The sequence below is a fragment of the Strongylocentrotus purpuratus genome, unplaced genomic scaffold, assembly GCF_000002235.5.
Source record: "Strongylocentrotus purpuratus isolate Spur 01 unplaced genomic scaffold, Spur_5.0 spur5_scaffold_11, whole genome shotgun sequence".
Taxonomy (NCBI): domain Eukaryota; kingdom Metazoa; phylum Echinodermata; class Echinoidea; order Camarodonta; family Strongylocentrotidae; genus Strongylocentrotus; species Strongylocentrotus purpuratus.
Window position 1 is genome coordinate 30,016,182 of NW_022145596.1, and position 60,948 is coordinate 30,077,129.

At 38.0% G+C, this 60,948-nt stretch overlaps 1 protein-coding gene across 1 annotated transcript; it reads left to right on the forward strand.

The window, feature by feature from the left end:
* The first annotated feature begins 25,847 nt into the window (after positions 1–25,847).
* LOC583250 (transient-receptor-potential-like protein) lies at positions 25,848–55,536 on the forward strand. Its single transcript, XM_030981144.1, has 12 exons — positions 25,848–26,081; positions 31,103–31,339; positions 36,007–36,463; positions 43,796–43,968; positions 45,320–45,650; positions 46,338–46,452; positions 46,729–46,885; positions 48,742–48,968; positions 50,361–50,568; positions 51,212–51,430; positions 53,005–53,171; positions 53,679–55,536. The coding sequence occupies exons 1-12, from the start codon at positions 25,902–25,904 to the stop codon at positions 54,313–54,315; spliced, it is 3,108 nt and encodes a 1,035-aa protein (XP_030837004.1). The 5' UTR covers positions 25,848–25,901; the 3' UTR covers positions 54,316–55,536.
* The last annotated feature ends 5,412 nt before the right edge of the window (positions 55,537–60,948 follow it).

Sequence of the window (60,948 nt, forward strand, 5' to 3'; positions counted from 1 at the left end):
AGCAGTCGATGTATCTTTTATATACCTAACTCATAAACAAGTCTACAAATAATTCTTACTTCATCCTTCTCTTGTGAAGATTACGATTGGTCCAAATCAATCATAAGTCCGCCAATCAATCGTAAGTTTTCATTCTCCTATTTCGTATATACATAGTTGCGATTGATATTAACTCTTTATAAGACGGGGCCCTGCTCTGTAAAGCAGGGATCCCACTTAGCCGAGTTGGAACCTCGAGTTGTGGCGAGCTGGCGCGATCTTATGGCAAGCCGTTTTATTATCAATTGATATCAATAAATCAATTCTTGTTATCAAGAAAGAATTTTATGTTGTTAAGCAATGGTAAATCTTGATATCAAGAATTCGATTTCGTGATATCAGGAATTCGATTTCGTGATATCAAGAATTGAATTCTTGATATCAAGAAACATGTTTTAATGATAAAACGGCTTGCCATACGATCGCGCCAGCTCGCCACAACTCGAGGCTCCAACTCGGCTAAGTGGGAGCCCTGCATTAAGGTGTTGTGGTCAATTTGACCACTCTCCGTACTATGAACCACAAAGTACAAGGTTCGAATCCTTGCCGCGCACAGCGCTCACGTGCGTTGGCAAGACCCAGGTGTAGTAACTGGGTACCTGGTAGGATTTATTCCTTGAATTCATTGAGTGGTACGTGATATGCGTTATACAACAATGGTATTACTATTATTACCATCATTGATTATTATTGCTCTTTACTCAGTCACATTACGGGCCACTTGCTACTCTCAACCCAGGATAAGTAAGTCGAACCCAATTATAGATGAATTGCCTTTAAAGCTTGATAGCCTCATCATCAAGAACGATATGATATATTGTATTCATACGTAGTATAGGCCCATTAAACCTAAAATATGCATATGATAGCAGGCTAGATAATAAGTTCATCTTCTATTATTATCGTCGTCATCATCATCATCATCATCATCATCATCATCAGTATAAAACTTAAACGTCCGAAATATACAATATTAAAGTGACTCGGTAACATTAACTCAGACTCTGGAAATGCTGCAATCAAAATTATAAACCTTAAAGCTTATCTGCCATAGTTTACAGGAGGGATTAGAGCGCTCTGCAAGGTCACTGGACAGGTGGTTATCTCATCAACTCAGCTCTCAGTTAACATAAGAAAAAGAGGATCATGGGGGACCAATGGTCACCGATTAGGCATTGGTTGTTATATAGAGGGCGCAAGTAGCTACAAGTAGTGCAGTGGGCCTTTAAGGTCAATCAGGAATTCCATGACTTTTACAAGCCGATCGCCTGTGTGATTATCAAGGTATTTATAATTGCAAATCGAAATGTCATTTTTCGTTTTCCTAACGGTTTTTATAACACTACAGTCTAATGGGGAATCGAGTATTAAAACCGGTCACTCAAAGATTTTTTACTTTTTAAGGCACGTTGAAGCGCAATTTTTGTACGGCTTCGATATTACAACATATCACAGACACGGATAACACATAGGGCCATGCAGCTCAGATTTAACATTGTTAACAATGCCTTTAAGCTTTTTAGCTATAAATGGCATTTCAAGTAGGCTGAATTATTTTGATGAGGCCTTATAATCATGATAATACCTTCCTCATTATAGAATATAGTTGCATGGAGAAATATAGGGTGGGAGGACATGTGGTTTAACTCTGGTAAAAAAATATTCTACGGATTAGTTCACCAGGTGTTTTTGAAGAAGAAAAAATCATTACTCCTTGCCCAAGCCAGCTGAAGTTAGCGTTTCATTGGCGGAAATAGGCGTTGAGAATCGCGCCATTACCTTGATTATGGTAGCCTCGAGGATGACAAATCATCAATCAAAGAGCAACACCTGAATCCGCAAAGAAAAGAAGGTTTCTTCAGTCTCCATGCGCAGATGAAAGCAAATTGGCCAAATTTCGTAATGTAATTCAAATGTAATGCACAAATCTTTGTTAAGTGCCTCGTTACTAGTTATATAATTCATCCGTTACAAATAATTGTATTTAAATAGCCATAATGCAAATTGCATATATATTACGTGTTGTCAGGTCGGACAAGCCATAATGTGTGTCCTACCCAGCAACAATTACTGTATGCAATTCGCATTCTGACTATGGAAATACAATCATTCGTAACAGTGAATGATATCATTTGTAACGAAACACTTAACAAAGATTTATGCAATTTATTTGATTAGGTTGCGAAAATGGTTCATTCCGAGGCCTGTAGATAATTATACTAAAATGATGAGTCATTAGATGTTTGTATTTTGGCATTAAACTAACCACCAAAATGCGAGAGGTATGCTAGCATTAATATTTATACACCCAAACACACAAACAAATACACCAGTAGACGATAATTGTATTTCTAGAAAGAGGTATATATTTCGATAAGATTATAATTATGGGTGGGCACAAACAGTAAATTTATGTAAAGGTACACTGTCCTACTTGCAGCTACTTGCTCCCTCTATACAGAAAACTTCCCCAATCGGTGCCTGTTGGTCCCCCATGATCCTCTTTTTCTTATGTTAAATGAGAGCTGAGTTAATGAGATAGCCACCTGTCACAGTGACCTCGATGGCTCGCTATGTGGTCTAATCCCTTCTGGCTGAAGTAGTAAAGCCTCCCTTTAAGAACGTTTAGGTTTTAATGGCAAGGATTGGATCAGAAATTCAAAAGGGATTTCCTACAGAAACGTTTTCCCATTCCATTATTACTTTTCTCTATCACTTTCTACACTGCCCTCTCAGTTCTCACTCTCTCTCTCTCTCTCTCTCTCTCTCTTTAATCTAATTTAACCCACCAACATTCTCTCTCCTTTATCCTCTCTTCAGCTCTAGCTCCCTCCCTTTCCCTTCTCTCTCTCTCTCTCTCTCTCTCTCTCTCTCTCTCTCCATTTCTCTCTCTCTTCCTCTCCTCCTGCTTTATTTTCACAAAATTACTAAACTGTATGTGGGACTAACATTTCCGATATTTTAATGCACTTTTATCCCTAAGTCTCACTTCTTCATCTTCCAATAATTATTACATGAATATTTTGCTGTCGACGCCTTAGGTGCACGTGCAACAAAGGAAAAATTAGCTAATTATCTTTGAAGCAGTATTCACGGGGTGTACTTACACGCAGACATCAGTGAGTTTAGGCGAAACCAGGACGATCGGCGACCCTGATATAGATGCATTCACAAATTACCGCTGTATATGGCGTACTGATTAGATTGATCTCCAGTGCGAGATGTCTGCCTAGTGTGAAAGTGGTCATGTGGGCACTCAATAATGAATACGAGTTATTCCATCGAACCTGATATACATGTAGATGCATTCACACTGTAATGATTTCCCTTCAATGCCCTGGCGATTGCAAGTGGACAGTGAACTTATGTAGACCAATTCTGCCTAGTGTGAAAGAGGTTTTCATGAATAACAAGAGTTATTATCTCCATCAATTAAAGGCGTTTCCTTTCTTTTGACCTATTATTTCACGTATGATTTACTCAGATGATTTTAGATATGAAAGTGGCAGTAGCCCTATATTTATGATATTTGTGCATATGATTTCAAGCACAAGGCCATCTGAATTCGAGCTTTGAGTTCGAATATGTGAGTGTGATTATTAATGGTAATACATGCACGTAGGCTTGCGAAACCAGACAACAAGGTATTAGTAATAGTGGGTGAAGTAAGAGGTGTGGTAGGATGGGCCATTTCTGACGCGATGATGATCATGATATCTGTGACAATATTCATCATTACCTGGATCTGAGTTATAAATTGCGATATCTATCTGTCTATCAATTTACCACTCTCTCATTTATATCTATCTATCTATCTATCTATCTAACTGTCTATCTATACATCACTCTCTTTGAAGGAGATACGATTTATTTGGGGGAGATATGATTTAATTTGTACTTTGTTATGTACAACACTAACAGGGCCCAGGTTTATAATTTTTTTAAAAATTATAATAGAGATGAGTTAAGATAAACTGAAATATTGATAATTTGATATGGCAGGATATTTCTTATAAACGTTAAGCATTTGTCGAACAGGATTTTATCACAAAAATGGCAATGCCAAAAGAAGACAAACGTCAACAAATTACATAATTGATTATGAGGTTAAACAACGAGTTCGTAAACATATTATGCAAGTAAGGCAGAACGTGAGAGAGAAGTTGGAAGAGATATATTGGTGGATATTTAGATAAAGTGAGAAAGAGAGAGAGGGAGACAGAAAAAGACAAACATACAGACAGATGGACAGACAAATAAAGAAAGAAAAAGAGAGGGGGACTGTATTGAGAGATTGTAAGAAATTTAGATAAAGAGATAGAGAGAGTGTGTGTGTGTGTGTGTTTTTTTTGTGTGTAAGGAATTTGAGAAATTGAGGAAAGGAAAGGAAAAAGGTAAAAGACGAGAGAGAGAGAGAGAGAGTGAGAGAGAGAGAAAGATAGAGAGACACACACAGATACACATAGACACAGAGACAGAAAGACAGACAGAAGGAGTGAAAAGTTCATCGCACTTTGTAATAGTCGATTATGCGTGTGCAATAAAGAATACTTAGTACCTGGTCAAATGGCCGCTCTTAAGCAATATTAGGATCTGCGTCATTATTTCATACACCTAATGATGATAGAGAGGACGATACTCTTCTCAAGGAAGAAAATTCGTTGATTTAGATAAGGGGAGGAATATATCATGCGTCATCTAATGAGATATAAACCATTCTCACACGGATATTAAAATACTAATTGTATCGATGAATACACCCGTAATATACCCACTCCTAATGTAATCCCCCTTGTCCGCCGGAGGGCCAGGAATGAATGTCCTCCTATTTTTGATTACGGTTGCCATGGTTCCTTGTTATTTCTTTTAATTATCGACTGCACGTATATCCAGCTTACTGAGCTTATTAGTTAGGGGCGGTGTATAGTATTATTGCACACATCATGAAAATAATTTTCGCCATTTATCCTGATTATACAGCGTTCACACATCCATGATATTTTTAAGCGCTTTACAGATTATAATCATCGGATTATGCACATAAAGTATGCACATTCTCGATTCCTTAGAGAATATTTTATTCATCAGGCGCCAATAATACAGACACGCACAATGTTACTCAAACCACAACAACCATCGCAACTTACTCGGTGCCCATTTCACACCTGTATTGAGAGAAGCAATGTAGATAGAATGCCTTTCTTAAGAACATTGGTTACGTGCCGGGAATCAAACCCATGTATTTCGCATCGCCGGTCAAGCGTTTAAGTCACTCGATTACGACACCTCTACACTAACTCTTTCTGAGCTGGCGACCAAGCGTTCGTTTATTTCATAGGCTATGCCATCATGAATTACATGTAAACATAATTGTTTTCTCATTCCATTTCCTGCGAATTTTCCCCCAGAGCATGATTATCCACTGATGGACAGTCGCATCCACTGCGAATCAAATTATTAGACTGTAATAGTAGTACGACCTAGTCCCATCCTGAACAGGTATTTAAAGATTTTTAGGATTTACAGTATAGGAAAGTCCCGATGAATCTTTTAAACCATAGCAGTTTAATGTCACCCGTTACTTGCTCCAGATTATCTTAATTCAGAGCGCTTTAATTACAATTTTTTCATGTGCAGAAAAAGTGCCAAATATTAATGGAAAAATTGAGTTCATCTATATTGCAGTACATTGTTCCGTTCATGAATAAGAGAGATTTAATCGAAAGTAATCATTGAAGTCTCTAAATTGGCAACGTAGAGTGAAATTTTGCAATCACTATTTTTCACACTGTTTAATTTGATATACATTATCAACAAAATATTAGGAATTGAAAATTTAAATAACTGTTGCCAATTGTACGACTGAAACCTGATTCACTTAAACCTTTGTGAGACTGTGAACTGTTAGGATTTATTTATGATATAATTTATGATTGCGTTGGCAGTGCACGCCAGATTTTTTTCTTCTATAATACCATTCCAAGAGCATGGCTGACCAAGTTCATTAAAATGAACATTAGTGTCGTATTTTTGGTTCTTCATGTGCGCGTGATCAATCTAAAGTATTATGAAGTATGGTGTTACAATAATATATGTATAAATTATTATAAAGTATTATAAAGTATGGTGCAATACTATACAATTACTATTCATGATACTTTAGATTGATCACTCGCACATGAAGTACATGAAGAAAATACGACAATAATGTTTTTGTTAATGAACTTGGTAATAATGATTATTATAATAATAATATTGGGTTATTGTATAGCGCTCATGTCTGTCATACTTGACACTCAAGGCGCTCCCGATTATTACCCTGGCTTTAGCTCGGCTGCCATTACGGCGCTCTAGCATTTCAAGGAATTAATTCTGTGTTCCTGGAATGGTATTGTAGAATGGTAATTATGAAGTATGGTGTAACCATGGTAAAAAACACGTTTTAAGTGATGTTTTTGAGAACTTCATGTTACCAGCCTTTTTGACCTCGCTTCCCATGAACCAAAATGGTTGATTGAGGAAAATTTCATGAAAAATGAAAGATTCTGACAATCTCATCAAGGTTGCAAACATGATGAAACTGTTCAATCAATATTGCCCGATTTCCTTTTAAAAGAAGGAACATAATTAAGGGAGAGAAGGATGATCAAAGTGAAGGAGAGAGAGAAAGAGGAATGGATGTAGAGAGTTAGAGAAGAGAGGATAAGGAGTGTGTGTGTGGGTGTGTGTGGGTGGTGTGTGTATGTGTGTGTGTGTGATAGAGAGGGAGAGAGAGAGAAAGAGTACAGGAGGGCGAAAAAGGGAGGGGTAATAGTGGCAGAAGGGAAAGAGAATAAAATATGAAGGCCTCATAATGATAGAGAGAGAGAGAGAGGCAAAGATAGATACAGAGACAGAAAGGTAGAGAAAGAGAGAGAGCGAGAGGTAGAAAGAAAGAGAGATTAAAAAGGGGAAAGAGAGTGAGGGGCAAAAAGTGGAAGTGGGGTGTGATTTTCTTCTTTGATACGAAAATGTGATTAAATACCTGAACACGAGTACGAGACGGCGCCAATGGATCTACCGTAGATATGAAAGTATCACCTCTAGATGAATTACCCTGGATAACGGATAACATGACAAAGTTTCCATGGTATACAGCATTCCCTAGGGATGTTGTTCGAAGAGTAATTTTCAGCATCTCTCCACTGACACCTTTCGAGAACTTCAACCGAGTTGAAAAATTATGTTGAATGGCGGATTCAGCGTTTTAGGTAATGGTGGGGGCGTGCGTCTTAATCTTATTGTCCCACCATAAGTCTACCACCGTATTTGAAAGGGATTGAGAGGGGGCCTTGTGAGAGATTTCTGACTAAGAAAAAATAGGTTGAAATCATATTAGTGATACCCCCCCCCCCCCCATACACACACACACACACGCACACACACTCATGTAACGCATATCATCCTCGAAACGTGAATTCCTTACTGACCGGATATGGATCACATGAGGCTAATATTTGTGCCCCTCCTGAGGCGAAGGCATGAATACGCCACTGATACGCTCTAAATGCATTATTACAAATTTGATCTCAACAATTTTTTGATTTCGGAGACATTTTGCTGTTCTTCTATTATAACAATTCTTATAACACAGTCTAATACATATAATAAAAACAGTCATTCAATTGATTCCATGCTTCTCTGTTCTATTTCTACTTCTACCTATATATTGAATTTGACTAATCGCGTTACTGTAAAGATGTGGAGGTCCAGTGGATAACACTCCGGATTGTGAACCACAAGGTACGGGGTTTGAAACCCTGTCGCAGCAGTATAATTGGCCGTTGGCAATGCATTACTTTACATTTGCCACACTTTATCCAGGTGAGGCATGGATTGAGGAATTAATTCCTGCCACGTATTGAGGGCCTTGCTAACGCCTGAGCAATGGGAGCGCCAGGAATCCAGGAATGGCAAAGTGCTATACAGGACTCCACTATTGTCGTTATTATTATTGTTACCATCTGCATCATCATCATTATAATTATCATCATTAATACTATTATTATTTCTATGAGTTCTACCAAACACTGTACCCCTTGAAGTGTTGTGGATTCTGATTTTTGTTTTTACCGTATATCACGATGTCATTTCACTTACAGCACAAACATATTCCCGAAAGCTCAGAAAAACAACAGCCAAGAAAATCTGATCTTGATCAAGTTTGTTATTAAAATTAATAGAAAATCCATCTCTTTGTGCCTACACAATTTTAATGATTTCTACCTATATCAATGCATCATTCATATGTTTTGTCAGGATTGGACCAAAAAGGTTTTTTTTTGTTGTTGTGGCTGATGCACTTATACCCACATCTCTCATAAATATGCCGCCTGTCGAGTCGTTAAAAAGGTAGAAGAGAATCTGCAGTTTCCATGGCAACACCACTACTTACGCAGACGTGTTGCTGTTATCAAGCTCCTGGATCCAGCCAATAAAACAGGACGAGTGTGCGTGTGTCTCGTGAGAGAAAGCAATAGGTTATTAGGGTGAAAGTGATATGCTTTCAGTATGAGGTATAATTCTGCAAATTATTCAGGAGGAGGGATAAAGAGAGAAAGTCAGAAGGAGTGAGAGGGAGAAAGAGAGAGAGAGAGGATGAGAGAGAGAGAGAGAGAGAGAGAGAGAGCGCGATTTTTTCCCACTGGGAACAGGCGTACTAAAGGATTAAAAGAAAGTGACTGATTGAGAAAGAGGGACAGATCGAAGAGATATATGGAAGGGAGGAAGGAATGGGATAAAGAAGAGGGGAGGATATAGATGGAGAATGTGAGAAAGAGGGAGAGAGAAAGAGAAAGAGAAAGCGAGACAGAGAGACAGAGAGACAGAGAGAAAATGAATGAAAGAGAGAGATAGAGCCCAGTGGGGAGGGGGGGGGGGGGGTAATCTGATTTGTTTTGGACGCGAGAGTGCCGCTTAAGCCTTGAAATCCCTATCCTTTTTAAGGGTCATATGGGGGAATTTTTCTCGAAATAATGGCCCATTTTCCACAATTTAAAAAAAGCCCCATGTTTAGAGATATTTTTGTTAAAAATGGGACCCATGTTTAGGGATTTTTGTGTGTGAAAAAGTGACCCATTAGAGCGGTACGCTCCCGTATTTCGTAATATGTTAGTGACCCCCTCCCCCCCCCCCGGAGATAGAGTTTGACAGAGAAAGAGAGAGGGAGAGAGTGTGTGTGTGTGTGAGAGAGAGAGAGAGAGAGAGAGAGATGCAGAGAGAGTGTGTGCATGATTGTATATGTTCATATTTACACTGGCGTGTAATGAGTAAGAACAACCATTATGTTTTAGACAAATGACAGAATAAGTTGTTTTTTATAAATAAAAGTCTAAACATATCAACACATTGCAATAACACTTGACAACAAAAATTTTCATGGATAATTATTATTTTCATGAAAGTATAATTGTTAATAACCGAAATGGCAAAAATAAGATTAAAGAGTGTTAGACCGGATGAGGAGCAAAACAGGTTACACAAAAGATCAATGGCGGATGACTGTGACTGATTTGAATATGACAAATGAATGCCAGCAAATTGAAAACAAATTTTATATAGATTGAAAGAAGATCTCACTATTGACTATCAAAAAGATAGAAATTAAATAAAACACTTACCGATGCAAGGGAAGGGCAAGACAAGCGAAATAAAATTGCTTATGTTGCGCAAAAAGAAATTTCACACTCTCATTACAATAGGACTACCCAGACACACAATAAAAGCATAAGAAAATCAGCTGAAAGAATTCGAATTCTTGAATTTTTAAATTCCTTTTTACAAATTCCGTATTTGTAACGAAAATAAATACAATTGGCAAATGGAAAGAAAAATGTAGTGATGTGAAAAAACACTTCCTTTGAGAATACAAGCAAACTTATCAAATTGAATTGAAATAATTATCCAGTGAACATGCTGAAATCAGTCGTGGTGTTTTTTAACCATGGCATTATGTCGTGAGAAGTAAAACAACAAAAAATGGGTTTGGTTTAGCAAAAATGCGGGGGCGTCCATCTAATATTTGTATGGGGGCGTCCGGAAAAGGATAATAAATCTCAACAAGTAAAAAATAAAAGTTGTCCTCAGTTTTGTCGTTTTTTTTCTTTAGGGTATTAGACGACAATTTCTACAAAAATCAAACAACTATAACAGCTTTAGCGGCAGAAGTTCTGAATAAGGTTGTCACAAGACCCCTACCCACTCCCCCTACCCACTTTAAGGACCCCAAGGAAGAACAGTAGTGTTCTATAAACACTGCTGAATTGGGCTATCCACCGATTTTTGTCTATGTACATGTATAAATATTTTACTTTGTATTTTTTATATGTATAATATTTTTATCTGATTTCGGAAATAAAAACAACAACAAAATCCCCCCTCCTTCTCCCTCACCACTCCACTTTTAAGAACCGTCTTTTTTGGAAATAGGTCAGGCGTGATAGTTAAAGGGAGTGGTTCGTCAGTTTCCATGTGCAGAAGGCCATAATTCGCTGACACCAGACTTGGTGGAAATACAATTAATGTGTTTACAAGTCTGCACCCAGCGAACCCATAGGTCCATCAAGAAATATACCCCTTCGTCTCTCGGAGAGTCTTCGGTGAAGGAATAGTTCTCTGTTACCCTCCCCCTCTCGCTCTCTCTTTTTCCTTCTCTCCACCCGTCGTGAGAATTTTTCACCGTCGACTGAAATCCTAATCATGCCAATCTAGCTATTCACTTCCTTTAAAAATGTGTTCCGACTACAGCGACAGCTTCCTGAAAGTGACGATCTCACTTTGTCATGAAAGCATGAAACCTTCCAATCTGTTTACCATGTCGATGTTCTTACTGATCACTGAACACATAGGGACATTGTACTTATAAAATGTGATAAATAACAACACTGTCGGCACCAATAAATAAAATAAGTTTTTACGGGTTAGATGACTATCTGTGATGTTTGTTTGGTTACAGCATTCAAAACGTAAATACTCGCCCAGGTTTTTGACACAGATAATTGTATTGGCTAAAGAATAAAATCTGTCACATACATCTATTTAGTAAAAACTTAATATTGAAAATAAAAGGGGAAATAGAAAGAAGATACATACAAAAACAAAACACATGAACGTCAACAAACCCAATGAATAATCGACTTGAATATCCATACATAAGAAAAAATGGTTTTAGATTTGTACCCGCTGAAACCGAGACAAATTGGCAAAGCCACCTGTATTAATGATAAATCAATACTCATGTCTGGCGTGTATACGAAATGATAAATAGACTAGAAAATCCTTGAGTGTGTGAAAAGCAAACTGTGTTGTATCAATAGGATAGCCTGTGAATAGATCTCGCCTGTTGCATAGTTTCAAACTTTGCTGAAATTTGTATTTAATTGATCAGTTTTTGGAGTAAAGGAAAGCCCGTTTTCACACTGAGCTAGGACAGGTTTCGAGGTTGTTGGAGGTGCTAGGGAAAAAATTAAACTGAGATGGACAGGGAAAATATTGAGATGTTGATGAAGTGTGGAAAGTGACAGATTTTCTTTTAAAGACTTAAAATGTCTAAAGAAAAAGAGAGAGGGAGACATAGGTAGAGAGGAGGAGAGCTAAAGGGAGAGTAAATCACGTTTTAAGGCAATTATTTCAATAGAACATGTCAAAAATGTCGCGATATATACACTGTCGCTCATATAGTTAGAATATTCTTTTTTACCCCAATTTATGGAATTATTTGACAATGATTTATTCCTAATAGATCTAGATAATAGTATACATTCTCAAACTGTATTGAATAATAATTTGCCAGTGTTTGTTTTGCGTGACTGCTAAATCATGTGTATGCTACTATTCTTATCAACTAGGGAGACCTACGCCCTTAAGTCATTAATGACAGTAATGAGGATGCCCCACAAAAGGGCACTGATATGACACATCGACACGGTTTTGATCCTGGGGCCTCACAGTTACGAGGCCATTGCTTTGCCACTGAACCATGACTGAAGGAGGCAGTTCCCACCAACAACAAAAACAAAACAAATGCAATAAATTATCAATAATTAATTGAATTTCCCCCCGGTCCCCAACATAAAAAAATCCTCTGTACGGCCATGCATTATGGCTCAAGGCATGGGCACACAGAAGACTATTATCTAGATCTATTAGGAATAAATCATTGTCAAAATAATTCCATAAATTGGGGTAAAAAAAAATGTTCCAACTATATGAGCGACAGTGTAGGAAGAGAGGGGAGAGAGAGGAACAAAGCGGTTTGAGGGGAACTTAAACACTATGTTTTCATATCATGAACATTATCGATGAATGCTACAACTCGGCCTTTATAAAAAAAAAAAAAAAAGAGAGAAACTGAAGAAATTATTCATGTGATTTAATAATTGTCTTTCTATCCTTCAAAAACTATGCAAATTCGCATTAATAGTTCATAGTTATGCGCTCGGAAACATTACTTTATTATCATTATCATTATCAAACGATACGAGAGAAAAATTTCATTTAGATATAGTGGAGTAAGGAAACATTTAGAGGAGAAGGTCTGGGAGGAAAAAAGGTGGAAAGGAAAAGTTAAAAAGGATTCGCAAGTTTATTATTTTTTATTCTGATGTGCCCAGAACAAAGAATGTTGAAAAAAACAATCATAAAACGAGAAGAGGATGAAATTAAAACAGATATACAATGAACGAAGTATATATTGAGAAAAAAATAGGAGAAAGATAGTGAGAGGGAGGAAATAGATGGAAGAGCGAGCGCTAATGAGGAAAGGAGGGGGAGTCATAGCTAGCAAGAAAGATAGAAAAACAGATAGAGAGAGAGAGAGAGGGAGAGAGAGAGAGAGAGAGAGAGAGAGAGAGAGAGAAAGCAAGGAGATATATTTTGTCACTTTTGACAGAAAGCGTGGGATTTTCACCATGATCGACACTACATGGCGGTTATTAACAAAAAGCTTTTAGTTGCTACGTGACAGATTGTAATCCATACTTTTATGGTAAAATACTGACAAGATAAAATCCAATTGGGTTTATTCTGTTGCATGCCTCACTTCAGAAGGAGTTACTGTTAACCATGAAAATATTCATACATCCATCTTTTCGAGATGGATGGAAAAGAACCCCTGAATATCTTGTGATTTTAAAATAAAATTAAGGTTGGATAACAATTCACAAGGACAGTAATTCGGTTCAAATTCAATCTGCGCAAGGAGAATTAAAGTATGACAATGTGACAGGGGGAAACAACTTGAGAGGATTGAGGATAGTTGCCATTGAATGTAGTTGTATAATAAAGTTATAGTGTGGTGTGAAGTACGATGCATACAAAGGATGACACAAAGTATATCTGTTTCTAGTTTTCGTCCCCCGGTATTATCCTAATTGGACTTCTTCAGAATTCATTTCATACTTATTTTGTTATTATTTTTCATATTCTTATTATTGTTATTGTTATAATCATTATCACTTTTAATATTAATATTACTACTACCACTACTTTTGTCATTTAATGTATTATATAATTTTCATTTTCAGTTTTAATATTATTTCTGAAGAAGACATCTTACTTTGTCGAGTTGAAAATAGATAATTTCTTAAACATGTACATGGATATAATAATCCTATATAAATATATATAAACCTATCCAAATATATATAGAACAAGTTGATAATTATTCCGTGAAGCAAGGTTTTTTTTTCAGTTATTAACATTCGCAGCAGTCGTATAAACTTGGAAACCCAAGCTGAATGTTGAAGGAAATACAGCACCTGCACTATTCAATCGTAAACCATTCACTCCATGTCAAGCGTTAAAGTGATGAATCTTACATGCCAGACCGGCGACATAGTTTACATAAAGCATTAGACAACGCCGTAGTACAATAGCATGCTCATCGCTTGTATAATGTTCATGAGTGGGGGCTATGCAACTGGTGACATCACCTGTTTAGTGAATGAGCCTAGCAGGTGATGCATGCAGGCTTAGTATGTTTTGATTCAAATTATTCATATGATTTTATTTCTCATGCAAAACATAATACAATGAATAAGTATATTACACAAAAAATATACAATGAAGCGACAAATATAATGGTAATAGCACGAGAAAAGAGGAACTAACTAGAAGGAGAGCTTGTTGAAGTGTTAGTTCTTCAGATGCTGTTTTACAAATATATCTTGAACAACGTATACTTAGAAAATCAATCAATAAACAAATATGTAGGAAAGAAATTATGGATTTGGGGGAGAGAACAAATAAAAGAGAGGAAAAATGGAGGGGAAATAGTAGACGGCAAAAAGCAAGAAAGATAAAAAGGAAAACGAATGATTGCAAAAGCTCTAGAAAAAGGAGGTTATATCAGTAAAATGAGGGAGAAAGGGATTGAGTCGAGAGTACAAACCGAGATTCATGTATAGCGACTTAATAGATTTCATAATTATTTTTAGTATATGTGTGTTTGTGTGTGTAGGGGTGTGCGTGTGTGTGGGTGCGCGCGGTTGTGTGTATTGCGTAATTGAGGGAAGGGTGGAAAATAATTCTAGAGCTATTTCATGCTTTTTATGTCAGTTTAGAAGAATATATTAAAATAAGTGTCCCCTAATTTGATTGCTCTTCAAATGGCGCCATATTATGACAGGAAAAAGCTAAATTGGATCAAACGTTTACTAGTATATGGCTCACGTGTGTGGTGTAGTCCTTTATTCTCGTTTTTTTCTTCTGTGGTCAGGTAGCTTCTTTCACAATGTAATTACATGTCAAGAACTCAACAATACTTTTAAAGGTATTCAAATACAACGGTAAACCAGGTCGAGGACTCCAGCTCCCACACGGGATTACGATCGTGATCATACACAACATGTTTAATTTATTTCATAGTATAAATGAAAGTGGGTGACTTATTTAACAGGGTAGAAAAAACGGTGAAAATATCTAGCTAAATTAAGAGATCATCATTTACTGCAATGCCTCTTTCGTTCGTATATTAAAAGTACATTTCGTGGGGGGGGGGGGGGGGGGGAGATCAGTATTTATGATTTCGGCAAGAATTTTTGAATTCTTGTTGCAAATATAATCACAGAAAACTCAGTCAGTCATCTTTCCAATAATACTCAACCTTTGAGCGTTTTCTGAACAATCTCTTTCAAAATTTGATTCCACCAACAGCATGACCAGTAATCAACATTTACTAACAACCATAATAGGAGTGAAGCGCGTCCTTCGAATGAAAAATGTGTGCAGTCTGAGAGAAATCTTTTTCTTGACCGGATCAAGCTAATATGCGTCCTTTTTTCAACAATAGGATCGTAACGTCAGAGAAGAAGATGCTGACGTCATCTTAATCCTGGGCGTTGGTCAAGGTCGTAGATTTGCATGAAAATATAATGTAGCTTCTACCTTGATTTCTTTTGATCAGTAGTTTCACTAGGAAACGCCAATCATATTTTGAATGAATTTTTTGTGTGTGGAGTGGACATGTACAAAAAACATTAAGGTAAACATACAAGTAACAAAACAGATATTAGAATGTGATTATTATAGAGGCGTCGTAGTCAAGTGGTTTAAAAAACGGACTAAAATGCGAAGGTTGTTGGTTCGAGCCCCAGCACGGCGCAAGTGTCATTTGGTAAGACATTTCTGTACACTTTCCTCTCTTTACCCGGGTGTTAAAATGGATTCCCGGTGGATGGAACGTTTATGTGGTTGGATTGGCATGTATGCCCGATGTGTGCGCTTGGCCGCAAAAAAAAACTCTTCAGGAAGCGGAGCGTGTGCACAATAAAGTGCGTATGAGGAATTGCATCCAATAACCGTTTTAATGGATAATACTAATAGATAACATAAAAGAGGCTGTTTAGGAAATTTAATGCAAGCAAACATCAGCAGCGCAAATTTAAACCTGTTACCGTTTTATACTTTTATTATCTCGGTGATGTAGAAAAAATGTTTAAGTAAGAAGAAGTATGCATGGTCATGGTTGAAACTCTCGCCACTTTATTGTATTCAAATTATAGTCTTCGCACATTGCAGTAACTTTCGCATATTTGCAAAAAAACATCGCTCCTCGTTCCTTGCATGTGCGATCACTTTTCCCCTTTCTTTGGTTCTGTAGAAAGCGTGTGAACTGCAACTTTTATGTCAATAATAAAGTCTTTTTAACCGTCCAGAAATCTCAAAGAGCTCGAGGGCACTCAGTGGTTGCCATGGATACGCATAGGCTTTACATCAATCGCTGACATAAATATTTAATGGCACTGCATAGAAGGCTTCTTTCTCTTAAAGGTTATCTTGAATTCTGTAAAAGAAACTGCAGTTTGAAAGAAATAGGCTTAAAGTAATTTGGATTGTTAATTCTGCAGTAAATTGGTCGTTTAGCCCTGCCAGCAGAAAATCAAGAAATGGCTTTAAGAAAAATACACTGATAAACACCAGCATGTACATGCATATATGGGACTGCATACTGTGTTTTTCGCGGAAGAAGCAAATTAGATACATTTTCCCATTTTATATTGCTTTTCTAAAATCCCTTCGAGAGCTATCATTTGTTTTTTCAATTTTGAACGAACATTGTACATTTTATTGCGTTCTGTTAGAATACTTTTTTTTAGCAATACAGTACTTAGGAAATATAGTTCTTTAAAATTGATTATTTTATGTCACAACGGTAGAAGTTTTGTGTATCATTTATGAGAATTAGCAATTTATATGCTAAGTGAATAACGCGTTACAACGTTGGCAAATGTCAGTGAATTCTGAAAATGGTAACGTATATCGAGCTGTGCAGTACGTACATAATGTCTAATAGCCATAAAACATATAAAACAATACTCTTTTTATGAAAAAACTCTGGGTTTACTTAATAGAACTCTTTATCAATTTATTTCTATGTTACAATATAATGATTTTAAGAAGCTGAGTATTTTGGTTTCACTTCTAAATGTTAATAGATCCAACTTAAGCCTGCATTTGCGGGAAGCCGTAGGCGTTTATGTAGAAAAATAATAATATATTTATATCTCCTCTCTTTATATCAACTCTTTCCTCTCTGTCGATGATTTTTTATCTTACCGCTAGCACGAGGCATTATAAAATTATTTAAAGACATATTTCCGTGTATTCTTACATTGTTGAATGTAAGAGCTAAAAAGATCACTGGAAGGCTTTTTTTTCTACCGAACGAAGAAACCATACAGAATTGAGTTAAATGAAAATAAATTCACAATATCACAACATTTTCCAGAATATAGCAGGATTTCAGATTCTTCCTGATTGCGTGTGTGTATTCATTTCCCTAGGCTGTAAACCATGCGGTTTATTGTGTGGTATACATTGCGCATTAAAACAAAGTATACCTATTTTTGGTAGATTACCATTTAAAGGTTATAACTTGTGTGCCCTTGAATTATATTTCACTTTAAAGAATAAATAATATCCTGTCTATATAATGATACCATATTCATAACTATGGCTGCCCCGAATAACATTTTTCTTTGATGTTCTTCCACATTTGCATAATAAAAATGAAGACGCTCACGTTTTTTCTTCTCCACCTCTCCCCAGAACTCAGATACGATGCGGTAAACAACAGCAAAACCGCCGCAGAAATAGCCGCCGCAGAAATAGCCGCCGCAGAAATAGCTGCCGCGGTTCTTTTGTTTATTTGGGTGTAAATGAATGACAACTGCGCGCAACGAAGATCCTGCGCGTATTCACTGTGCTCTGTTTTGTAATATACAGGAATTCGACACGTACTACATTGTACGTGATCAGAGAAAAACCATCGTTGTTTTTCCGCATCATGTCTGAACGTCTGTTTGATAAAAATCGGTTAACAGACGGCTGAAATATACATAAACACATCGATTTCTAAGATATAATTGATAATTTGAACCAGCCGTTAAAAAATGAGATAGCGTCTCATACGCTTTATTCCAGCCAATGCCGACGTTGGCTTTTTCTTGACTTTTTTTTTCGTGTTGGTTAGATTACGCACAACTAGCCAGCCCGTGTTTTGTTGTTATTAATTAATTAATTAATTAACAGTCACCGTATTTTTTTTTGAAAGCGAACCTGAATTGGTATGTTCGAATTGGCTAATTTCACACATTTCGGGGTCTAAAATTACCTTCATGGCAATTTTAGGTTAAAGAGCGCTAGAAATGTCATAAATGAGAATAAGAGCAATAACAATGCACTTTGAAGGCGTTTTGGTCTTAAACAAGAACTCAACTATCCATTTCAGTTTGATTATGTCATTGAGACTTGAGAGAACTGAAAGAAATAAAGTGACCATCGCATTTATTAAAACTTTCGCGATAATCATTTTAAATTTGTGGTTTAATCAGTTACTTAATTCAAAGCAATCAAAATATGCCAGATGCATGAGTAAGAAGGGCAAAAATCTCTGAATACACCGCATCCATTTTTTTTCATGAGCATTCGCGTTTTATGCCTGAAATTTTAAAAAGTAAATCTCTAAATTGGCAACACGTTGAGAGATTCAAAATCACTGTTTTTCGATCAAAATTGATCTCTGGTTTTCAACCTTCCGTTAACGTTTCGCCTGCGCACATGCATATTGATTTGAGAGACATCACATTTCATTTTAACGATGTAGCTATATAAGGGAAAGTGTCATGGTTGCTAATTTGGGGAACAATATGTGATGGAATTCAGCCCTAAATATAAATCATATCCTGAAAAGGTTACAGAGCAACAGATAGAATTAGGACATACTGTCACCTTATGACCTGTTCACCAGATCACCCATATCAACCTATACGTAAAGCATGGTCCTCGTGTTTCAAGGGGGCTCTGAAAATCAGATAATGCTATTACCGCTCCCCCTTCATGTAATTAATGTCAAGGCTACCGTGTACACAAATCTAAATTGTATAATCGAATTGAGGTAGGGCGGGAGAGATGCCGCGAACCCAGTGTTCGTATTAAACTTGAGCGCGTCCATCTCCTCCCGGAAATTAAAGAGTAAAACATTATGAGTAGTTCGTTTGAAGTATCAATATATACTGCTGTACCTCGATCCTACAGTTTGATAATATACAGACGGAGTACGTGACCAGAGAGGGGACAATGTTTGTACTATCTACCGATGTAAAACAAACCATTACATTATATTTTCAAAACTATTGTGAAATAATTGGGATTTCCGAACATGGTACCTACATCTTCTATTCCATGCAAGGCATGAATCTCTCTCTATTGACTTTGTCTCCATCCACATGTTTAGTTCTGCTGAACTTTGGAGCAATTAAACTACCTTTTATATATGTCAAAAAATGTCAGACTGTCAACCAATTCTAAACTTGTCATAAGACACATTTGTTCAAATTGCTTTTGATGATTAACTACTTTGTTCACATTAATATATATATATCATATGTATTGTTATTTGTAGGTGTATATTATGTAAATGTTTTGTTTTGTAATTGTTTACCATCGTGTTTTGTTTGTTATAGCGCCTTGAGACTTCGGTGGTGAGCGCTTTATAAGTATCGTTTTATTTTTCATATTTTTGTTATTGTAATGTAGGATCTAAATATAAAGATGATGGGTTCGGCAAGTTCTTCCAGGTGTAATACTCCCCAAGAGTTGGGAGTGTTCACTGTAAGCGCGGAACAGTAATTACATAAATCCAATGACGATATTAATATTGCAGGATACCTTTAAAGTAGATATTCATTGATTTTAAAAACTAACTTTATTTTCATTATTGCAAAGTTGAAACTTTGATTCGACAAGGTTATCAAAATTCAATGCTTGGAAACATTCGAAGTAATGATTATTATAAATTACAAAACGCTTAAATACAGTCCCGGCATAGCACCTGGAGAGCTCTCCGAACGCTGCTGAGATGTGTGAGATCACAGTATGGACATGACTTGCACAAGCAGACGATGTCCCATGACATCTCACACATTTTCAGTGCCTGTGTTTTCATCTTCTCTTGGGCTCTTTCTCATACTTCACTACCCTCAGGCTAAATGTATAATCTATTGCCTCACTCTAAACCCCGCGCATGGTTTTATTTTGATGACAAATGCAGCGATACAAAATTAATATAAAGGAATCTGTCGCTTGTAAACAAAATAAGACGCCATTGTATATTCAGCTGCACACACCGGGGTATGTTCGGCGTTTCAAGAGGGAACAAATGCCGTCCTAAATATCATTCCGGGGTTTTTTCAATTTGAAAGTCTGGTTTCTTTGATTGTTAATTAACCCCTATCCTGTGTATTTACAAGCAAAATATTGTAGTTATCAGAATCGGGTCATATCCCTTTTGAATGGTTTGACATGCCATTACATTTATATACACTAAACTCATTATAATTTGAGAAATAATAGCTTTGCAATTATGTTCATTCTCTATGGGATGTCGTCTGCTTGGGCAGTGTTGGTCCATATAGTGATGTCATTAAAACATCGTTATTTTTCTGGCGAATCTCTCGTATATCCCAGTTGCTATGAAGGTGGTTGTATTTGTATTTTTATAAATCACCCGATATGTAGTTGACCTAAAACTTGTCCGATGGCCATCTGTTATCTTACCAGTTTCTAGTGATACATTAGTTGACATATTTGTGATTTTCTTTGAATTTAACCTTTAAATACTTTTGGATGCAATACTTAATGTTCTTCAGAAAGAGGTTAGGTATAAGAATAGGCTTCAAGTAGTTCAAGATATAATATTCTGAAACTGGAGGTTTATGAAAACCATATTTAATTATTTGTTGATGGTCACCATTTTGTCAGACAGGAATAATTATTATCATTATGTTTTTTTTTGTCTGCTTGTCTAGTTGTTTGTCATATTTCATTGCATCTACAATTATTTGTTAATGATCTGTCCAATTCGTATATTAAAGAATGCCGTCCTCATTCTTCACTTTCTCTATAAGACACGCAAGCTAATACTCGTATTTGTAAAATGCCTTTCCTCTTAACTTTACCCTGTTTCATCATATATTCGTCTGCCTTTATCAGAGTCCACCTATTCAACAGTCGGAAAACCACCTTCAGAAAAAAAAAAGTCGTCTAGATGTGCATGTGCACAAAGGGACGTCGTTGTCTTTTGCCATCTGCACGTTGTTTTCTTGCAATAAAATCGGACGTCCCTATCCTTTCTCTTTTCCCCCTCTCTCTATCCCTCTCTCTTTCTCTCTGTCCTTTGCTCATGATTCTTTTCTCCCACCCCTCTCTCTCTCTCTCTCTCTCCCTCTCTCTCTCTTCTAAGATACGTTGTTCTGTTCACAGTTATTAGGAATAAAATCGGATGTCCCTATCCTCTCTCTCTCTCTCTCTCTCTTTTTTTTTGTTCCTCTCTCTCTCTATCCCTCTCTCTCTCTCTCTCTCTCTCTCTCTCTGTCCTTTGCTCTCTATTCTTGTCTTCCCACCCCCCTCTCTCTCTCTCTTCTAAAACATTTTTTGTTATGTTCATAGTTATTAGGTCAATGCGTGTTATGAAGCGTGAATGCTGAACGATCCGCATCCGACTGGCTATTTTCGTTGCGTCCATCTAATGATCCTTGATATTATTTGCACAATAGCGTGACAACGTCAGATTTCTATAGAGAGCATGACTTGACACTTTCTGATCGTTGCAACCCATGTTTTTAGATTTGTTGGAACAAGAGTCAAGATAGGCTTTTTATGGGATCAAATGTTTCATTTTTATTTACGGGAAGTGTACCTATGAAGGTATTACTGCGAAAACGTTGTCATATTCTTTTAAGGCGTGTAAGTGAATGGCAATTTAATGAATAACAAAGTCCTTTTTTACGCATATTCACTGAGCTCTTTGTTATGATTTTTTGTTTTAATGTGATGCGTATTACAACTACATTATGGTATTTATAAAAACCCGCCGTTTACCGCGCTGCATCTGACCAAGGATTAAAGGTAGTGTATCCCATGAGCTGTAAAGGGACCATGAGCATTTGTCCACATCAATAACCTACTTCTTGTAATGGCCGAAGTTAAGTTTGATTGAATCTTTGTTTAATTAAACGAGCGCGCTCGCTACATTCGATTCGACAACTAACAGTCGTTATTTTCCCACAAAATAACATTTTCAAGCCCCTCTGTTTTGTGGGAAGTACTAAATTAGTTTTATCTTTCAAATGCCTTTAAGAGGAATTGTTGTAAAATGAGACCAAAACCGTGGTAAATGGGCGTTTATTTGTGAATAACGATTATTTATGAATAATTAGACGCGAAATACTAGACGCTGCATATTGACTGTGCACGCTCGTCCATATTATAAAAGAAATTACAGAAGGTTGAGTATCGAGGGAGAACGTTTCAGCCAATAGGAATATAGGATGCCCTATTTTTATCATGTTTAATATAGGTTGCAGAACATTTTGTTGCCATGAAAGCTGATAAAAAGCGGCCCGTTAACAATACAGAATTTACATTTCATTTTAGTATGATTAACGATGAGAAACTGAATTGATTGTAAGAAATTAGGGAATTAAACGGTTACAATTTAGAAATTTAACGCTCGTTGACATCTTTCTTGAATCTGTCCATGTTTGAAGCAGTAGGGGGTGGGGGGGGGGGGGAAGCTGAGACAGAGTTCCGTAATGGGGATGCCCCTGGTATGTAAGCAGATTGATGAAGCTCCGTACGAGACGTGGAGACTGCTTCACAAAAAAGTTGCTGCATTCCTACTGCGCTCGAACGGTATATTTTATGTTATGTACATGTATCGTGTAAATCAATATGCTACAGACAGCTAGTCCATATTACAATAGCAGTTGACGAAGGGCTATCCATTAGCCAAAACCCTCATAAAATTCAACTGAAAGGTCTCTGCAATAAAATTATAATTAATTTAATGGTCCATCGGGCAGAAAGATATTCATTATCACTGACGAATAATGAAAATGAACCTCATTGGTAAACGTGTGGAAGCACAGTTAATATACATGTACACACAAGCTAACCTAAGTATGACTATGTTATACTCTGAATGTGCTTCTGCTGTATAAACCATCCAACGTCTTGTGACATCAAAATGTAAACAGAAAATAAACACTGACTTGAATGTTATTTTTTTTTGAGGAGTGGGAGGGAGGGGGAGGGGGCGAATTTGTACAAAACGGACAATCAAAGTAAACAAAGCTTACAAAATTCACTTGAATATTCAACTCCATCCCTTTCAATTTCACTCATGTTGAAAGGTAATCTACCCATAAATGATTTTCTTTCAAATTTTATTTTTAAAGAAAGGTCGACCGTAACAAGGGACTATAACTAAAGTTACCACTAATATGAATATTCTTTTATTTCATTTTCACAAGAAATGTTTTTTTCGTATTTGTTATGTAATGACTTATACTCGATATAGCGAAACAGGAGGAATATGGAATGGATTTTGAGTTTGAACAACTGGACCACTGATCCGGCTGAATTATAACGTGTTCGTGTCATATATTACCATGTATATTATCCTCTTAATATGCAATTACCGTTTTTATATCATAACCCGATTCCACTTTAGAAAGAAACGCCTACCCAGGCCGGAGGGGAGGGGGCGGGGGTATGATCGTATGATAATGAATCGTTCAAGCTACCATCACAAGACTAGTATAAAATATATTTTACAAAAGTAACAGAAATGGAATCTCATTTCAAAGCAGAGAAAAAATATCCATTCTATCTCTAATCATCTAGTTATTTATTCATTATTTGAACGACCCGTGTGAAGTTTACAAAAATTGATGACACGTTTTGCTCCATTTTGCTTTGATTTGCCCCGTCTTAATTTACGAACTGTCAAGCTCTCATTTGGGTAAAGAGCAACGTGACCTCTCTCGACATGTACAGAGAAAAGAAAGGAAAATATGCCCAGAGACCTTTTTAAAAAAGAGAAGGGCATGGACAAAGCTGCCTACTTTCTGTATTTTCAATTAAAACTGAAAACAACACATACGAGCAATGATGGATCTAATACGATTCGATGGACTGTTAATCCTTAATTTGTCCCTTTGATTCTCATTATCTTTCTCCTTTAATTTCAATTTATTCATGGCGGGTTAAACTTGTTTTCAGGATTACGCCCTAATATTCTTTTCATGGAATAAGAGCCCAGGAGAGGGATATAGAGCTCCATTATGTATCTATTGCTATCCATCAATACCGCTCCTTTTTCGTCATGTCATTTTGTAAGCAAGGTAAATAAAGATGAATGAATAAAGGATAGAACAATATCATGATATACCACACAAAAACATCATTTCGCAAAATTGTGGTATTTTATATATAAAATAAATAGTGTCAATTTTTTCCCCTCTAGATCTTTATTCACCATACCGTCGTGTACAGATGCATACATTTTAAATGTACACATTGCATACTTACACATACGTTGCGAGAATAGAACACTAAACCACGATTTATACCACAACAAACATCCTTCCGCAGAACTTAGATATTTCTATATATAGAATATTACCTCCCCCCCCCCCCCGCTTGTATTGCCCCTTGTTCTTTATTCGCCGTGCATTGCGGTTTTAATGAGTGTTTCCACATTGTATTATTGGAAGCTAATATAGTAATAGTATATCCCTTTTGCTACACACACACGCACACGCACACTCACGCACACGCACACTGTCGGGGAAGAAATGTAATCAATTAGGCTGTGTGTTAAGTACTTATGAACTGTGGGCAATACATAGCATTACGGAATGATCTTGCCAACGAATTTTCAATTTTGAAATGAAGAATATTATAGTCATTATAATAAAAATCCACAAATTAAAATCAAACATCGAGGTACCTTCACAACAGTTGAGTTTCCTATCAACCAAACAATGACCTCCAATGAAATTCGGTAATAAACCTATATTGATTCAATATTTCATAAATTTTATGAATGTTTAATAGGAAACACCAAAAGTGTGTAACTACAAAATATTAGTTAATGTGTAAATTATCATTAAAATGTCTATATATTCTGTTTTCAAAATAGAAAAAACATCCGGAAATGTCATTCCGTAACGCTTGAAATTGGCCATGTCTAATTTTATTGATATGTGAGGGTTTATCTCTGATGTATTAAAATTAAATTAATTTCGGAAGTAGCAAACCAACATCATTTGTGAGAACTATTCAATCCTATGAGCTGGCTTCTGAGATATATTTCTGAGTCCGAACCTCGGCTACAGGTGGAGAAAAGGGGTTAACGATTAAATGAAGAAAGCAAAGGCAGTGCAAGTAAGATTGAGGGCGAGGGTGAAGATGTGAAGTTGGCATAATGATGATAATGGCGAAAGTAATTCGTGGGATAATATTGGTTGTTTGGTTCATTAATTTGTTTTATCTGACGGCTAATAAGACTTGTGTATGCTTGTAAAAAGATAATTAGAGGACCAACGGCTTTAAGTCCTCTTCGAGTGCCTTGGTAATGAGGATCAATACCTTACCAAAGGTGCACCGACTTGGTTTCGAACCCGGGACCTCTCGGTTACGACACTACTGCTATACCACTGAGCCACCGCACCTCATAATATAAAACACAAAACAACGATTGTAGTAAGAACATAAGAACATTGTTAAAACCGAAGTCTTGATGATGAGATTCAGATTCAATGCAAGTGGGCTATTTTATTTATTAACTTATACTTTAGATAGTAAAATTCAAGCAAATCATTGCAAAATGTTATCTTAACGATTAAAATGGAATGAACAATTATGAGCAAATTTGACACAAGATTACAAACTTCATTATCTCTCTTTATTCTCGTTCAGGCCCAAAGAAAGCTCACATTTTATAGTGGGACCTGAAAGCGTCGCTCTCCTCATCCAACATGCATTCGGCGTCATCGACCACGGAGCTCAATCCGCATCGCCTGCCTACCCCTGCTCAAACACCATGTCGACATCACAACAGTCACCTGCCCGGGTACCTGTCCGTACCAGGGCTCACAGCCAATGGCATCGGCTCCGATCTCTCACTCATATCGGGAGTTAGTAACATTCCCTTACAGGTGAGTAAAACGGTTCAGGGTATAATGTTTGTGAAGATAAAGTAACTGTATCGGAGCCTTTCTTTCCAGGCTTTATAAGATGATGACGTGAATCCTAATCAAATGATTGGTTGAAAGCGTACACGTGACCAGGCATTTATTTTGACTAACGCGTAATCGCGCGTAATTTGGGTAATGACCGGTCATTATCCAATGGTAATGACCGGTCATTATCAAAATCATGTTGGAAAACATCATTTTATAAAAACAAATAATACACATCATTTTTTTCGAGCATTAGTAAAATTACCCACACTTGGTACCTTCAAAACAGTCCAAACGCCCTCGGCTATCACCTCGGGCGTGTTAGACTGTTCCAAAGGTACCTTGTGTGGGTAATTCTCACTAATGCCCTCACTGATGTGTATTATTTGTATACTATTGCATGTCTGGAATGGACAACATTAATGTAGTCCTCACATGAAGTCGATGTCATTCTTAAGTGATAGCGTATCATGCACGATTCGTCCCTTGGGTGTGCATTTATTGATTATTAACATTAACATTTCCAGCCTTTCATGAAAATATAATAACAGTGATGACGGTGATAATTGTGAGGATAACAATAATATTGAGATTCAGAAATCGCTCTTTTCTGAGTAAACATAAAACTATGACTGGATTTAAGAAAAACTGTATTGGGGTAGACTTTAATAGCTTTTCTGAAATCAAAATGCGATTCTTACTATACAGGGCGTATCATAATAAAGGATATTGAAGTTTAATGACGATTTATATGAAAACTACTGATTTCATAATCAAGCATTTTATGTCTGTTGTAAAGAACAGAATGTCCTCTTTTTAATGACACCCCGATCATACTACTACTGTCACAGTTAACTGAATAACAAAGCATTGCTGTCCACCATGTGAAAGGTGCACTGTGACAAGTTAGCATTCACAGATAAATTCTAAAGATTAGTGCTTGTGTCAGCCCAGACATATTGAAATGCTGAACAATGAGTGGATTATGTGTCTAAGAAGGAAATGTTATCAAACTTGGCACAGTGCACCTTTCACATGGTGGACAGCAATGCTTTGTTATTCAGTCAACTGTGACAGTAGTAGTATGATCGGGGTGTCATTAAAAAGAGGACATTCTGTCCTTTACAACAGACATAAAATGCTTGATTATGAATCAGTAGTTTTCAAGGCTAAGGGAGCAAACCCTAACAGAAAACCATGCCACCGTGACAGCATTGAGGGCGATTGACGATACGGAACTCCCGACATCCTTCGACCAGTCACTGCAGGGTCTAGTGGTTCACACCCGTCCTGGTTTGTCCTCGCCGGTGTGAAACTGCCACCAGTTCCCCGAGAGAGTGCCGGTAGTAACTTGCAAGAGCTACCGGTACTTATCCACCTTTGCAAGCAGCCTTCATTATGCGCAACAGTATGAAACTTCATACCGGTTCGGTCGTCTTCCGGGTTAACAAGGACCGCGCTGTTAGATCAGGACTTCCGTCGACAGTGCCAAGTATGCTAGGAAGCAAACAACAACAACAAAAAGATGACACCAGCGGAATTACTACAATGACGTTTGGACAGTGGAATGTCAGGACACTCCTCGATCGGGAAGGAACTGGCAGGCCAGAGAGAAGGACTGCCCTTGTAGCCATGGAGCTGGAGAAGTACAAAATTGACATTGCTGCTCTGAGTGAAACACGTTTCTCCGAGTCAGGTAGGCTCGATGACATGGGCTACACATTCTTCTGGAGCGGCAAGCCGGACGGGGTACGACGAGAGGCTGGAGTGGGATTCGCCATCAGAAAAGAGATCTTAGCGAAGCTCACAGAAATGCCTAAAGCGGTGAATGATAGAATTATGACAATGACAGTACCACTGATGAAGAAGGGAAATGCTACTCTCATCAGTGTATACGCACCAACCATGACGAGTCCGGATGAAACAAAGGAGAACTTCTACAATCAGCTTAGACGAACGTTGCGGGACACCCCCCGGACTGACAAGCTGATATTGATGGGAGACTTCAATGCCCGGGTAGGACGAGACTATGAGAAATGGCAGTCGGTGTTAGGCAGGCACGGAATCGGTAAATGCAACACCAATGGTGAGCTACTTCTAGCGCTGTGCTCTGAGTTCGAACTCCTACTGACAAACACCGTGTTCAAGCAGAGGGAAGAACACAAAACCACCTGGATGCACCCTCGCTCTAAGCATTGGCACCTGATTGATTACATCATAACAAGACAACGAGACAGAATGGATGTTCACAGCACAAGAACTATGCGTGGAGCTAACTGCTTGACCGATCACCAGCTACTAAGATCAAAGATTGCATTTGCTTTACGTTCAAAGCGTAGGAAGCAAGGAGCTACTAAACTTGCAAAGCTGAACACAGACCGGCTACACGTCAACACACAACGGCTAAAGCTAGAGCAAGATATGGAGAAAGCTCTGGCGACTTGGGGAGTGCAAGAGGGAATGACAGTTGATCAGACCTGGGCATCACTCAGCAAAGTAGTATATGACACAGCGAGCAACACCCTCGGTAAACCAGAGCGAAAACACCAGGACTGGTTTGACCCAGAAGACTCCGAGCTTCTGATACTCATGAAGAAAAGGAATGAAACACACCAACGTGTATTACAGACTAGAAGCACCAGGTCAACCACCACCGCGTACAAGGAAGCCTGCAGACACTTGCAGAGGTACACACGGAAAATGAAAACCGCCTGGTGGGAGAAAAAGGCAGAGGACCTGCAGCGCTCCGCAGACAATAATGACATGAAGTCCTTCTACACTGGACTGAAAGAAGTCTGGGGCCCCCAGACTAGGAGTACAGTTCATCTCAAGTCCCTGGACGGTAACACAACCTTTTCAGACAACAAAAGGGTGCTTGAACGATGGTCGCAGCATTTTGAGACACTACTCAACCAGCCAGGAGATATCGAGCCTGCAGCGCGTGATAGGATCAACCAGCGACCTGTAGTTACTGCACTCGATGATATTCCAACACGAAAAGAGCTAAACCTGGCAATTGCCTCCTTGGGTGATGGCAAGGCACCCGGAGTGGATGGGATACCAAGCGAGATATGGAAGCACGGAGGAGCCACACTAACCAACAGTTTACTAATGCTGATACAACAAGCATGGGCAGAAGGCTCCATACCTCAGGAATGGAAGGATGCTAATATTGTCGCCATCTTCAAAAAAGGAGATAGAACTCAATGTGGAAACTACAGAGGAATATCGCTATTGTCAATAGCAGGGAAAGTTTTTGCCAGGATCCTTCTGAACAGATTGAATGCCCACATAGCACCAGATATATTGCCGGAGACGCAATGCGGATTTAGGAACAACCGCAGCACAGTAGATATGATCTTCTGCCTCAGACAACTACAGGAGAAGTGCATTGAGCACAACCGATCCCTCTATGTGGTTTTTGTCGATTTCACGAAAGCCTTTGACACTGTTGGTAGGACAGGTCTTTGGGAACTACTACGAAAGTACGGATGTCCCGAGAAGTTCACCGGAATGGTAGAGTCCTTACATACGGGTATGATGGCTAAAGTCAAGGAAGCAGGCGAAACATCCCATAGCTTCCCTGTAAGTAACGGTGTAAAACAAGGATGTGTGTTGGCCCCTACGCTGTTCTCCATCTTTCTCTCGGCGATGCTGGAGGAGGCCTTTGCGGACTTTGAGGAAGGCGTTTACATACAATCACGTCAAGACGCCGACCTATTCAATGTCGCACACTTCAAAGCTAAGACGAAGTCTACACAGATTCTCGTGAGGGAACTCCTCTTTGCAGATGACAGTGCTCTTGTTTCTCATACACCAGAGCAGATGCAACATGTTATAGATGTATTTTCATCAGCATCAAAGAAGTTCGGTCTACAAATAAACATCAAAAAGACTGAAGTACTATTCCAACCAGGTACAGACCACCGAGAGGAGGAGGAGATCCTAGTGGATGGGACAGCCCTAAACCAGGTAGATGACTTCACTTATCTCGGCAGCACTATATCCAAAGACGGACGCATCGACTCTGAGCTGGTGAAAAGAATGTCAAAGGCCAGCAGTGCCTTTGGAAGACTGCGAACCAGGCTATGGAACAACCATCATGTCTCAACAAGAGTGAAGTGCAAAATCTACAGGGCTATCGTCCTATCCACTCTCTTATACGGTGCGGAAAGCTGGACTCTCTACAAAAGTCAAGTAAAGAAACTTCACGCGTTCATGATGAGACACCTTCGAGCAATCATGAGAATCAGTTGGAAGGACAAGGTGACCAACAAAGAGGTACTAGAGCGAGCAAACCTTCCTTCTATGGAGGACCTGCTCATCAGGAAGAACCTACGATGGACAGGCCATGTCATCAGGATGCCCTCTGAGAGGTTACCAAAGCAAGTACTATTCTCGCAACTACCCGCTGGCGAAAGAGGGATTGGTCGTCCACGGCTTCGCTACAAGGACACGATCAAGAGGAACCTTAAGCGGAGGCAAATTGAAACCAAGACTTGGACAACTGCTGCAGGCCAGCGAGCTGTATGGAGAACAGCTGTAAAGTGAAAATGAAGGCGGTCATTGTCGCTTCGCGACAGACAGCTACTACTACTACTAGTTTTCATATAAATCGTCATTAAACTTCAATATCCTTTATTATGATACGCCCTGTATAATAACAATGATGATGGTGATAATGATAAAAAAAAAAAAACAATAATAATGCTCTTGAGGATAACAATACCATTAAGAACATGAATCGCTTTTCCTGAGTAAACATAAAACTATGACCAGATTTAAGAAAACTGTATTGGGGTAGAATAGTAGCTTTTCTAACATCAAAATGCGATTCTGACGACTTATTCTGACGATAACGGTAAAAGAAAAGATTGGATTTGTGATAACCGATGCAAGAGACGTGATCATTGTTTCTCCACCCTAGATACCTACTGTTCAGATATCTGCGAATGGTTGTTTATCTCATCTTAATCTTTTTAATGCGATTTTTTCAGCTCTTCAGCGAAGGGCAACGCATCACCGTCAAGGAACGGGAATTTCTCGAGGCTGCCGAGAAGGGAGATAAAGCCACCATCGTTCGCTGCGTCCAGGGAGAGAATCCGGTTAACGTGAATGTCAGCAACCTTCTCGGGCGCAGCGCATTGCAGATGGCGGTAGATAATGAAAATCTGGAAATTGTTGAACTACTGCTGGCTCAGCCTGATGTGGAGATAGGCGATGCTCTACTACAGGTAAATATGAATAAATATATATCATATATATCGTATCATAAACACACACATATATATGTACATGTATATATATATATATATATACCTTACAGCGTCATTATACGGACTTAATATGTAGTGACATAAGTAGTCATTAAATGAAACCAAAGCCTTCGTACTGTTACTTTTATTGTAAATTTTAAAAGATTTGAATAAAATCAGTGAAAATTTGAACAAAATCGGGCAAGGAATAAGAAAGTTAGAGCATTTTGAAATGACTAGTCACTAGAGGGCGGTATTCAATTTGATGACATCATCTGTGAACAACCCTCCATGCCTTTTGTACATCCAATTTCACAATTTTTTTGTTTTCTTCGTATTTATTTGTGTTCTTGATCCGGCTTCATAACATGTGAAGTAGAATATCATTTTGCATTCTATATCTTGCTTTCAGGGGAGTACATTATCTCAATCACAAGAAAGAAGGAAAAACATGAAATTTGATGTACAAAAGGCATGGAGAGTTGTCCATAGATGATGTCATCAAATTGAATACCGCCCTCTAGTGACTAGTCATTTCAAAAAGCTCTTACTTCCTTATTCCTTGCCCGATTTTGTTCAAATTTTCACTGATATTTTTCAAATATCTTTAACTTTACAATAAAAATAACTTAGTATGAAGGTTTTGGTTTCCTTTAAAGATTTTTTTGCGGCCAACATCAAATTCTGTAAGACTTTGCAGGAATTATGAACATGTCATGTATGTCCTATCTGTGAAATTCAAACGTTAGCAGTGTCCTAGTATTCAATTTATGCAAGGAAATTCGTTTTCTTTCTAGACCTCCCTGCCAGACACTATTGAGTGAGTGACTGACATCTTTTTTTCTTTGGTAATAACATACATAAAATGAGCTATAACACGTATTATGAGCATTTGTCTACATCAATAACCCACAACTTGTAATGGCCAAAAGTAAACTGATTGAGCAGCACAAAACGTACGACCATTAGGTACAAGGGTCTGGAAATCAGACTATTACTCAGGTGATTGCAATCACTAACGGTCGTTATTTCCCCATAAGTATTGTCTTTCAAATGCCGTTGCAATTTAACCTTTTCATATTTTTGACCTACAAATAATGGGACATAGTACCTTTAAGTAGACATTTAACGATTGAACAATAGAATAACTGCCCCTCTACGTATGTTTGCAGGCAGAGGACACTTAAAAGCCTCCCAATAAACAATAGGGTAAATCATTAGTCTTTAGTTTAATTAGTTATATTGTTTTTTATTTAGGGTAAGGGTAATATACCAGTTTTTATGATGTACGGTTAGTGTACCATTTGGGGTCATATATATAGATATCCTGTTTATACAATATGAAGGGTTACATATATATATCGCACAAAATAATTAAATTAACGCATAGATACATAAATAATGAATTAGCAAATAAATGAAGAAATAAATAAAATAAACAAAATATATGAATAAAATAATGCATGAAACAATTATAATAATGAATAAGTAAAAAATAATAATCATGAGCAAATTAATAATGATAATGAATTAACAAATAAATAACTAAATAAATGTTTAACCCTCTAATCACATATCCAAAATGGATTACATTTTGGCCTAAATTGCTGACAAGTTTAACCCTAATCAGATTTTTAAATTTATTTTTGGGGGAGGGTCAATTCACCCTTTCCAAAGATCCCAGTCTTTAAAAAGCTGATCGACAAACCGAATACAACATCATTCACCCGTATGTAGAGTACAAATGCATACTACTGGCTTACTACAGGCTGAAATCCACTAACAGATGCTTTTTTGAAATATTGTTGATGATTATGTTCAATATACGATAGATGAAGTTCAGTCTGTTTGTTTTGTCTGTTTTGTTGGCTATCGCCCTCTTCGATGTCCCTCTTCCTTTCATCGTAGCTCACAATAGCAAGATATTTAGTATAAGCATGACCATTACACAGGGGCGGATCTAGCTTTTTGCTAAGGGGGGGGGTTGACCAATAATGACGATGCGGAGCATCGTCCACGAGCCGCGAAGCGGCGAACCGATTTTTTTTTGGGTGTTTATTTGAACCCCGTAAGTGATGTTTTCCTGGCATCTATTAACACAATGGAGACCATAAAAAGCAGTGCATGATAACGTCTTTTTAAATCAAGTAACAGTTAAATACACAGTTATATCCAGAGTTATCATGTGTTTGGTTAAGTTACCAGATGAGTTGAATATCTTCTCACAATATTTGCACTTGAAAGGGTTTCTCTCCAGCGTGCGTTCTTTTTTCTTTTTTTTTTTTTTTTTCCTTTCCCCCCCTTTTTTTTTGGTTTGTTTTTTGGGCCGCCCAAGGGAGGGGTTTAAACCCCCTAAACCCCCCCCCCCCGTAGATCCGCGCCTGTTTCCCCGCGAAGCGTGGGCGCTGGATGTGTTTTATTTACTCAAATTGTAGTATTACAACACGTCCGTATTACACCCCCATGTATGGTAATTTACCCTGTATGCCAACTTTTTTGCATGATTCAAACATACCTTCCAGTAAAAAAAAGATGCGAGACTGGATTGCCGCAACTTCTTTGCCCTGTTTGCTTCCATATTGCTTGTCACTACACTCAGACCAGACTGATAAAAAAGTGAGCAACTTGAACAAGTAATCCAGGAAATGAGCAGCCCAGCTCAGCGTGCGTTGCCAGGTTAAATCTTCACAAAATCCCCACCCAAACGACACTTAAAATATCCCCAAAGTTGCCAAATTTTGACAGAAAATCCCCAAATTCGTTTTTCATAAAACTCAATATTATTTTCATTCGCAAATATTTATTTTTCATCCCCAAAGACTTCAACAATCCCCCAATTTTTTTTTTTTTTTTTAATGTGGGGATTTTGGGGATGAGAATCGGCAACGCTGGCCTAGCTTGTCACTTCGGCGGTGGCCCGTGTCCTCAAAAAAGCTGATGGGGGGGGGGGGCAAGGGACTCTGTGACATTTGTTCGCCCAACCCCCCCCCCCCTCCCCCCAAAAAGAAATAATAATAATAATAATAATAATAATAATAATAATAATAATAATAATAATAATAATAATAATAATAATAATAAATGAAATAAATACATAGAAATAGAATAAAATAAAATTACAAGTTTTAAAAAAAAGATAAGATTTTAAAAAATGGTCCCCGGATTTTTTTTTTTTTTTTTTGGGGGGGGGGGTTGCAACCCCCCCAACCCCCCTCTAGATCCGCTTCTGTTACAAATCCCTTGTTTGGTTTTGGTTTTATCGCTCCTGATTGTCAGTTTCATTTCATCCTCTCAATCGCCATTCTATCCTCTCTCTTTTGTTGTCTTCGCTTATTTCTTAACATCAAAAATCGACACTGAAGTTTGCTTGCAAACTAAACCGAATTAAGCCGCAAAACGAAATATTTTTGGTCATCGTTAGGCAGAATAACGTATTACGTATGTGTGATCCACATATGGCGGTTCAAATCCATGCTATAGGCAATGAATACTTTAGGATATAACCTGGCAAATTTGTTATTCCATACAAGCTTGTAATGGTAATTTATTCAGTAAAGGGAGTGTTACGGCTTCAGTGAAAGACGCTGATATTAATCTTGGACTTAATGAATATTATTATTGCAAAGTTAAATCTCTCAAGTTATACTTTCTTTATGTTTTCCAATCGAGTCTATAAAATGCGCCATTTTACGCAAGTGTGTTGCTCATCTAAACTAGACTTAGGTTTGCATAAATATGGGCGTTTCTAGACGTATATAGAGTGCTTTGCAACAATCATAAAAACAATACACAAAATGTAGAAAGAATTTCATCTAAAAAAGTTTTATTATGTCTGTAAGTGGAAATTCAGTGTTATTTTTGCGGGAATTTTGCAGTTCCAAAAAGTACACGAGACCGACATAAGAAAGTACATAAAAGTATAAAATTCATGAGGACACTTTAAAAAAAAAAGAGGAGAGAAAGGTGTGTGGAACGTAAATATAACGTAAGGAGTGATAGAAGGAGATGATTTTTGTTATGTTAGTATGGTGATAATAATAACTAGAATATACAGCAAGAGCTGATAATTCCTTATTGATGACAAACGAGTCTTATAGGCGTGAGTTATCCATCTTCGAAGCGAATGTTTACGACGTATGGAGCTTAAGGGATGAGTGCCGAAGGTATTTGCTATCATGGAAACAAATCTCGTTAGAAGATATCGGCTCCAACAAAATATCTCCGTAATGCATTGCCCGCCGGTAAAACTCATTTACGATACACGCCAATAACAATTCATTGCGCGATATGATCTTTACCAAAATCACGCTCTTTATTGACTCACTTTCATGAGCATGTATGGAATGGCGATGATATTGACAGGAACTGTCGGCAAGTTCGTTGATAGTTGAACACAATTTTTCATTTCCTCAATCATCATCTTCTCAAGGAAGGAGGGAAATCCAAAGAATCGATTTTATAAGAAATCATCGCTAGCGGGGTACTTGATGGATCCATGTGAACATTGAGGGTGTTACTAAACATAGGTATTTGCTTGTGCAGTGACTATTGTTTGATCACTCTGCGGATTGGGTCTGGAATATTGACGGATTAGATGTTCAAATGCTCTTTTCTCTAAGCAATATTACTTTCTCATTTTGGTGCAGGCGATACGCGAAGGTGTCTACCGCATGGTGGAAATGATGGTGAACCATCCAAGTATTTCCCGCCAAATGTTGGGAGAAGGTTGGGCTTCGGCCAACAAGTCGCGGCACCAGGAGAGCTCGGACTACTCGCCGGACATCTCGCCGGTCATCTTGGCCGCACACTGCAACCAGTTTGAGATCCTACAACTTCTCCTGACTCGAGGCGCCACCATATATAAGCCGCACCCCTGCGTCTGCGCTTGCGCAGTGTGTGAGGAGAAACAGAAGCAAGATAGTTTGCGGTACTCACTTGACCGTATCAATACGTACCGCGCCCTCGCCAGTCCGGCCTGGATCTCGTTGACCAGTTGTGATCCCGTTCTCACTGCCTTTAAGTTAAGCTGGGAGCTTCAACGTCTAGCAATGAGAGAGAATGAATTCAAGGACATCTATGTGACCCTCAGTGGACAGGCAAAAGGTAAGATTATCTGATAATAATTTAAAATCTTTTATATCGCTCATATCCACCACCTAATAAGATATTCAATGCTGTATCATCGATAGGCACAACTTCCCCCAGAAAACAATCGTAATTTACACATGCTGGAATTAATATGCTGCAAACGACATACATCGAATGAAATATTGATGAATATAACGTTCATATTTGTATTGTAACTTGCTCCTGATGCATGATGAATATGAATAATTTAATGAGGTTGTGAGTGTATGCGATATGCGATATGAAACGAATAATTCCACCATTCTCTCCATATAACATGCATGTTTGTATGCATGTATATATTCTAGTTTTTAGTTCTCTATGTTCTTCCCTATCATTTTTATCTGCACATATTTTTTTCTTTCTGAAATGTTATTAAAAGACTCAACTGCAGCACCGCTTGTCTTTTGTGGGATTCAGTAAAACAGTCTTCTTTATAGTCTCTTTAGATAACCGTTAGCATAATTAAAATACAGTTGAATAATACATAAATAAGGTACCGGTATAGAACTGTGATTATGAGTCATATGTTTAAACTTGATTCTATTTTCCCTCCCGACTAATTTTTCCCCTCCTCTTCCACCTTTTATCCTATCATTCATATAACTTGATTTGATTTTGATTTGATTTGATTTTCTTCTGCATTCATGAAGTATACAGTTTTTCGATAACGATAATAATATAAAGTACAATAAGTATTTTTCTGACAAAGAATCATAATTAAGCAAATACATATATATATATATATATATATATATATTTGTTTGTTTTACAATTCAATTCAAAAGACTTTATTTCCATTAAAAAGCGAACAAATATATACATGTGATGAAGTACAGACAGTTCAAAAATACAAATCCTGAGCATTATGTTAAGTTAATTTAAACAAACTGTGAAAATAAGTAGAAGGAAAAGAGAGCACCTGTAGGAAGCTTATGCTAGCTTGTTGATTCAGGCGTCCAAATGGATAAAATAATTAAACAGATATAAATGAATTGTTCTTTTCAAAAACGAAATGATAAACAGTCATATTTTTCCTCAAACATTATAAAACATTATACAATTATTTGCCGTTGACATGATTCTCTGTTTTGTAGTTTTTGTTACCATGGTAACGGGTATCCCCAGTCACTTTTATCTGTTATGCTTTTCAGGGAAAATGTCTGCTTATTGTATATTTACTTTTAAAAATCTTATCTATGCAACGAAGAAGAGATTAATGTCATTTTGAATTGATTTGAATTGACTCAAAAAATAGTAATAACAATGAGAATAACACAGTAAATACACACTTACATAACAATAGTTATTAACATTATTGCAACAAAAAAGACGGACATGCAAAAGAATAATTTGATTCATTTTAACCAAAATCAGCCTTTAAGTATACATGAACCAAAAAAAAGTACGAGGAGAAGTGAATAGATCAAAATATGCACTGGAACAAATTAAAAGTAGATGTATATTATCTTCATTGTAAAATAATTCGGAAGCAGCTAAAGACGACAGATACGATATGGTACGAAATTTAAAAAAATAAAAATAAGAAAGAAACCCACCCCCCCCCCCCCCCCTTAACAGTTTTTTTCCCTGATATATCGTCGTTGCTAAAATAATGCGTGATCTCGGGTACTTACAAATGAATCATTTAATTAACTATGTTCTCAAATTTTGACCAGTAAACAATAATACCTGCTTGTTCGCAAAGAGTGAGCATTTGTTGAAAATGCAAAGGAATAAACATGAAATGTTCTAAACATAGCATTACATAAAGTCTCGAAGAAATTTGGATCCCATGTCTCCGTTTAAAATGTCACACAAAAGATAAATACTCCCTAGAAGAGAAGGTCATACTAGTCACAAGCCTTGCCATGGACATCGCTTTAAAAATTGTGTGGGTGTGACACCCTCAATCATGCAATATCTATGTCGGGAAATATCAAATTGGTGTGAACTACTATCAAACAAAATAATGCATAACTCATATTGGCAAATGTTATGTTTTTAGGAACTTAGAGACATTATTTTTCTAATTGAGTTCTCATTAAGGTACTCATAAAGGTTCTCATTAAGGTTTGTCCGCCCCCCCCCCCCCCCCCTCACGTCAAGCACGTCGTCTGAACCAGGGCGGGAGGACTTGACAATAAATTGTATAACCATGAGTGAAATTATGAAGCGCGAAAAAATATAGAAAGTGAGTTATGGAAAGCTATCATCTTGACTGGCTGTCTTTTACTACCAATATGATGCAAACTCATTATTATTATTATATCGTGCGTAATATCTATTTCCCAAAATCCTTTTTACAAAGTGGGTTAGATTGATTTTCCTCCACTAAATCTCGGTGAAAAGGCACGCTTTTACAAGGAAAACTGTAAACTATTCATTGCCAAAGGATCTTGCTAAAATTGCAAATATTGATTTGAAAGGTTATTCTTTAGAATGAACTATTATCTACTACCTACTGTCCAATAGAAACCGCTAAATAATAATAATAATAATAATATATGCTGCCATTATCCATACCATCTTGTTCTCTTTACATTTGCTAGAAAATGAATGTTGCCAACTCCTTCTACAATATTAGGTACCATACCCAATTGTTGCAATATGTATGGAAATCATCATGATCTTAAAGAAAGTTGAACAACCTTAAAATTGAAGGCCTGTGTAGAGCCTACATTTCTTTATTGTCCTGTCTTTCATGATGTAGATATGAGGGTTGGACAAAGCAACGAATAGATTTCCTGCTTTTCGAGAATTATTCCCTGGGAAAATTACCTCAGACGACTCGTACTGTGGACTATTCTTTTCTTAGATCAATTTCATCTTTGTTAATATTCTTTCAATTGTAGGGGATATTTGACCGTGTGGTAGTGGTGGAGTGGTGTAAAGTATAGGTGTCCGGGAGAAATTGCCGAGTCTGGATGGGTTGGATCTTGGCTAGTAATTATTCAAGGGTATATGTCTTTTATAGCTCACTCTGAATGGGGTAAGTGGGCAAAAGACATTATACAGGAACTGGATAACTAGTCTAGGCGGAATTTTCATGTCAGGTTTAAGAAGGAAAACGAATCATTTATCATCGAAAACACGTCTTTCGGATGCTGACGTTAAAGGTCGATCCCAGACGTAAATAATCATATCTGATTGATACACGTCTGTAAAAACCCAATTACACACACACACACGCGAACACAGTCGTATGGAACAATGTACAAAGTCAACTGGCGGTTGATGTCCGTTGCCCGAGTGTGATTTCTAATTCCCAAACTCTGCGAGTAGGCAACAATTCGACACTTTTTAGAGTAACAATGGCAAGATATTAACCTGCAAATGCTACTCTCCACCCAGGTGCTAAGTGGGAACCCGGTAGGATGCGACCGTCATTGTTGGTCAAACAGTTCTTGAGCGTCATGTAACGCCTGGCTGGAATGCTCCCCAGGGAGTGGAGATTGTGCACACATTGTGTGCGGGCAAGCACTGAATCCATTGACCGGGGTAATTTTAATACCGGGGTATATTCTTAAAGTGCTTAGAGACATTTTGTATTAAGCGCTATATAAAAATTAAATATTATTTATTATTATTATTATTTCATCATAAAAATATACTTTAAAAGATGGACAATTACATATGATATGGACATGTTGGACCACCGGTTCACTGCACGAATATGAGATAATAACTGCCCACATATTGGAAATGTTCACTCTCGGAGTGCAGCACCTAGCTCACCATCCCTGCCCCTGCACTCCTCCGGGTGATAACTAATCAGATATCCCAAGAGAATCGTAGTCATAAGTCGCTATACATGATGAATATTCTATAGCGCAACTTTCACTGCACATTCTGAAGGTGATTACCATCAGGAAGGTATGGATATACAGGGTGGCCCAAAAAAGAACGCAACAGCTCTCGTCAACACCGCTCATTGTATGGGACGCCAACACGCGCAAATTGCCTGTTGCTTCAAACCGGCTGAATCCGGTTGTAAAAGTACATGTAGAGCAAATTTGTAGAATCGTAGAATCAAAACGCTTTGCTCCAAATTACTCAAAAAACTTTTAACCCCTGATATATAAACCCATTATATCGTGTCTATGAAAATTAGAGATCTTAGGTTTTGCGTTCTTTTGGGGTCACCCTGTAGATTGATCAATAAAGAGAATTTATTGTAATTTATGGAAATCACGAAGGCAGCGAAACTGATGATAATTATCTCTAGCACTTTACATAATTATCTAGTCGTTTCATTGGAAGGAGTATCTAAAGCATCTATATTGCTCGTGCTGGAGAAATTCATCCATCATGCATGCCGTGTTGGCCTGGATGGAAGCAACATATTTTAGAGTAGAATTAATACAGTAGAATTAATTCTGTTGCCCATTAAAAGAGTCGGCGCAACGGCGCTAAGTGGTAGAGCAGTGGTCTCGTAACCGGGATGTTCCGGCTTCGAAACAAAGTCGATGCGCTAGTGCCCTTTGGTAAGGGATTGATCCTCATTGCAAAGTCCCTCGGAGAGGACTTAGAGCTGTCATTCCCGTGGTTGCTTACTTACGAGCATACACATGCTTTCTTAGCAGTCAGATAAAACAAACAAACAAGAGTGCATTTAAGGTGTTATACCTTTCTTTTAGATGATGTACATTCCTTTCACTGACAGTCATTAAAGGCATCGTTTAACAATGTTAAATCTGAGATGCATGCACGACCTTACGTGCTATCAGTGTCTGTGATATGGTGTAATATGGAAGCTCTAAAATAAATGATCAAGAAGTGCCTAAAAAAAGCAAAAGTCTTTGAGTGACCGGTTTTACCATACATATACGGTTTTCCCCTAATAGACTGTAGTGTTATGAAAACCGTTAAGAAAACACAAAATTTGGTTTCGATTTCCAATCATAAATATTTTGATAATCAGACAGGCGATCGGCTTGTAAAAGTCATGGGGTCTCTGACTGACCTAAAGGTTTATTATCATTGCAGCATGAGCTAAATCCAGGATTTTGTTTCAGAATCTTAGACAAAGTTACCGGATCCCTTTAAGGTGCATCAAGTGGTGTATCCAGGGGGCACATACGGGAAAGGGTGTTTCCCCATAATACCGATATGTAGGTACTGTGAAGGCAGTTTGTTTTCCTAATCGAATTATTGGCATATTCCCTGGGCTACAAATCCACGTTTCAGGTGTCATATTAGGAGTCACTTCCTCTTGAATTTATTCCACTCTAAATTACTGTGAAATCCACTCAAAAACAGTAGTTGCATAATTATTTTGAGAGTAAAAATTATTCCAGTATTTAGTTTGCGTGGATTTTCACTCCAACCGAAGTGATCCCTATTATATCTCGCCCAAAAGGTGAATTTCCACTACGTGAATTTAGAGGGTCCATTTGTATTACGATAGAGCACGTGTCTCTGCAGGCCCTGTCTGACGCCTTTCCATAATAAATATTGTCTTCTGAAATGGAACGATTCAAGAATGTCCTCAAGAGTTTTAAGCGACGCTTAATTACGTCCTTTGTTTCTATAGCAAGACTGAAGGAAGGCAGACGCTCTTTATTTTCAAATGAAACTGAATCTCATAACTAATCCAAGTGTTATTGCCTAGAGCATTCCCCCTTGGCTTGAAACCTTAATACACTCTAATCAGACTGGTACAGACCGAACAAAAACTGCGCTACCCCCAAATAGCGGGAAATCAGTCTGTTTGGAGTCTGTGTGAAGTCGATATTAGCGACTGAATACTTTAATGCTATTATGACGGATAATAATAATGATGATAATAAGGCCTAAACAAAAGATGTTGTATTGCCCTTTTTATTGGTTTTTAGAAGAAAAAAATGTATTAAAGCATTCAAAACTGAGAAATATCATTCGAAAGAAGAAGTGAAAAAAAGGAATATCCGACCGACCGACCCATGTTTTGGCACCTAAAGGGCAATACAACATTTAATTTTTTAATTTTTTAGGCCTAATGGCCATTTGTAACGCGTCATATCTGTCAACATGACACTCCTGGCGTAGGTAATGAGAAAATGATGTTGTAACTACAGTACAGTCTTGGCATAAATATAATAAATAGCAAATTAGAGTTGTATGCATTACGTGTAGTTGGAGCATTGCAAATCATGTTTTAACTTATTTGCAATCGATATATACACTTAGGATGTTTCCGCTTGTTTGAAAAATATGTGTGTGTATAGCACCGACAGCAGTGATCAGTTGTGAAAATTTACACTTAAATGAAGGTTCCTGGAATTTCATAGCATGTAAATGTCACATATATGTGCATTGCATCAGTAGATAGTGTGCATTCACACATTGGCCTGCAACAGTACATGATTTCCATTTGACTGAACCGCAAATTACATCCGGGTGGTCGCGTTACCCTACCTTTTTCGAAAACATACCCATTTATTCATGAAATGTCGGGGTAATGTTTGTGAAATAAACCCCTCTCATCTACGATGATCTGGTCCAATTTACCCGAAAATCCTACGGCAAATATACAAAAGGTCGCGTCCTTAACGGGCAGCATCACATCATCTTCCGCTTTCATTTCACGAAAGGTCGTGTAACGCGACCACCCCACCGGACGCGATGACCCGATGGTTCGAAGTAAGCCGGTTCGCAGGTGAAAATAGCACCTGTACGAAATATAATAACATATCTATAATGTCCCATGATGTTTCACGTTCCTGTTACAATGGGAGCATATCAGCCCCTCTCCTCCTCAAGAGATTGGGTTCCAATAGAGTAGTTGACAGGACAACTATCAAAGCTATTGGAATATTATTATTTGGGGAATTAACCCTGACAAGTAACTTTGCTTTTGTCCCTTCCCCCCTTTCGCATTCTGATTCATCATCTTATTTCCCCTTAGTCTCTTACTCATTTTTTCTTTGTATTGTATAGTGTACATTATTTTGTGTTTGCATATTTTTTTAAACTGGAAATGTGGAAAATTAAATTATATGAAATAACATTTTCTGTGAAAGATTTCTTAGGCTTATTTGCTTTACAAATGTTTTAAAGATTGTTTCATTATATTTTTTTCTTCAACATTATTGTGTAATTAAAGGTACAAAATGAGGACTGATTAATTGTTTCATTAAGGAGTTGAATTTATTCATTAAAATTTTTACAGAAATTATTCCGTTATAATAACAGATGAAGAAAAAGTTATGATTTCATAATAAATGCTTTGGTACAATTGTGCAAACGAAAATCAAGTAGATTAAATTAATTATTTGAAGTGCCGAAGAAATTTCTTACGTTCTCGTTGTCCTCTCGTTCGAGCAGCATATGCCGTCGATCTTCTTGAGCAATGCCGGAGCTCGGAGGAGGTCATCGCCCTACTCGACAAGCAGAGCATGGAAGATGACGACGACGAGGGGTATGGGGCGGATGAGATGAACAGTGGCAAGCTCACTCTATCAAGACTCAAACTAGCTCTAAAATATGACCAGAAACAGGTTTGTATCAAGGTATAAGGCCTTAAAAAAGATGTTGTACTGCCCTTTAGGTGCCAAAACATGGGTCGGTCGGTTGGTCGGAAAATCTTTTTTTTTTAAATAATTCTTTTCTTTCTTCTTTTTTCCCTCTCCTCTTTAGGCTGATATTTTTCAGTTTTGAATGCTTTAATATTTGTTTTCTCAAAAAAAAAGATATTTTTTTATATTTTTAAAGCCGGCTGTAGATTTCAAGATTTTGGGGTCGGTTGCAAAGGGCAATACAACATCTTTTTTTATTAGGCCTAATGTATAGCATTGAGATATTTAGTTAAAATGTAGATATCAAATCGCCACTCATTTGAAAACAGGTCAATGTAGTCTTTTTCAAAATTAATTATAAATATATTTTGCTCCGAAAGTCTGTGTGGAACGAGGATTTCCACATAATTATGCTCACCATTCCTATTGGTTGTTATGATTGGGTAGACCTACCTGATAAAGGGTCTAAGGTTATCAACTTATAATAGGCCTGACATTATTTTAACCCAATAAACTACGACATCCCCAACAAAGGAAACGTAAACGTTATCATTACCTCCATTGTGAATTTAAGTATAGGCTTGCAACGAACCTTGCTAGTTTTTTAACCAACATGATTAAAGTTTATGGTCGCTTACCGACCATGCAAACTACTAGATAATGTGTGTACGGTAAGCGACTATTGCTGTACTCATCACCCGAACTCCACCAAAAAATGAAACAAAGGCAATTTAAAAGCTTTGTCCTTCACCTACCGAGATGTGTAAACATTACGATGACGTATTACGTACTTCGAACAGGAATTAAAATTGCATTAGAGTTAACTTCTCGAAAGTCTTGGCGATCGCATTTAAATCGAATTTGTCTTGAGATGCTCCAAAATTAACGCTTCTCCAAAGCATCTTTTAGTTGTCGAATACGGATTAGACTTAAATTTTAAGGTAATTCTCCCCAAACAAAAATATATAAATAAATAAAAGTAAATGAATTAATACATGAAAGTAAATAAATAATTGAAGGTAAATAAAAAAGTAATAAATACACATAAAATAATACGATACATACGTGTAAAATGAATATCACGATTGCGTTTATGTCAGACTTAATACATGCTCGTAATCTACCCAACATGGTTGAACGACACTCTATAGCTGTCGTAAAATAGCGATGAAACTGCTAAAGTAAAATATTATGGTCGCTTTCCATTTACGTTTCAATAGTTTGCGTGTTCGGTAAGCGCCCATTAAAGTAATCAATGAAAACTATTTAGTTGAGTGTCGGGGTTGAGTCTACTCAAACTGATTTTTCTTATACTGCCCTTACCTTCGTCTAGTTTGTGGCCCATCCGCACACCCAGCAGCTCCTAGCTTCTATCTGGTACGAAGGGCTCCCGGGCTGGAGAAGGCGGAACTGGTTCGTCAAGAGCTTAATCTGTTGCGCTCTAATCTGCCTCTTTCCTCTCATGGCGATCTACTACCTGATATTCCCTCGGACCCCGGTCGGCACACTGCTGAGGTCGCCCTTCATGAAGTTCTTGAACCATAGCGCGTCGTTCATCTTCTTTCTCTTCCTCCTGGTCATGGCATCATCATCTGTCAGTGCGACGTCAGACCGAGGTCGAGCACCCGACACCACAGAGGTCTTCATCCTCGTCTTCGTACTCGGTAAATATCTCAACATCGCTTGACCACTTTGGCGATGGCATATGGTACATTAATGATCCCCAAATATCGACTACGTACTATCACCTCCCTGCCTAAATCCAAGGCGCTGCATTATCCTACTGAGTATCTGATCATGATTCGCCTCGGAAAGACGAGTAGTGACTAGGTTTTAGCAATGTGGAATAGGTTTGTCTTTATATGGTTTTTGAAAGTGGAAAGCAAGTCACAAGAGCGATGTAACTGAGGAAGATTTTTCCATAAACCTTAGTGCAGAATCAGCTAGTGAATGAGCTATGGCCCAAGAGAGAACGTCTTCGAGGATTCTCAATAATAAGTAGATATTTACTGCCGATGGCAAATGTGCTTGAGGATTATAGGGGGTCAGCATGTCTGAAATGTTTATAGTGCAGATCCATGCTTTGCCTTTCATGTTAACGAAATAATCATTACACTCTAGGACAATATACCATTTTCGTAATGTAATCAAACCTTAGCGGTAGGCCATAGGTCTATTACTATGATCGCGAATTTTGAAAAATATCCCTTAATCCTGATCGTCAGTTTTCTTTGTCATTAGTTAATCGTCAACAGATATATCTATCATCATCATTTTATCCTACGAATGACGTAAGCATGGTGTATTAAAACAGTTTTTTATATTTATGATCGTTATGATATTCGTTGCAGGTATGATATGGGCCGAATGCAAACAGCTTTGGGAAGAAGGCTTGAGAGCCTACATAAGACAGTGGTGGAACTGGCTGGACTTCATAATGCTCTCATTATACCTCTGTACATTCAGGTAAAACAAATTGGTCAAAATAAATGGAAACAAAAATCAACATATGGCATAGAAAATAGCCCGTAGCATCTCCAATTTAATGTACAAACATTATCCAAACAAACACGATCTTCGTTGTATTAAAATGTGATCATGTTGTAAGGAAATATTGGATCGAAACTCAGTAGAATAAAATTATCTCGCAGTTTGAGAAAACCATCTTCGGGAAAACTGCTTGATTGCACTTTCCTTTCAAATTTCGTTTTCTTTTCTTTTCTTCTCCTGCTTATCCGGTAGTTTACGTCTGGTGGCAGCTATCCAGCTCAGCCGAGGGGTGTATAATGACGGCTTGATACGAACCCAATGGAGTACTTCCGACCCTACCCTAGTCTCTGAAGGTGTCTTTGCCATCGCTAACGTGTTCAGCTTCGCTAGAATCATCTACCTCTTTCAGGTATAATACCTATCTATCACGTCGCCAAACGACTGCACATCGGCTTACTTTGTATCATCGGTCATCGCGTCGGGTCGGGTGGTCGCGTTACCTGACCTTTTGTGTAAACATGCTCCTTTATTCACGAAATATCGGGGGGGGGTGGGTAATGTTTGTAAAATAATCCCCTCTCATCTACAAATGGTCTGGTCCAATTCACCCGACACTATGTGGAAACCCTACGGCAAATCTACGGAAAGTCGCGTCCTTGACGTGCAACTTCACAAGATCTTCCGCTTCCGTTTTACGAAAGGACGTACGTGTAAATGTAACGCCGTCATCCGACCTAACGTGATTACTCGATGATTCGAAGTAAGCCCTCCACTAGAATCTAAACCGGCCGATTCTTGGCAATTCGCGGGGGTAGGGGGTAACGTAATGTTTTGTTCGGTCTGTTTTCGGTTTGTTGTCGGTCTTGTCTGCATGACTGAGATATAACGTAGCTCTATTCACTGTGCCTACTATGCTGTTGGCGGATCATGCCAGGGAGCGGTTCAACAAGTCCGAAGGAAAAAAATATCTGACAAGCAAATAGACCTACATGGGGAAAATTCAAATTTTCATTGCCTTTTTAATGTCTAATATTGGTTTTGCAACCCCCTGGATTTGGTACATGTACTATTGTAAATGTTGATGTATTTAAGAACGGGTATCGACTATTGATTAATGACAAAGCAATTTCTGCCTTCTTACCTTCATACATGAGACACGCTAAAAGAGAAAGTTGAGTTCTGGGGAGAGGTGTAAAAATTATTTGTGAGCGTTATCATTTTTATTATGTAAGTGTGGAAGATCATCAGAGAAAACTTGTTCCAGGCGCGGATCTACGGGGGGGGGTTTAGGGGGTTTAAACCCCCCCCCCCCCCCTTGGGCGGCCCAAAAAACAAAAAAAAAAAAAGGAAAAAAAAAAAGAAAGAAAAAAAAGAAAAAAAGAAAGAAAAAAGAACGCACGCTGGAGAGAAACCCTTTCAAGTGCAAATATTGTGAGAAGATATTCAACTCATCTGGTAACTTAACCAAACACATGATAACTCTGGATATAACTGTGTATTTAACTGTTACTTGATTTAAAAAGACGTTATCATGCACTGCTTTTTATGGTCTCCATTGTGTTAATAGATGCCAGGAAAACATCACTTACGGGGTTGAAATAAACACCCCAAAAAAAATCGGATCGCCGCTTCGCGGCTTGTGGACGATGCTCCGCATCGTCATTATTGGTCAACCCCCCCCTTAGCAAAAAGCTAGATCCGCCCCTGTGTTCCCTGAAAAGCATGGCTCTTCAAACGCCTTCATATTCCAAATATGACAAGTAACAGCTTAAAAATGAGGCTCACATTTTTATACCACAAGTTTGTGTAGCCCAATGTACATCTTTCTGTGTACAGTGCTGGTTAGTTCACCAAGACTGGGTCAAATATTTATCATTTTGATGATCCCAGAACTTGCAGTACACACCAATTCTTAATTGCTACGTGATCTACTTTTTCTAATCGATTCTAAACCATTTCTTTCACAATGCATCGCATGACCAGAACTCAAGTTAAAGGTGAAGAAATAAGTCCTCACATTGCCGAGTCAACCAAATATATATGGTTCTATTTTCGTCAGCCCTAACATTTTTTCTATATTTTCCTCTCTCGACACAAGAGGGTATAACATTAAAAAAGGTGGCTGAACTGTGATTTCATTCTTAAAAACAATATTTTTTTTACAATTACGTGGCGGCGGTGATTTTGGACCCTTGAATCCCGGAAAGCAGATAGGATCTGGTCTAAATGGACATCCACCACTTATATCTTGTTTTTAATTCCTAGGCCAATCCCTACCTGGGACCACTACAGATCTCGCTGGGTTGTATGTTGATAGACATCGCTAAGTTTCTACTCATCTTCTTCCTCGTGCTTTGTTCATTCGCCTGCGGTCTCAACAAACTCTATTCAGACTACCTTACTAGTTTTAGAGGCAGTTGTAAGGACGGCGCAGAAGAAAAGTACGGCTCAGAAGCGAAGTACTGTTCAGCGGTAGACAAAGACTTTGATGGGTAAGAGACGCATATTTATAAGGGTGAATCTTGAAAATAAATCAATTGCCCGGTCCTACATAATGATGATTTTGATGTGCACGTGGCAAATTTTTAATGAAAGTAGAACAACTTAAAATGTATTTCAAAGTGCTGAAAAGTACCAAAATGTGCTTGGAAGTGCATAAATAAATAGTTGGATTTGGATGTCTGAAATGAAATACAATGCGTTTACAATGATAACAATTTATCTACAATAAGAAACAAGGATTCATAAAATAGACTGTAATATAAAGATAGGAAAACAATATGAGAACGATATTAAAGCATCATACAATATACAAAACCAGAACTTGTATTTACATCAAAGAGATAGTTACAAGTACTTTATTTTTAAATTGTATCAACTGATAAGAGTCAAGTTGGGGGGAAAAGAAGATTGAGAAATCGAAATTTACAAGAAACAAGACATATTTAAGATTCTCTTATAACACACTAATTGCTTTATAAGGCATCATGTAATACTAGTATGGTATAACCACTTGATCACAAGCTTTTATTGTTATTCATTTAATATCAAAAAGTACATTTACAAAATTTACATTTTTGCGTACATTTTATGCATATGTTGCTGAAAGACAAGAAATCTCAGTACAATTTTATGCTACATGAGATCATCATCATCCTGATACGATGCGAGAAAAAAAGACAAATCTCGAAAGTGGTTTCGTAAATTGTGCTCTAGAATAAGTGGAAAGTTAGCGTTTCTAACTAAATCATTTAAGACCCTGTTAAAGACCTATCTTTGTGTAAATTGTTAATTTTGTTCCAGCTGTTTAGTGACTACTTTGGTTATAGTATCATGTACATATTTAATGTTTAATTTGGTTTTCATTTAATTTTCATGTTTAAATTTGTATTACCTGAATGTACAATATATTACATGTAAGCTATATAGGAATTTATACAGTAGGCTTGCGGGTGCACCATGTGAGAGAGAGGGAGGATTGAGGGGTTCTGAAAAGGATTCTCGGTAATCTTTCTTGAGGTTTTTTTTCTTGAAGACTATACCAACAGTCATTTTCAGGACTACAAAAAAAAAATCTCAAGTAAGATTACATAGAGTCCTTTTCAGGACCCCTCAATCCTCCCTCTCTCTCACATGGTGCACCCGCAAGCCTACTGCATATCTACATCACCATGCAAGTCGACACATACAAGCAGTATATAGGAATTGCGTATCATTATTGTTGTTTTTTAATTAATTATTTTAATTTATCAGGCATAAATGTTCATTTCTATTCCGCCTTTTCACTATTTCCTTCTTTTCTAAGCGAATAGGACTTTCTTCGTGTTAGTGATATGCGCTATACAAATAACGTTCATTATTATTATTATTTCACTTCTTTACAGACTCCCGAGAACTTTGCTGACTCTGTTGTGGGCCCTTTTTGGTTTGGTTCAGAATACGGCACCGAAGCTCGACAAAGAAAACGCAAATAATCAGTTCTTTGTAGAACAGGTAGGAGAGTTGTTGTTCCTCGTCTATCATCTCATGTCCATCATCGTTCTTCTGAACATGCTAATCGCCATGATGAGCAGCTCCTTTCAAATTATCGAGGTGAGGAAAGAAATAAAGTCAAAGTTAAAAATTTTTCTGATTCGCATATAACTCCTATTGTAATAGACTTGTGTTTCATTCACCTGATTCTCAATGATGAGGTTCAAGGTTCAAATCGACCGGGTGCGTAAGAGTATTTGCTCTACATTTGTCTTCCTTTGACCAAAGTAGCCTACCACAAGAATGGTTAGATTCATGCGTTGTGTGCCATAATGGCAGCTAGTCTAGGACCAATTAAACATTAGACAAAGAATACTATGCATTACACAAGATACCAATATTCTTATGACAATAATCCTTTCACAAATGACACCAGCAAATTCTTTAAAATATTTATAGATTCAACATGTTGCCTTCAATAGTATTACTTACCGATACCGATGTTGATACAATGATTTCCAAGTGTGGGTCCAAAGCGGGCATGCACATGAGGCATGCACACCTCTGTAGGTCAAGACAATAATTGACGTTTTTCTCTTAACAAACGGCATTTTGTCCCTATCATCAGAGCACTATCGCAAGGGGGACGCATATTCTCCTGTAGTTATACATACAAACGTCTTATATTCAGAAAATGGACCATAGTTCTCTATATTTCGTGTTACAATAATATACTCTATATCTTTTATTTTTAAATATTCAGGACCACGCGGATCGGGAATGGAAGTTCGCGCGGTCCAAGCTCTGGATGAGTTACTTCGACGAAGGGTCTACACTGCCCCCACCGTTCAACTTGATCATCAGTCCTAAGTCTATACTGTATGCCACCATGGCATGCAAGAGGATCTTCTCATCTAGGGTCATTAAGAGCAAGCACAAGCCCAAACCAAGGCGAGGCTGTTCTATGAATGACTCAATGAAGGTTAGTACTTAAATGACCCCCCCCCCCCCCCAAAAAAAAAAAAAAAAAAAAAAATGAATAAATAGATAAATAAACAAACAAATGAATATATAAGCAATAATAAATAAAGCAATAAATGAATGTAAATAATGAATGAAAATATAAAATACACCCCAAAACAGACAACTAAACAAACAAATATAACATTTATTTCCACTTGCCCCCCCCCCCCTCCCCTCATTTCATAATAACATTTTTAAATTACTGATATAACGTGTGGGCCTAAACTTAAATTGCTGTTTTATTTTTACTGGATATTAAGCAGATGCATGTTAAGATGAGTTCCCTTTGCCTGGGATTTCGACTATTTCTTGCACCTGAACTTCAGGTCTTCAAGACGCAGTAACGATGTCATTATCCTTCTGACTATACAACTTTCTTTCTAGCTGTTTATCATTTAGACAACAGGATGCAACCACAAAGATAATTAAAACACCTTCATGATGTTCAATGTATGAAAACTCAGTTTACACCGTCTGGCAGAATGTGGTACACACTGTGGATCTGTGGCTAAACAATGCCTTGATTATTCGGGGATACTGAGTCACAGTATGAAACAGAGCGACACAGCGTGGTCACAGAGTGTGTACAATTTAGTATGACCACACAGTAAATTTGGAAGTCATTCACAGTGTTCACTATAATAATGATGACTCTGTCCACACCGTCTGACAGAATGTGACACACTGTGTCGACACATTGCTTTGTGACCTCATAGTGAAAACACAATGAACACACTGTGGTCAAAGTGTGAACACATTGTATTGTGAACACACAGTAAATTTGGAAGTCTTTCAGACTCTGTTCACACTGTGTCCACACATTGCATTGTGACCTAATAGTGAAAACACAATGGATCATACTGTGGTCACAGAGTGTACACAATTTAGTATGGCCACATAGTAGATTTGGAAGTCTTTCATAGTTTTCATTATTATAATGACTCTGTTCACATGCAGTGTCTGGCAGAATGTAACACACTGTGGTCAAAACGTTAACACATTGTATTGTGAACACACAAGAAACGCTTAAAAATATCCATAATATCAACAATGTGAACACGCTGTATTCTTAGTTTCCATCGTGTTATAAAAGTTGGACGTTAATTTCTTTCCCGTAGAAGATCTTTGTGACCTATCTCTGTCTTACCATAACTATCGAATGAATCTATCTCTAATTAGATCTGGGGGTGTTTCACAAAGATCCTAAGTTTAATTTATCTCTAAGTTGGACTAAACAATTATGGAAAGCCGTTAGCATCATTGAAAATATTTTGTAAACGTTATTTTAAAAGGCATTAATGTTGATTCAAATCATTCATATTTTGTGTTATCTTGGGAGATTTCATGTTCTTGATGTGAAGTTTATGAAAAGTCTAAAATACTTGAATTTTGCTTTTGAATGTATTTCCTTATAAGGCTACAAATGGCTCTCCATAATATCTAAGTCCAACTTAGAGTTAAGTTCGACTTAGAATCTTTGTGAAACACCACCCAGTACTAATATATTTCTTTTCCCCTCGCTTTCTGTTCCAGAATGTGGATGGTTCAATAGGGCCGAACAACACACCTGAATATCGCTATCAAGACGTTATGAAACGGTTGGTGAATCGATATATACACCAGTGTAAAGCAGCACGCAAAGCAGACGGTGTGAACGAAGATGATCTCAATGAAATCAAGCAAGACATTTCTAGTTTGAGGTTGGTATTTCCTTTCTTCCTCTCTTTTTCTTTTCTCTCTTTCTTTCTTTCTTTCTTTTCAAATGGGGCACGGTATAATCTGATATCTAAAAAGGTATTATGATACAGGCTCATCAATTTCATTATTATGTAGGACCGTACTCTGTTGCCCATTTTGATATGAAGAACACCTTAATATTTTGGGCAAAATTTTAACCACATAAGAATTGACAACAACAAAAACATATTTATGCATACGAATGTAATGTTGACATTTTTTCTGCCCACTTAGAGTACATATACACGTACCTACACTTTTTTTTCTATACTTCTTTTAAAGACTTCTCAACAATTATTAAAGTGACATACAACGTACGGGTCCATGACGACAGTGATCTAGAACTTTTAACACTTCCTTAAAAGAGAAAGTATATAATTAATAAAGGTGTTTTTTTTTGTCTTCTAAACATTTTGCAAAAACATACTGGAAACCAGCATTAACCCCCATGTTACTTTCGTCTACTTAAGATATGAACTTCGTGAGGATCGGAAGAAAGAAGAAGCCCGTGGGAGCTCCAACATGCACAACATCCGACGAGATATCATCCGTATTGTACGAAGCACAAGCTCAACAACCGAGCAGACTAGTACAACCCAAGATGGCCGGTCTCAACCCGGGAGTACGGCCAGCACCGAATCGCTCCACAGTCTGAGTCGGGATACGAGTAGCACAAGTACGAGTACGTTACGGCCGATTCTGCTTGGGAGCACGCAGGGTAGTGCGTTCAGACGATTCGATAGTGCTGGTGGACGTGGTAGTAGCAATGCAAATCAAGGCACTCTCAACAGATCTTATGCACAAGATGATAGCGGACTAGAAGAATTGGTGTCACGTGCCGATCTTGAAACAATGAAAAGAGACATTTTACAAGGGATACAAGTGGAAGTGCAGCAGTGTTTGCGAGATGTTCTTCTAACGCATAGACATCGCCCGTCCATCGACGGACCAACGTCACCTCCTCCCCCAGTACCTCCCCCGCCTCTTGATGTCGAATTCACGGATTTACCTCCAAACGATGAACATTATTTTGCATTCAGGAATGCAGCATTTGAATACGATGAAGGGATGAAAGCAATTAAGAATCCGACTTTAACTCAACTCTGAAAGAAGCTCCACGAGGAACTCAATGACTTGAATCAACAATGATTGAAAAGCGGGTCTGATAGTAACAGAATGAACATTCACTTTGTATTGTTTTTTACTAGATTAATAGTTTTGACATTTGCCATTTTTCATTAACGAACGACAAAAAACATTACAAATACAAGTGTAAACGAACAATTTAGGCCAGCTTACTATGATTAAAGAAAACTTAACTGTCATGTACATAGATGAAAAGGAGGCCTTTCTTCTTCAGAGCATCTGGATGGACAGTCCTGAAATCTGTAGGCCTATTCTTAATTATTATAAAGCAGTGTGTGAGAGTGCGTTTGTAAGGGTCTTTATATGATTCGAAATGGACCAATACCCAAGGATCATCATTCAAATGGTCAAAGTATCAGATCACTTTAACCGTTTCACCTCCATGGCTTCACCAACGATCAACTGTCATCTACTGGCCCAAGAAATAGATCAAAAGAAACCCGGAGTATAGAAGACTTGGACAGTTTTGAAACTTGAAAGGAAGGATGTTAAAGAGTCTAGCAAGGAAAAGAGTGGACGGATTTGGATGGAGAAATGATGTCATCAATATTACATCTTTACATTCTGTAATAGTAATGTATAAATAAAACATGGTTTATGCAAGACGAGTCTTTATAAAACCCATTATAGGGTGTTTGTAATAACGTTAAGTCACGTAGTTTGTCATTTCAATATCACTTTCACGCAACACTAGCCTTTATGAGTGCTTTGTTTTTTAAACAGTGATTTGATTTTTGCAGTATAAAACCTAGAAAGTATTCAATTTTACAACAAAATGTGCAGATCTTCAAATAAAATTTCATTGGGGCTTGTGATAATTTAAAGCACAATTTGAGAAGGGGCCCCAGAACATGTCTTTCCCTTTTCTTAGGCCTACAGCAAACAGCTAGGATACAATCAAAAGATTATTATAAAAAGGGTCCAAATAGCTTAACACCCTTTCCCCTCCAACATTTCTTTGTGCAATTTATATTATAAACATGTTGGCAAACCAAAGATTTTGAAAGTTTAAACAAAAATTATATTATAAGTGTTGTTAACTTAAGACAGCCCTTTTGAGTTATGCCGGCTTATTATAAAATCTTACGACTTTGTTTGTTTAATTTACCGACTAACCTGTCTGCATACTAAGTTTAACACCCCCTCTTCCGCTTCGAATGGTCTTAGCACCCCTCCCCCCCCCCCCCCCCCCCCATGATAAAAAGTACAACAAAACAAATGTGTCTTGAGACCCAAAGTACATCAGAATAAGAAGAAAGTATGGCTCATCACCAAGCTAGCTGCTATTAATGGTCTACGTGCAGTGAATGAAGCTGTAAATTTGTATCCAGTCTGGCCACCCCTGCCCTAAAAAATAATTTTCTCGAGTTCAGGGTTGAAGAGGCTGATATTTAGTGCAGTAATGTATTAATGCAGCTGAAGGGCATTTAGCTCATGGGTATGAATGTATGTATAAATGTATGTATGATTCTGGCTTAGAGGCTGATATGTTGAAGGTATGGATAATACCAATTAAAGTACCCCCCCCCCCCACCCACAGCTGTCTGTCTGTCCATATCTGTCTCTCTCTCTCTCTCTCTCTCTTAGTATCACCTTTCTTTCTATCACATATTACCTCTCCTCTGTCTATCTGTGTGTCTCTGTCTCTCTTTCTTTCTTTCTATCATCCAATTCTTTCTCCTTGTCTATGTCTATGTCTATGTCTTTTTTTTCCTTCTCTCTCCCCTTGTTTTCTCATCTCGTTTCTCTTTCTCAAAAAATCCATGCTTTATGTCTCAGTCGCATTTTCTCTAAGGCTAGGATACGGCGGCCGTGAGCCCCCGAAATCGAGAGATACATGAGGTCAGTGGCGTACGCAGGATTTTTTCAAGGGGGGGGGGGGGGTTAAAATCGGGTCCAAAATTTCGCAACAACTCAGCGCCGGTCAAAAAGTCGCTCAGTGGGGGGGGGGGGGGGGTTAGGGATTTTTTAGGGGGTTTACACACATAAAATTACCAAAGGGGGGTTTAACCCCCCAAACACCCCCCCTGTGTACGCGCCTGCATGAGGTTGCCGCAGAGGTTAGGGCGTATCCCTATCGGTTATATACATGCCGTAGGGATCGTCGTGGGATTATGGCACGGAGTTATAACCTTTTTTTTCTTCATTTCTAGGTTCGCCGTAGCATCAGTCTTGCCGCACGGTCACCGTATGGTCTCTCTGCGGCTACCGTGCGTCTACCTTGGTATTTGTCCAAAAACCTACGGCCGCCGCAGGGACGCCTTAAGGCGACTGTGCGTCATCACTTCAAAGGCCGTACGGCAGCCGCAGGTTTTAATGTCCCCACAAATTCAAAATATGCCGTGCGGCTACCTTAAAATATGTGACTGCTACAGTATGTGACCGTGAGATTCGAATGCTGCAGCGGCCCTATATCTTGGCCGTAGATAGACCCCACGTCCGCAGCGGCAAATGTGACTGAGGCATAAATCTCTTCCTTTTCCTCATTTTCATTCTCTTTTTGTCTTCTCTCTTCTCTTTCGGCCTGATGTATTCCACGCACAAGGACATTAGAAAGCCTTGTTCAGATATGGCGAGGCTAACTGCGGCAGATTTGTTTTATAATGACGTACCTGTTATACGCTTCACATATCTGTATCTTATAACACGCAACACAGAGCTCAGTGAATAAGCAGAGGAACTTTGTTGTGCTCAGTTTCCATTTATTTACGCGTTAAAAAATAAACCTTTTGTGGTTTTACCACATATCTGAATGAGCCTGTGCTCAGCATCACTTTACTAAAAAGACATTTTCGTGTGTATGGGGGTGTGACCATAGTTCGCTATCTCAAAAAATCGGTAAGATTTTGAAAATCTGCTACCCGTGATGGAAAGAGGAACCTAAAATTACCAGAGACGAAATTTTCTATGGAATTGGACATGAAATTATGAGAGAAAAAAAATTCATTTGGGTCCGTTCCGAAAGAATATAAACTTACCAACAACGGTTTGGGAATCTTTATTTTGAGAGCAGATGTCCTCAAAATTGTAAATAAAAAGTGGTACCAACTGATTGTATGATATTTTTACTTACACAATATGCAATTATATTATATTTGATGGATCGATTTTTATTTGTTGATAATCGGCTGTAAACCCCCGTGCATGAAGTCAGGTCTCGTTATTTTTATGAGTTTTTACGCGAGTTGCAACTCGCATGCCGATCCGACATCGAATTTTAGATCGCAATATCTCCGGAATCCATTGAGGATCAATTTTCTAGTAACACCAATGAATTTGTAGTTTAAAACTTTGCCGTCCATTTGGTAATGATTGAAATCAATCAATTTGTTTAGAATGTCAGAAATCATGGATCGAATATCACGTTTTCTGGTATTTAAAAAAAATCTCCGCGAAAACTTTGGTCACCCCCCTCATACAATCGGGCAGGGGCAGCGATTTCTTTTCATGACCGGGGGGGGGGGACGAAATGTGAGGGACAATAATGGGTTTTTTGGGGGGCAGAAAAAAATCCGCATCACTACCACTCTTACACGTTACGCAGGCCCTGGGAACGTTTTTCAAAGTGGGGGGGGGGGCTAAAGTATTTACAATCAGGTAGAGCAAAGCAAAGCAAAGCGGAGTGTACATTGGCGTGGGGTCCAGGGGCTAATCCCCGGCGGGTGTCAAGGGGCGGAGCCTAATGAAGCTCAGGAGTTTTCGGCATTTAATTACGGTCAGATGAGCATATTTTGATACCTTATTTGTGACACTGGCATGCAGGTCAATTACTGGGGTGGAGTCCAGAGGGCGGAGCCCCCAGAAGCTCAGAGGTTTTAGGCATTAAATTACGATCAGATGAGCATCAAGGCGCCGCCTTAGGGCCCTTGGTGGGTTCCAGGGGGCAGGGCACCCGGAAGGTCAGGGAAAAACCATGCCATTTCTACAACATTTGTAAATCACTGGTATCAAATTAGAAATAAACCACGTTTGAATTTCATTTTGGGGGAACTGCCCCCAACCCCCCTCCCCGTCCCCCATCAGTACGCAAATGCGAGGGAGCATAGTGAATGAGAGGGGTGAAGGTGATGAGGTGGCTACCCCCTCACAGGTTTTTGAAGTTTTGTTGTATTACAAAATTACATTCCTAAGCAAAGCTATAGTATAAACGTTAGCAATATACCATTTTTCACTCTTCAATTTTCTCGGTATTTACTCGTTCATTTTGAAGGATATTATGCGAGGGAGCGTAGCTACTGAGTGAGAAGATTTTTGGCATTTTTATTTGTTTAAACGCTGCTCTCTTGGGCCCTCCAGAGCCTAAAAGTGTGTTGCATTCTTTAGTCAGTATTTGCTATACATTTTTTTGTGTGCATTTTTTCAAATTTTGAGGGGAGGACGATCCCCTCCTAAAAAAATCAAGGGGGGACGTGTCCTCCCCGTCCCCCCGGGATCGCCGCCCCTGCAATCGGGAATGTTTTGGCAAGGAATTCATAAAGCACAAAACTAATTTTCAAAGGCTACTCCTGCACATACATTTATGTAGAGCAAGAAGAGAGAAAACATATTGAAATTGTGTCTTTATTGTTGGGATTATAAGGGAAACTTATTCGTATGTCATCACTGATTAAATCTTGTTTTTTTGCCTTAATAGTTACACATTGCCTTTAAGTCAGTTTGATCGCGTTTGATATGTGCTGAATATATTTTTCATGTGCCACGATTATATGACACTATAATTCCCTGTCTTTACAATATGTGTTGCATATATGATGCAACGTTATTGATATATAATGTAATGGTTCCGTGCACACAGTTTTCTATGCCAGTCAGGGAAAGAAAAACAAAAATTTCGGGGGCTACTTTTTAAGCTTGCCTGCATCAAAATAACACTCTAAAATTTGTTTTGCATTGAACACTATGCAAATTTACAGGGGCTCTTTTGGGCATTTCAGGGGCAAATTCGCCATGAGCCCCCATGTATTTTTTTCACTGATTATTGCCAGTGCGTTTTACAGTTCACTGTGAGTGTATTTAAACTGCAAAAAATATTTGCAGAAGAAATATTTGAAGCTCATAGTTATCTACACTACAGTATAGCAGCATAGACCCCTTACATCGAGAGAAAAACTTGTTTTGGTGATTGGTCAGAATTATTAAAGCATTCAATTTGATCATTTGGTAAATTCATTCGATGATTCGATCAATCTGTATGCCTGCACGCATGGGTGTCGATCCCGGGGGGGATGGGGGGGATATATCCCCCCCAATATTTCAGGTGGGGGGGATGGCCTGTACAATCATCCCCCCCAATAATTCACCATAAAATTATTTTTTTAAATGAAGAGAAAAATTAATGATGAGAGTCCGATGAGAGTAGTTAATTGTTATTACTCGCAAGATGACCATCAATATACACATTTTGCTATCTCATTTTCATAATACATACATTATATACGAAGTTAATAAGACAACCGTATATGAGACAAGAATAAATTGAATTCTCGCTCATACGGCTTCATCAGGAATTGATGAATTTATTCAATTTGTTCAATCAACAGCATATCATAGAAATGCAGTGCGCCAAATGCAAAGACGCAGCATCAAAAGCAACGAGCTAAATGTTAAGCGCGAAGCACAAAAGTAGCAATCTGCAATGCACATCAGACAATCCTGGACAGTGTAAACATAGATGAACTCTGTGACGATTTCGTGATGAGATCGGAGACAAAGAGAAAGATTTTCGGACATTAGTATGACTTATAAAATAGTTCACTAGTTGTTATGTTGTTTCCGTTCACCCTTTTTAAAATTCACGTCATTGTATCTTTATTTTTATTTTTTTCACTCATTTTATTTCCTGATATTTCCTAAAACATTTTTCATTTTTGGAGAAAGATTATTATGTCACAACTTATTTTCAGTTGGGAAACTGAATTCAGACAAGGATTAATATAGAGAACAGTACAATGAATCGTCTTCTTTCTCTAATAATTTAGCGAACAGGGCAAAGCTGTTAGGGGGGCAACTGAATTCAGACGTGGATTAAGAGTAATAATCAAATGAAACGTCAAAGTACACGATACAACTAATCGTCTTCTTTTACTAATAATTTAATAAAACGTGAAAGCTTCCGCGCTACGCGCGGAATGGGCGAAAGTGAATACAGACAAGGATAAAGAGTAATAATTTATTGAAACATTAAAGCTTCCGCGCTTCGCGCGGTAGGGGGGAAACTGAATTCATGAAGGACACGATACAACAAATCGTCTTCTTTCTCTAATAATGTAATAAAATGTGAAAGCTTCCGCGCTTCGCGCAGGATTGGGTAAAAATGAATTCAGACAAGGATTAAGAGTCGAGAATGGTACATAGAATCGTCTTCTTTCTTTAATAATCTAATGAAACGTCAGAGCTTCCGCGCTACGCGCGGGGGAAGGGGAACTTGATTCAAACAAGGATTAAGAGTCGAGAATGGTACATCGAATCGTCTTCTTTCTTTAATAATCTAATGAAACGTCAGAGCTTCCGCGCTACGCGCGGGGGAAGGGGAGCTTGATTCAAACAAGGAATAAGAGTCGAGAATGGTACATAGAATCGTCTTCTTTCTTTAAT

Bases quoted from the DNA above. Each gene is read 5' to 3' on its own strand.
- LOC583250 (XM_030981144.1), top strand. From the start codon at position 25,902: ATGCATTCGGCGTCATCGACCACGGAGCTCAATCCGCATCGCCTGCCT. The intron at 26,082-31,102 runs GTGAGTAAAACG...CGATTTTTTCAG, and splicing joins TTAGTAACATTCCCTTACAG to CTCTTCAGCGAAGGGCAACG. The intron at 51,431-53,004 runs GTTAGTACTTAA...TTTCTGTTCCAG, and splicing joins CTATGAATGACTCAATGAAG to AATGTGGATGGTTCAATAGG.